Below are 72,089 nucleotides of genomic sequence, written 5' to 3'. Positions count from 1 at the left end.
CATACTTTCCACTATGTTTAATTTAATATTTAATAAACTTAACATTTGAGCTTTAATAAATTAAATACATTATAAATTCAACATTTGAATTTAATATTTAAATTATAAATTCAACTCCTTGAATTTTATCACTACCAAAATTTAATATTTAATAAATCCAACTTTTGAGTTTAATAAATTAAATTATCAAATTTTATAAATTCAACTCTTTGAACTTATTCTCTCCAAATTTCATAAATTCAACTTTTTTGAATTTACTATCTCATAAATTCAACTCCTTGAATTTATTTTCTCAAAATTTAATTATCATAAATTCAACTCTTTGAATTTACTATATCAAAATATAAATTCAACTCCTTGAATTTATTCTCTCCACGGGAACAAACGATCCAGTGCTTGTGTGACCCTCAATGGTTCAGGGATACAACTAGCCGTGAGTTCACAAATCTTTGTGATTCAGGACATAATCTTTTATTCGGGCTTACCCTAGTTAGCCTCATTCTTTTCATCAACACCTTGATCAAGAATATCAGAACTCATTTCTGATTGCACCTATCGGATCATGGTAAGAGCGTCTAGTAGCATCGCCCCATGATCCCCTAGGTATCACTGATAGTGACTGCAAGAACCAGTCGATTATGATTAACGTACAGTACGGTCCCTTCATCTCATATATCCCGATCGAATCTGCAACCATTGGTTCATCGAGGGTTGCATATTAATTCGATAACTATGCGATAACTATAATAGTGGCATCGCGTGTACTATTTGAGAACTCTTTCTCTAACGTACATCTAATACTTTGGCCAGAGATTCCATGCACTATTATTTAATCAGATCACACAGGATATCCACACCCGTAGGTGAGCGGTGAATCCCTGACTGCAATGCACTGGCTCCTATATGTGTCGCAATTGTACCCAACCTTGCCACTTGATGACTCTCCTGGAGCCGGTAAACGGGTCAAAGCACAGCTCTAGCATATAGAGGCTCAGTGTTGTCCCGGGTCGTAAGGACTAATGGTGTACAATCATAACTACAGACTTATCATATCATGTCAATGGAAATACGATCGTCGGGCTCCCTCTGAGGCCTTCTCCCGTAAACGGGCTCCCTCTGGGGCCTTTTCCCTCACGATATCTCCAATCATATCATCATGTCATCGTGTTAGTCACAACTAAATCACTTCATTCAAAACGTGTCATCATATTCATCACTTGATAAAAACATGCAAAAACGTAACTTTTCTTTTAAACCAAGAATGCACCATATTTATCATAATTGCGTAAAAATCATAAACATGATGCATAAACATTTAAAATATCATAATTTTTTGCTCAGGGCGCTGCCACGACCAAAATCTCACCCCGGGTGCAAAATGACCATTTTGCCCCTGGAAATCCAAAAATTATCGTTTTAACCCTTTACCTCTAAAATCGACCTGAAACTTACCAAACTCCTTAAAATGTCCCAAAACATATTAAAAAGCATTCCTAGACATAAACTCGAGCCAAAAATCACAGCTTATTTAATTCGTTTTAAAACTTTTACCGGGATCCCGGTTTTAACCCGAATAGCCTCGAAACTTAATCAAATTTTTCCCAAATTCTTCCCATATCTTAAAAACACTAAAAAGTCCCTAATATTATAAAACCGCCCCAAAAATATTAGGCTGAAAATCCAACAAGAGACAAAACTCTCGGCCCCCTATCCTATATTCCCCTTGCAACACATGGCACCCACTCCCATAACCTTTCGGTCCCCTCCAATCTCCCCACCTGTCCAGCATTTTAATTTCATTCTTAAGGCTCTAAGAGACCCCCTAAACCAAGCTTAGCCGAAACATAAATCTGTCGAGCAAACCAACGTAGAAATGATCGCTTACACCATGGCAACCGAAGACCCTATTCCCTTGGCTCACAAGTTTCGATCCTAGCAACCCGATGGAACCAACCACTAACCAAGCAGTAGAGCACCCTCAGCTCCCTCTAGAGCCACAAGAGTCACAACCACAGCCCCATACAGCCCATACCCACCCACACGATCGATGGCACGGCCGAAGCTCGGTCGAAGCAAAATCACCTAGAACCCGACGGATACCTGCTCTCATACTCGACTCTAGCATCAAGTTCCTTAAACAGAGACATGGTTCAACCCTCTATCATCAGCAACCCACAGCCCCTTGCACATAATAATATGAAACGTGAACAACCATCACAATAATGCAATAATTTCATGGAAAATCGAAAGGTTCTTCATGTACTAGGATAGATCTAAACTTTTCATGCATAAATACAACCACCAGCATATAAAACGTGTGTGATGCGTAAATAAGTGATACAATGCGTGCCTTATGGTGTTTGACGAACAAAAACGAGAAAATGGAAGCTCCCTTTGTAAGGACAAGAGGCCACCGACAGTTTTTTAATGAAGAACAGCCCTGAACTCGAGAGAGGAGGCAGCTGGGGTAGGGGTGTCGTCTGTTGAATATTAGGTTTAGGTGTAAACAATACTTAGTAGTTTAATTATATAGGTAATGAAACATCCTTCCCTTTTTATTGCTTTAAAAGTACTAGAAATTTTTTTTTTAAACCACACATAGTATTCGACCGAACCATAAAATTTTAATAAAATATTTTTGACATCATTTTAGAATAAACAACCAACTAACATTTTTCTAAATCTAAAAATAACATCTGAAAGGTATAGCTCATACTATAACCTCTCAAAACCACTCATAATCATGATAAAAGTCATAAAATCTTTTAACATAAATCATAACATATATGCGGAAACTAGCGTCGGTCCTCGGGTCATGTGCACCTTCAGTCCAGTCGGATCATGACTCTAACATGTCCCAAATTTGGACGTAAAATTTCTCGTTTTTGACATTTTCTCTTGTTTTCATGACTCTAACATGTCCCAAATAATTATTTAAGCTTACATGAATTTTCTCATATTTTTATTTAGATTACATGTTAGACTTTTTCAATTATCTTTTCTTAATTGTTTTAACGGTGTTTTAATCCCGAAAAAATACCAAACTTTAATTTAATCCAACTCTCGATTGTCGTGAGTTTATCCCGAGCCATATCGAACCAAAACATTCCCAACATGTTAAATTATCCTACTGGACTCTAACTTTACTCAGAAACCAACCCAAAAACGAAAAACGACGGCTGGAAGTCCCTACGTGTTACGGCCGAGGACTCCTAGTGGTGTAGGACTCTAAGTTTTGCTCCCCAACCTATGAACCAGCGAGCCCAGCCCTTGTACTACCTCTCGTGCACCCTCCTAGGACTCTAATGCATCGACTCAACACGGTCTTTGAACCCCACACCGTGCGCCCTGCCCTGCACAAGCGACGCAACCCTACGCGCTGTGCATGCTTCTCACGGGTAGAGTCCTAGCATGGCTAGGACTCTTCCGCCCGCCCCTAGCTCGAGTCCTAGCCTGGCTAGGACTCTGCCCTTGACCCTTACCAGCCCCTAACCAAGCCCTGGCCCCAGCCTAAGCCTCCCTTGACCACTGAAGCAATCGACTCGATCACTACATGCATATGACAACACTTTCGGTGCCAAGCTTTCTGATTGTTTCTCTTCGGTTGATGAGTGGGGTGCATAAAGTGGGACTCTATTTCATATATAAACCCTATCAGTTCATTGATCATGGCCATGGCAGCCCCTTCACATGATTAAACAGATTTCATGCAATAAAATTTCATAGAACCGATGGATAATCATGCAACAATTCGGTTTTCTGAAAATAATTCAAGGGCTTCATGCATCCAGCAATTTAAATAAATAATATGACATGATGGATGAGAAAATGAGATTAAGGTGTGCCTTTGCGTTTTAAACGCTCGGATTATCGTTGACGACGAAGAACGGAGCGAAACGAAGACGTTGGCTAGCTTTTCCTTGAACCCTTTGAAAAGTCCTCCTCCAAGTGGTGTGTGTGTGCCGTGAGAGAGGAGATTGAGGGAGAGTTTTATTTGATTGAATTTTCAGAAAAGTGGCCGAGATTCAAAATAGGGTCTAGGGAGATTTTTAACATATTATATAGTATTTAATTCACTAATTAAGGCTTAGGCCTATTAAGCATAAGTTTTAGGCCCATTATTCTAAATTACGATTTAAATAAAATATATTAATAAAGTTTTGGTAAAATAGTTTGTGAATTAAATAGCCGGGTTGCCAAAAAGTTCGTATTTTAGTTAAAAAAACCAACCCCGATAAAATTTACGTCACGGCGTATAAAATCACCTCAAAACCCTTTTTTTTTCAGAAATACTAAAAAGCATCATCCATATTTTAAATAATTAAAAACAACTACTTAAAAAAAACATTTTACAATTTTTCAGCCATCGGTCTCCGTTCCTCGATCGCAACTCGAATAACCTTTAAAAATACATTTTTATGCAACCATATAGAAAATATATTTTTAAACATGCAAATATGCACAACATAATAAATTAATGCGATTAAAACATTTAATTAAAATACAAAAGAATTTAATAATGCATGCACGTGGTTTGTGTGGACTTTAAATTTTCGAGGCGTTACAATCTTCCCCCCTTAAATTGAATTTCGTCCTCGAAATTCGCCTATCCTTAATAGCCCAAAGTTTAGTCTTAGTTCTAGTATCCCAAAAATCCACGCTTCCGTGGCGCTATTCTGATAAATCTTAAGTTCTAAAAATGTCCTTACGTCTTCTTGATCCCAATTAAATTTTCCTTTTAAATCCTCACTTACGATTTGCAACTTAATAAAACCCATAATTACTTAGTGCTATTACTATTATAACCTCGAATTTCAAATTTTCTTACGATCCCCAATATTAAAAGATGGATAACCAAACTTATCATATATTATTTTCCTTAATTAATACCCAAAATGTTCGTCAACTTATCATATTTCAATCTTAAAATCCCAAATGCAACCACTAACGCTTAGATTTTCAAGCCTAACATCGATTCATCCTTAAAAACCCTTGATTCAAATTCCTTATAATACTAAAATCAAGATATCCCAAGGTTCCAATCATTCTTAAAAGTCTAAATCCTCAAAAATTCTTATCCTTAAAACCATTAAATTCTCACTTATTGCTAAACTAGTCCCCAAATTCCTTAATATTTGCAAAATAGATTCTTAATTTCTTGAAAAATTATCTTAATTAATCCTTAATTTCGAAAATCCTACAATTAACCTATAAGTTCTTGGCATTCTTAATTTCCTGCTACGAGTTTCCCATAACATGATTTCAAAAATTTTAAGCTTATTTTTCCCAAAATCAATTTCTATAACCAATCTTACCTTTCATCAAAACTTAAAATCCCAATTTATATATTTTCTTACTCCCAAGTTGTTACAAATCCTTAAATCATTATTCCTTACGTCTAATTCCCAAAAATTAATTCGACTAGTAACCTTGAATCATAAATATTTTCTTAGAAAATCTATGTGTCCCATAAGGAATTCATAATATTCACGATTAACTTATAGCCCAAAAATAGAACGTCAACACTAAAACCCAGATATCAAGATAGTCCAATTCACCCACAAAACCAACATGCGATGAATCAAATAATATTTTTTTTTATTTCATATTGTATCACGTATCGTAAACTATTAAACATGTGACGTAAACATATAATTCATGTACTTATGCAGGTAACATCAGAAAATCATATTGAATCACATAAAGCATGTAAAACTTACAAATTGAGGCATGACGACTGATCTTCCCGGCGCTGATGGTGGCACAACCCTTTACAGAACCATTGCTCTGATACCAACTGAAACGTCTTTCTCTTTTTATTGCTTTAAAAGTACTAGAATTTTTATTTTTTATTTTTTTTAAACCTCACATAGCATTCAGCCGAACCATAAAATTTTAATAAAATATTTTTGACATCATTTTAAAATAAACAACCAACTAACATTTTTCTAAATAAAAAAATAACATTTGAAAGGTATAGCCCATACTATAACCTCTCAAAACCACTCATAATCATGATAAAAGTCATAAAATCTTTTAACATAAATCATAACATATATGCGGAAACTAGCGTCGGTCCTCGGGTCATGTGCACCTTCAGCCCAGTCGGATCAACCATCAAGACCTCCATTAGCATTATCATGATAACCTGCATCCATCACACCTAGTGAGTCTAAAGACTCAACACACCATAATCTTTGTAACGAGTAATACGTAATACAATCAACATATAACGGTGAAAAATAGTTGTACTTAAAATATCGTTTTCATGAAGATGCATAAATTTAAACATAAACATTTTCATAAATATTTTCATGATGCATTTCATAAACATTAACCTTTTTCCTTTTTCCTCAACATGACATGACATAAAACATATTCATGATCATAAACATTTTCTTTATCTTTAATTGAATTCCGATCGTTAATTGTGACTTTCCTGACATGACATGACATGACGATGGATCCATCAACATAAAACCACAGTACTGGGCGGGGGGACATCAGCGACACTCTCACCGGTCAACTGAGCCTTGGCCTAACATGATCGAATAGAAATACGATCGTCGGGGCTCCCTCTGGGGCCTTCTCCCATAAATGGGCTCCCTCTGGGGCCTTCTCCCCTCATGACATTCTCATTCTTACCTCAAACCTCGTAACCTCAAAGCCTCATATTCGCAACAATGGAAACACGATCGTCGGGCTCCCACTGGGACCATAACCCTCACGACGTCGCCATTATTAACGAATTAGTCACAATCACTTCACTTCCTTCAACATTTTTCATTCACATCACTTTATAAAAATCATGAATAACATAACATTTTTCATTTTGAAACCAAGCATGCAACATGTATTTTAAATGTCTTCTTAAAATCGTAAAATCCCTTAGACATTTAAAAATCATACTTAAATCATGGGAAATTCATAAACATATAAAAATAATCATATTTGCATAAAAACAGCATTTCGGGCACTGCCATGACCTTTACTAATTTCTAGGTGTAAAATGATCGTTTTACCCCTGGACGTAAAATTTCTCGTTTTTGACATTTTCTCTTGATTTCATGACTCTAACATGTCCCAAATAATTATTTAAGCTTACATGAATTTTCTCATATTTTTATTTAGATTAAATGTTAGACTTTTTCAATTATCTTTTCTTAATTGTTTTAACGGTGTTTTAATCCCGAAAAAATACCAAACTTTAATATAAAAATCCTAAATTATAAATTTAGTCTTTTTATATTATTTTAGCCCTTATGGACCACGACTCGACCCCCGTGAGCCGTTTTCCAAATTTTCTTTATTTCAAAAACCCTAATTGACACCTAAACTTCGACCCCGAGCCAACTCTCGATTTTCACGAGTTCATCCCGAGCCATATCGAACCAAAACTTGCCCAACATGTTAAATTAGCCTACTGGACTCTAACGTTACTCAGAAACCAACCCAAAAACGAAAAACGACGGCTGGAAGTCCCTACGTGTTACGGCCGAGGACTCCTAGTGGTGTAGGACTCTAAGTTTTGCTCCCCAACCTATGAACCAGCGAGCCCAGCCCTTGTACTACCTCTCGTGCACCCTCCTAGGACTCTAATGCATCGACTCAACACGGTCTTTGAACCCCAGACCGTGCGCCCTGCCCTGCACGAGCGACGCAACCCTACGCGCTGTGCATGCTTCTCGCGGGTAGAGTCCTAGCATGGCTAGGACTCTTCCGCCCGCCCCTAGCTCGAGTCCTAGCCTGGCTAGGACTCTGCCCTTGACCCTTACCAGCCCTTAACCAAGCCCTGGCCCCAGCCTAAGCCTCGCTTGACCACTGAAGCAATCGACTCGATCACTACATGCATATGACAGCACTTTCGGTGCCAAGCTTTCTGATTGTTTCTCTTCAGTTGATGAGTGGGGTGCATAAAGTGGGACTCTATTTCATATATAAACCCTATCAGTTCATTGATCATGGCCATGGCAGCCCCTTCACATGATTAAACAGATTTCATGCAATAAAATTTCATAGAACCGATGGATAATCATGCAACAATTCGGTTTTCTGAAAATAATTCAAGGGCTTCATGCATCCAGAAATTTAAATAAATAATATGACATGATGGATGAGAAAAGGAGATTAAGGTGTGCCTTTGCGTTTTAAACGCTCGGATTATCATTGACGACGAAGAACGGAGCGAAACGAAGACATTGGCTAGCTTTTCCTTGAACCCTTTGAAAAGTCCTCCTCCAAGTGGTGTGTGTGTGCCGTGAGAGAGGTGATTGAGGGAGAGTTTTATTTGATTGAATTTTCAGAAAAGTGGCCGAGACTTCAAAATAGGGTTTAGGGAGATTTTTAACATATTATTTAGTATTTAATTCACTAATTAAGGCTTAGGCCTATTAAGCATAAGTTTTAGGCCCATTAGTCTAAATTAGGATTTAAATAAAATATATTAATAAAGTTTTGGTAAAATAGTTTTTGAATTAAATAGCCGGATTGCCAAAAAGTTCATATTTTAGTTAAAAAAACCAACCCCGATAAAATTTACGTCCCGGCGTATAAAATCACCTCAAAACCCTTTTTTTTCAGAAATACTAAAAAGCATCACCCATATTTTAAATAATTAAAACAACTACTTAAAAAAAACATTTTACAATTTTTCAGCCATCGGTCTCCGTTCCTCGATCGCAACTCGAATAACCTTTAAAAATATATTTTTATGCAACCATATAGAAAATATATTTTTAAACATGCAAATATGCACAACATAATAAATTAATGGGATTAAAACATTTAATTAAAATACAAAAGAATTTAATAATGCATGCACGTGGTTTGCGTGGACTTTAAATTTTCGGGGCGTTACAGGTAATATTAGTTTGTGGGCCATAATTTGCATTTTAAAAGTTTTAAAAGGGTTTTAAGCCCAACAAGCTTAAAAGTAAGCCCATTAAATCAAAACGCACTCCGGAAGCTATTTCGTGTTGGAAAGATTTTGAAAATATTAGCCGAACTATTAAAAAATTCCCCGATTCGATAAAATTTGCGTACCGTTAAAAATTAAAATCATGCGGGTAAAAATACCCAAAAATTCCCATTTTCGAAAAATACACTTAAAAATGCATTAAGTTAATTTATAAAAATAAATCGTATAATAAAATAATTTTCCTGAAAATTCTCCGGTCTCCGATCCTCGTTCGAGCGTGAAATGCACCTAAAAACCCTAATGCGTGAACTTTTAAAATTTCATGAATTAAATCATATCATGTATGAATTATGCATAAAATGCATAAAAATAATTAAAAACAATTTAATAAAATGAACAAGCATTTAATGCTTTAAAACATTTTAATAAAATACCAAATAAATTTAATAACTTGCATGCATGTGGTTCACATGGACCTTCAGATTTTCGGGACGTTACAACGCGCATACAGTTTTATGATTCAGGTGTTTCGTAGCTTGGGTTCTGGTGGCTGGGCTGGTCTAGGCTGGGTCTGGGCATGGTCCAGGGAGGGTTAGGGTCGTGTGGGCTCGGTGGTGGCTCGGCTGGAAGGGTCCTAGACTAGATAGGAGTCCTTTTGCACCATGGAGACTCACGCACTGCACATGTAGAATCCAGGACAAGTTTCAGGTGAGTTTGAGCGAGTTTGGGTTATGTTATTGGGGCTGGGCTTGGTTAGGAGGGTGCCTAGGTGGTTGGCTAGAGTTTGGCTCAAGGTGGCTCGGGCGTGGCTCGAGTAATTTGAGAGATGGATCGGTGTGTTCGTCTATGTGTCAATTTCAAAATTTTAAGGAAAAAATTTCGAACCATGGGTCCAATGGGGTGGCTCATGATTTGGAAGGTTAGAATAAATACTAAAAATGTTATGTTTAAAATTTGGGATCAAAATAATGAGATTTGGAATTATCCGGGATTTAGTCGCCACACAAAATGTTAATTAAAAAATTAATTGAAAAGCCTAGTTTTAAGCTTTATAAAATTATGAAAAAATTATTTTTAAGCTTAAAAAATTATTTAGAATAATCTCATGCCATTAAAAGTGAGAAAAAGATAAATTCATGAATTTTTACGTTCAGGGCAAGACAGTAATTTTATGCTTAGGAAAATACGAAATCGCCTGGAAGCATCCCGAAGGATCATAACACAAGTTAAATGATATTATATGATTTAAAATGATGATTTTGATGATAATATGTATTTTTACGATTTATGGTAAAGCTGTGCAATTTATACTGTTTAAAATGCTAATTTTGGAAAGCTGTCTTATTTTATGATTTTTTAAAAAAAGGAAAAATATTTTGAGAGATGTGAAATGACTGTGACAAAAGATATGATATATGATATATGATTTTTTGGGGATAACGTGAGGTCCAAGGCCCCAGAGGGAGCCCATATACGGGCCAAGGCCTCAGAGAGATCCCCGTGTATGGGAAAAGGTTCCAGGGGGACCCCAACAATCGTATTTCCACGGTGGATCCTGGTGCACACCCCCATGGACCATGTGGAGCTAAGACTGCAGCCGATCAAAGGATAAAAGCTAGTCACTTGGATCAAACTTCACCCAAAATGATATATGATTAAAATGATTTTATGATATATGATTAATGATGATGATTAAATCTATTTTTAAAATGATTTATTTATGCTCAAAACTAATTTTAAATGATTTTTGGAATGATTGATTTATGCTTAAAATTATTTTAAAATGATTTTATGATTTATGATTTAATTATGCTAAAATGATTTTAAATGCTTTATTTATGTCCAAAAGTTATTTTAAATAAAAATATGATTTTAATGCATGTGAATGTATATGTATTTTTTGTTATCCATGTTTAGAACGTGCTGAGTCTTTAGACTCACTAGGTTTGTATGATACATGATTTGATGATTTTTGGAAGCGGTGACGAATGAGTTGATCGAGTGCAGCAATACACACCCGATGGCCTTTATGTTTCCGCACTAGCTTATTAGATTAAGGATTTAAAGATTATATTAATGATTTTTATTAGAGATATTTTTATGCTTAATTTTATTTTTAGCCGATCTTTTTAAAGGTCGATTTAGGAATTTTGGTTTGTCGATGATTTAGGATTTTATTTTATGCACTTGAGATTTCATAATTTATTATGATTCATGATTATGTTAAATTATTTTATTAGAATTTATGATTTAAGATTATAAACAAAAAATAGAGGTCGTTTCGGTTGGTATCAGAGCCAAGGTTTTCTCCAAAGGTTGTGTACTGTCACTTCGAGAAGCTCAAAAAGTCACGCCTCAAGTATGTGGTTTTTACTACTTTATATGCTTAAAAAAATCTTTTAAATGTTTATATGATGCACGATATACATGTTAGTTGCATGCTGCATGAAAAATTTTAAATGCATGTTGGGTAGAGGAATTGATTGGGATATTGAAGAACTTAGAAGAATAGGGTACATGCACTACTTGAGCTGGATTTAGGAATCGACTTTGGGAATTTTTCGGTTAGAATTGCAATTCTCAAGATTTTGAGGACCGAATTGAAGAGTAAGATTTAAGTTTTAGGTTACGTTTGAGGTGGATAAGGGAATCTAAGCTTTGCAATCGTCAAGTCAAGGAAAATTTCGAGGACGAATTTCAATTTAAGAGGGGGAGAATTGTAACGTCCGAAAAATCAGTTCACGTAAACCACATACATGCAAAATTATTTTAATTACTTAATTGTTTTATTTAATTAATTTTAAATGCTAGCATGATATTTATGTATAATTGTATGATTAAATGATAATATGATATAAATACATGAAATTAAGGATTATACCCGAATATTCGATAATAGGCAGTGGAAATGAGACCGAGGACGACCAAGACAAGAATATGTATTTTATTTAAATAATGGCAAGACTTCCTAATATGATTTAAAAATGATATAATTTTCCTAAAAAAGTTGGAGTTCGAAATATTTTATGAGTCGAGCTCGATTTTTCCCGGGAAGCCGGGTTTGGGCAAACAAAGAGTTTTAAAAGGTCAAAAATATTATTTTATGGAAAATAATTTTAAAACTTTTATGTTTTAATTAATTAAGTGTTATTGAGCTCAATTTAATTCATTTGAGTAGGCCCAATTACCCTTAAGTTGTAAGCCCAAAACCAAATCCCATTTAACTTGCAAATTAAATTGTAAATAGGACTCCTAGGCTTTCATAACCTCACAATTCACTTCAATCAGCCGAAAATTCACTCCCACACACATACAATTTTTGAAATTAAGGGAAGGAGAAAAGTCTAGGAGTTTTTGTGGGTCCCCGGGTCCGATATCTAATACTAATAATTATAATTGTAACAAACCAAATGATTTAATAAAATACATAATTTGTTGTTCACAAACTGACATAAACATCATCAAAATAATTTAAAGGTCTCAAATATTTGAAATATAATTTTTCAACATGCCAAAAATAAAGTTGTGAACCAAAGAAATCCAAACATCATCCAATGCTCCTAAGATCCGAGAATCCCACTCTAACTCGTATCTCCTCGCCTGGATTTGGACTCTGGCATACCAAGCCTCGCCTCACCTACCGTCAAGCACATGAAAACAAGAGGTACCGGACATGCCGGTGAGTATAAACCCAGTATGATACAATCAATCACAAATGAGAGTTAAAATTTCAAAATAGTTCATATAAATTCATAAAGATGCAAGATAATGCAATGCATGATCAGAAGCTGTGGGCTATCAATAAATCTCAAGATCAAGTGAATCATATGATCATAGGGTACCCAAGGGAATAGAATCACCCAGCAACATCCACCTACTCATCCGCTCGGGGTGGATTGCTGTGTTCTACAATCCCAGGACTATGGTGCGCCTATAGAGAGTGTTCAGGCTATAGCAGCGACCTCCGCATACACTATGCCAACTCAACTATAGCCTCATGCGTCCAACAAATCAATAAATCAAGGCGACCTCCGCCATATCAAATCTGAATCAACAAGTGGCTCAATATGCAATGTCATGATGCAAATCAATATCATCATCTTGATATCATAATCAACTCATCTCAATACAACAATCATCATCAAATCACCAATAGTTCATCGATCCATAGAGTTTTCAATTTAAAATAAAAATGATACTTTTACCTCGTATGTATCGACCGTAACATACCTTTCAAATATTACCAAAAGAAGATCGAAATGCGTAGGTGAGAAGTCTTGAACCTTTGAATTCTACTATAACTCAAGGACTTTGATCATCTATCAAAACAGAGTAATTTCAGTTCAAAATTCATAATTAGTTCAATACTGCTTTGAATCAAGATCCGTAAATTTCTTAACCTTAATATGCCATAAAAACATTCATTGAATCATTTCATCAAACACATTGCATGCGTGCTAAAGAAATTAGCTCCTATACTTTGCCATTGTCTTCAATTCCATTTTATAACATTCATTACCATTTATACCATAACGTAAAGTCATAAACCATCACAACTACTACCACATTTTCAAAATTCGGGCATTACAATTCCTCCCATCTAAAAATAGATTTCGTCCTCGAAATCAATTATCTCTTTCAAGTCTAACATGTAATAATCAATACTTAAAATAAAACCGAGAATAGAAGCGTACTTCATTTGAATAACTCTTGATATTTTTGTCTCATTTTATCTTCTAATTCCCAAGTTGCCTCTTCGACACCATGTCTATTCCACTGTACTTTAATCAACGGTATCAATTTATTTCTGAGTTGCTTATCTTTTCTGTCTAGAATTTGAATCGGTCTCTCAATATAGCTCAAAGTCTTGTCTAACTCAATCTCATCAGGTGGAAGCACATGAGATGGATCTGGATGATATTTCCTCAACATGGACACATGAAAAACATCATGAACACCTGATAATGCAGGAGGAAGAGCTAATCTATAAGCCAAATCACCAACACGTTCCAAAATCTCATACGGACCTATGAATCTCGGTGATAATTTACCCTTATTTCCAAATCTAACTGTACCACGGAAAGGAGATATTTTCAGAAAAACTCTGTCACCTTTCTCAAAAATCAACGGTCGTCTCCTGATGTTCGCATACTTAGCCTGTCTATCTTGAGCAGCTCTCACACGACTCTGAATCAATTTCACCTTCTCTGTCATATCTCTTATCATATCAGGTCCTATAATTGGTGCTTCAGATAAATCGTCCCAATACAGAGGAGATCGACACTTCCTGCCATATAATGCTTCAAATGGTGACATTCCAATGCTCACTTGATAACTGTTGTTATAAGAAAACTCGACAAGTGGTAACAAATCATGCCAACCAATATCAAAATCCATCACTACAGCTCTCGGCATGTCCTCTAATGTCTGTATAGTACGTTCTGACTGTCCGTCTGTCTGAGGATGATATGTTGTACTCAAATGCAAACGAGTACCAAGGGCCTCTTGTAAACTCTGCCAAAAATGAGAAGAAAATCTGGGATCACGATCTGATACAATGGACGTAGGTACACCATGCAATCTCAAAACTTCTCTGATGTATAATTTGGCCATCTGATCATGCCTATATGTCATCTGATAAGGAATGAAACATGAAGACTTGGTTATTCTGTCAACGATAACCCAAATTGCATCGCAACCCCTCGCGACCTCGGCAATTTCGTGACAAAGTCCATGGTAATATGGTCCCACTTCCATTCTGGAACCTTAAGGCTATGCAAAAGACCTCCTGGTCGCTTTCTTTCTGCTTTTACTTGTTGAAAATTCAAACAACGAGATACAAATTCTGCTATGTCAGATTTCATTCTTTTCCACCAAAATTGTTTCTTCAAATCATTGTACATCTTTTTACTTCCAGGGTGTACACTGAACTTACTGCAATGAGCATCACGCAAAATCTGCATCCTCAACTCTGAAATATTAGGAACTACAATACGATCATTCACAAACAAAATACCCTCATTATTGACCTGAAATTCTGATCGATGTCCTGATTTGACAAGTTCAACTGATTTCTGAATACTTTAATCTAATCTTTGGGCCTCTTTAATTTTAACAAACAACTCGGGTTCTGCCTGAATCATAAATACTCTTACAGGTTGAGTATTTTCCACAAAATCCAAACCAGAAAGACAACATTCTTCTACTAGATCAGATACACTGCTAGTGATCAAAGACATATTACATACTTTTCTGCTCAAAGCATCGGCTGCTGCATTAGACTTTCCTGGATAATATTTTATTTCACAATCATAGTCTTTCAACAAGTCTAACCAACGCCTCTGTCTCATGTTCAGCTCAGCTTGTGAAAAGAGATATTTCAAACTCTTATGATCAGTGAATATCTCAAATTTCTCCCATACAAGTAGTGACGCCAAATCTTTAAGGCAAAAACCACTGCTGCTAGTTCCAAGTCATGCACCGGGTATCTAGACTCATGTGGCTTCAACTGTCGTGAAGCATATGCAACCACACGGCCATGCTGCATTAATACACAACCCAGTCCTTGATGTGAAGCATCCGTGTGCACTGTAAATCCTCCTACACCTGATGGAATAGTCAGAACAGGATCACTAGTCAATCTCTTCTTAAGTTCAACAAAACTAGACTCGCATGCCTGTGACCAAATAAATGGTGCATTCTTTTGTGTCAGCTGGGTAATTGGCCTCGCAATCTGTGAGAATCCTTCAATAAATCTGCGATAATATCCTGCCAAACCCATAAAACTACGGACTTCAGGAACTGATGTCGGTCTAGACCAATAGATGAGTGCCTCAACTTTACTCGGATCAACTAATATACCAGCACTTGAAATCACATGTCCAAGAAAAATAACTCTATCCAACCAAAACTCGCATTTGGATAATTTAGCATACAACTTTTCAGTTCTCAAAATTTGCAAAACAGCTCTCAAATGCTCAGCATGCTCAAATTCAGATTTTGAATAAATTAGAATATCATCAATGAATATCACAACAAATTGATCTATATACCTTTGAAACACACGGTTCATCAAATCCATAATTACCGCAGGTTCATTGGTCAACCCAAAAGGCATTTCCAAAAATTCAAAATGCCCATACCTGGTACGAAAAGCAGTCTTAGGCACATCTGCATCTCTAACTCTTAACTGATGAAATCCGGATCTTAAATCAATCTTAGTGTATACTGAGGAACCCTGCAACTGGTCAAAGAGATCATCAATCCTTGGCAAAGGATACTTATTCTTTACTGTGGCTTTATTCAACTGTCTATAATCGACACAAAGCCTCATAGAACCGTCTTTCTTCTTCACAAATAAAACCGGAGCACCCCAAGGTGAAACACTTGGTCCTACATATCCTTTAGACAATATATCCTCAAGTTGTTCCTTTAGTTCCTTTAGTTCAATTGGCGCCATCCTATAAGGAGCTCTAGAAATAGGCTGTGTACCTGGCATCAACTCAATGTTGAACTCAATCTCTCGTACTGGAGGAAATCCTGAAATTTCATCTGGAAATACATCTGAAAATTCACTAACAATTTGAATATCTTCCAATTTAGGTACTGACCTTGAAATATCAATTGCATAAACCAAGAAACATTCTGCTCCTTTCTGCAACAAACGAGTCATGGACAAAACAGATACCAAAGGAATCTTAGCTCGAGAACCCTTACGATAGAATGTCCAATAATCTTTCATATCAGGCCTAAACTTAACAATCTTCTGAAAACAGTCTAAAGTAACCTTGTATCTTGTCAACATGTCAATGCCAACTATGCAGTCAAAATAAGACATCTCCAATACAATACAATCAATCTCAATGACATTATCCTCATAACGAAATTCACAACCACTTATCATTTTAGCTGACCTCATCACTTTGCCCAGTGGAGTAGAAATAGATAATGTAGATGATAATGGCATAGAATGCAACGAATGCAATGTGACAAAGTGCTCAACTATGAAAGTATGTGATGCACCAGTATCCATTAAAACATAAACAGGATAACCTGAGAGAAAACAATTACCTGAAATAACATTATCTGGAGCATTATGTGCCTCATCCTCAGTGAGTGCAAAAACTCGAGCCTGTTGTCGAGATGGCTGTCCTACTCTGTGGTTACCACTCTGTTTGTTATGATCTGACCAATTTGACAGCTGATAAGAATGAACTGTAGGGGTCTGGCGATTCTGGTGAGATGACTGTCTCGATGATCCCCCACTCTGAGATATATCACTGCCACGGTTCGGACACACTCGAGAATAGTGTCCCACCTGGTTATAAAAATGGCAAGCACTCGAGATTTCTCTACACTGATCGGTATAATGTCTACCACCACACTGACCACAAGTCGGGCCTGAATAACCAGTGCTCTGAACTGAACCAGACTGTCTCGATCCACTAGAACTCGAAAAATTACTGCCATGCCTATTAAATTGCTTCCCTCTAGCCTTGAACTGCCCTCTAATGTTTCCATTGTTACTGCCACTATTACCCTGTCTGAATTGCTGTCGGAACTGTGGTTGTTGGGGTCGTTGCGAATACTGAAAACCTCTCTGCCTAATGATTCCAATTTCAGGTCCCTTGGCTCGATCAAAAGCCTCAGCAAAAGTGTTAGGCCTTCCAGTATTAACCAGGGTAAAGATATCAGGATTAAGACCATTTATGAAGTGATCGGCCTTAGCTTCTTCATCGGATGCTACATGAGGAGCAAATCTCAGTAAATTCGAGAACTTAGCATCATAGTCCTCAATATTCAGATTTCCCTGCTTTAAATTTGCAAACTCAGCTCCCATATCTTTCCTGTAAGAGGTAGGAAAGAAACGCTGATAAAATTTAGATTTAAAAATATCCCAGGTAACAATCGTACCTCGACCCTCTAAAGCTTTCTTGGTCATTATCCACCAACTCTTAGCAACATCCAATAACTGATGAACAACTAATTTGATTCTACGATCATCTGGATACTCAAGAGACTCAAATAATTGATCTATATTCTTCAACCAGTTCTCACACTCTAATGCATTCTCGGTACCCTTCAACATCGGTGGGTGCAAAGAGTGAAATCTGGCTAACAGTATCTCCATCGGAGTCGGAGTTATATCCATCTGAGTATGAGTAGCACTGCCTTGATCTTGTGCCACTGGTAAATTCTGTCTATGTCTACCATGACCTCTACCTCGAGTTGCCATGTCTGATATACAATAGATCAAACACAGATAAAATCACAAAATCACAATCATCTCAACCTTGTATCAATCATCTATGGCTCTCGAGACTTAAAAATCTCAAAAATCTCGAATAAAGCTCAACAATATATTATCTCAATTTAAATCATGTATTTCACATCATAGCACAATGAAAATGCTAGCAAATAAATCACATGATCAAGCAATTCGAACTGACTCGATCTACCCTGTTCCCAAATATCTTACGCTCTGATACCACCTAATGTGGGTCCCCGGGTCCGATATCTAATACTAATAATTATAATTGTAACAAACCAAATGATTTAATAAAATACATAATTTGTTGTTCACAAACTGACATAAACATCATCAAAATAATTTAAAGGTCTCAAATATTTGAAATATAATTTTTCAACATGCCAAAAATAAAGTTGTGAACCAAAGAAATCCAAACATCATCCAATGCTCCTAAGACCCGAGAATCCCACTCTAACTCGTATCTCCTCGCCTGGATTTGGACTCTGGCATACCAAGCCTCGCCTCACCTACCGTCAAGCACATGAAAACAAGAGGTACCGGACATACCGGTGAGTATAAACCCAGTATGATACAATCAATCACAAATGAGAGTTAAAATTTCAAAATAGTTCATATAAATTCATAAAGATGCAAGATAATGCAATGCATGATCAGAAGCTGTGGGCTATCAATAAATCTCAAGATCAAGTGAATCATATGGTCATAGGGTACCCAAGGGAATAGAATCACCCAGCAACATCCACCTACTCATCCGCTCGGGGTGGATTGCTGTGTTCTACAATCCCAGGACTATGGTGCGCCTATAGAGAGTGTTCAGGCTATAGCAGCGACCTCCGCATACACTATGCCAACTCAACTATAGCCTCATGCGTCCAACAAATCAATAAATCAAGGCGACCTCCGCCATATCAAATCTGAATCAACAAGTGGCTCAATATGCAATGTCATGATGCAAATCAATATCATCATCTTGATATCATAATCAACTCATCTCAATACAACAATCATCATCAAATCACCAATAGTTCATCGATCCATAGAGTTTTCAATTTAAAATAAAAATGATACTTTTACCTCGTATGTTATCGACCGTAACATACCTTTCAAATATTACCAAAAGAAGATCGAAATGCGTAGGTGAGAAGTCTTGAACCTTTGAATTCTACTATAACTCAAGGACTTTGATCATCTATCAAAACAGAGTAATTTATGTTCAAAATTCATAATTAGTTCAATACTGCTTTGAATAAAGATCCGTAAATTTCTTAACCTTAATATGCCATAAAAACATTCATTGAATCATTTCATCAAACACATTGCATGCGTGCTAAAGAAATTAGCTTCTATACTTTGCCATTGTCTTCAATTCCATTTTATAACATTCATTACCATTTATACCATAACTTAAAGTCATAAACCATCACAACTACTACCACATTTTCAAAATTCGGGCATTACAGTTTTCGTCATCCGGTCGTCCAACGTCGCACCCTCGCCGAAGATCGTATATTCGAGCGTTATAAATGCAAAGACACATTTTCTAAACCCTTTCAACCATCATACAAATCATAATATGTGTGTTTTAATTGATTATGCATGAAAAATACTTGGGTTCGATAATTTTTACGGTAAATTGTTTATTTGTAAAAACGCGACAATTTTACGTTTATTTGAAAAATGTTTTGAATCCAACGAACTCACTGCCAATACATGATAAAAATATGATTTAATTTTGATTGAAACATGATAAAATCAATAGGAATTAGGCTGGAACCGTAGGACACAAGGGAAGAAAGAATAACCGTGAGTTGGGGTTGGCTTTGTGTGCATGCTATGGTTCAAGGGGCTCGATGGTTTGCATGGGGCCTTGGGACTCGACCAGGTCTGGGGGTTGGGTCCTAAGGGACGTGGGTCAGGGTCGGGGTCAGGGTCAGGAAGGGTCCTAGCATGGCTAGGACTCCTTGGTTGCAGCCTAGGAGGAGTCCTTTAAAGCAAGGACTCCTCGTGCGGTGGTGGAGTACAGCAGCTGTAACGTCCCGAAAATTTGGAAGTCCACGGGAACCACATGCATGTAACTTATTAAATTTTTTTGGTATTTTATTAAATTGTTTTAAAGCAGTAAATGCATGTTTATTTCATTAATTATGTGTTCAATTATTTTTGTGCATTTTATACATAATTCATGCATGATATAATTTAATTCGTGAAATTTATGCCTTAAGATTTCTAGATGCATTTCACGTTCGAACGAGGACCGGAGACCGGAGAATTTTCAGGAAAATTATTTTATTACACGATTTATTTTTATAAATTAATTTAAAAAAATTTTAAGTGTATTTCTCGAAAATGGGAATTTTTAACCGCATGATTTGAATTTTTAACGGTACGCAAATTTTATCAAATCGGGGGACTTTTTAACGGTTCGGCTAATATTTTCAAAATGTTTTCAACACGAAATATTTTTCAAGAGTGCGTTTGGATTTAATGGGCTTACTTTTAAGCTTGTTGGGCTTAAAACCCTCTTCAAACCCTTAATTATTATATTAAAGCCCATTAGTCATTTAATTAATCAACTAATTATTATTAAAGAAAACCATTGACTTCCCGTAACCCCCATGCTGCCGATACACGTTTTCTTTCCATTCAAAGTCCCTCCCCAATCGTTTTTCGACATTCAAACAGCTGAAGGCATCGGTGGTTCGCTTGTCCTTGCAAAGAGAATTTGTTAGAGTCTCCATTTGCATCGTTCTGCTTCTGCCACACAACAAGGAACGTTTGTATTATCTCTTACTGCATCATACATGTTTTTATATACTGGAGAGTGCATTCATGCATGAAAATTCTAATCTAGCTTAATTCATGAAGAATTTTCGGTTCTTACTTATGTTCTTGAACTTTCTTGAATGCAACTCATTAATTCCTTGATATTGTTGCAAGGGGACTGTCGTAGGTTGTAGGTAAGGGGCTGTATATGCTGTGTAATCTTGGGGTACTATGAGCTTCATAGTGTTTTTAAAATATGATAAAAAGTTGCGAAGATTTCGGTTTAGTTTCGGTTTGATTCGGGTTAAAACCGAGACCCCGGCCGAAGTTTTAAAACGAATTAGTTGTGTTATGGGCTCAAGTTTACGTCTAGGAATGCTTATAATTATGTTTTTGGGACATTTTAAGCAGTTTGGTAAGTTTCGGGTCAATTTTAGAAGTCCAGCGGTAAAACGATAATTTTCGGGTTTCCAGGGGCAAAATGGTCATTTTGCACCCCGGGGTGAGATTTTGGTCTTGGCAGTGCCCTGAGCACAAATATATGATATTTTAAATGTTTATGCATCGTTTTTATGATTTCTACTCAATTATGATAAATTCGTTGCATGTTTGGTTTAGAAGAAAAGTTACGCATACGCATGTTTTATCAAGTGATGAAAATGATGATATTTTTTTAAGGATGAGAATTGGTTGTGACTGACGATGTATATGTATACGATGACATGAGATATGATGAGATGAGGCCCGGGCTCAGTGGGCGGGTAATGCTGTCGTTGATGTCCCCCGCCGTCGGGTACCACAGTTTTTATAGATGGATCCATCGATAGAGCTGATACGAAAGTCACAACTAATGAACTGAATTCAATTAAAAGAAAATGTTTATGTAGAACCCGAAAAATCAGATTACGTATAAGCCATGCATAATTGCAACTATTTAAATTAAAAATGAATTTTTATAAATATATGAAGTGTTTGATTTATTTTAATAATTTTAAGTCATGATTATTTATTTTAAAAGTAGATGTTTAGTTTTATCTTTTCAGGATAAATACGCGAGGTCGGACCGGAGTTTGGAGATTAAAGATAAAATTAATAATAAGAAAGATATTCTTAAATTTAATTTAAGTCAAGGAGTAATTTAAAGAAAATAGTGTTTTAGGATTTATTAAATTAATTAGAGCTAAGTTATTAAATAAGTTCTGTAGGTTAATATTTAATTAAAGCTTAAATTAAAATATGTAAACATATGGGGATGAATTAATCTAGGTATAAAATATTCAAGAAATTAATCATAGCATTTGAATATTTAAATTGGAGTTCATGAATGCCATGCAATAATCTATCCTAAATTTAATGTGTAAATTCACTAAAATATATAATGAGGGTGCTAAACTTTAAGCAATTAAAATACAAGATTTAAACAATAAAATACCATGCAAATTAGTAATAATAATAAGTTATGGTCCAACATTTAAAAGAAATTTAAAGGTTGATAACTCTCCATTCAAACCATTTTTAATTACAATTAATGGGGTATTCATTTCTCATTTTAAATTCTCTAATGGGTAGAAAATTTAAATGCAATAAAACACCTCATTTCTACTCAACCTATTAGACTTATAAATCGTGTACATGCAGTAGGAAATGAAGAACAAAGCAACGTCAATAAGGGGAAGGAGAATCATTTCAAAACCATTCCACTTCTTGACTTGTAACTCCCAAACTAAAGGCTTATAATGGCACCTTTAACACCTTTATATTATTCACCTTCATCACTTACATTCCCCACAACCTCACCTTCGAAAATTAGCAGAAACCAGCAGCTAATAATCGTGACAACAGGAGCAAAACAGTAGGAGAACAAGAGGAGAAATCCAACACAGTTCTGTTGCGTCGTATTGTCGTGTTGATTTGTTTTTCTTCAAAACAAATTCCAGGCATGTATATATTAGTTCTTTGCTCCTCAATCAAGTCATATTAGATGTTTTAAATCAATATGTGATCAAGGTTTATGAGAAAAACGAAATATATCAGCAACATTTTCGAAACAAATCTGCACAGGTTCTCGCCTTGGCTTATGTTCGTTTGAGTTGTTTCTTGTGGTTTCAGAAGGTTGTTCGATCCCAGGCAATCAAAGCTGCATCCAGACATCATTTAGAGTGTGTTAGGTGGTTGTTTGTCCACTGGATTATGTCCATATACTCAGAAACAAGGGAATGACAGCAACATTCTCCTTAAGTGCAGAAATAGAGTTACGGTTTTTGTCATTGGGTGTTTAAGGTGGGTGTTCGAATCTTGGCTGTCCTAGGGGCTGTAGCCATGGTTAGAACCCTCCCTTAACATGTCTAGGATGTGACCAAATTGGTCTTTAAAAGGTTGGTTCACGACCCAGCAAATTTTTACAGCAACATAGCATACGTCCTATAGTTTCAAAATTATAAATTTTTGGGTGAGTGAGTTTCGGTTGTTGGGTGGTTGGGTGAATTATGGTTGGCTTGTAGCCCATAACCACGGTTCATACAACACTCCATCATGTCTAGATCGATCCATGGTCGATGAAATGGCCACTGGAACGACCCACGACAGTAAAACAACTCAATACATTCCATTGCACAGATTTGGTGCTCTCGGGTGATACTTTCTGTTGTCCTAGGCGTTTGCTTGGGTTGCAGTTGACTTTTAGCCTTTAGCCATGGTCCAAGCCATGCCTTAGAATGTTGGTAAGAGTTCTTGGGCGATGGTTCAAGCCAATGGTCATTAATTTCAGGATTTACAACACAAATACACCAGCTGCTACGGCTGTAATTTTAACAGCAGCTTTGGGTCATGGTTTTGGAGGTGGTTTGAGTTCTTGATTGGCGTCGTGTTTTTGGCCGTTTCTGAGTTGGTCGAGTTTAGAAGTCGTACGAGAATTTACGGTGAAAGGTGCCAAAATGACTCTCGAAAGAGTGTTTTATATTTTTGGATTCCATTCACCTATTTTCGTGTTTTACAGTCCTTGTGCATATTTTTCAGTATGTTTGGGGTATTTTTAATCATGGTTAAACGTCGGTTTAATGTTGGTTCGGGTTGGTTCGAAGCCATGATAAAAATATCAAGTTATTTGTTTTATTCGTCTCGTTTTTTGTTCTATTGTTAAATTTTTGTCAAGTTACGATTTATTGCATGGGTCACATATTAGAAGTAAGTCGCAGCCAGCCTGGGAACGATCCAACTCATCCGGTAAAAATAAGGTTATAATTATATTACGTGCATAAAAATATAAAATGTTTATTTTTGAGATATATGTTATATGTCTTGTGGCCACCTTATGCTTATGGGTTTGGAAATCGGTAGGCGCAACCGAGAACCTCTCCACCCGGTGACTTACAACCGGTTTATGATTATGTATGGGTACGGACATCCAGTCCAATGGCTGTGATTGATCTCTACCGCCCAGTATACTGTGTTTTAGTCTGATCAGGCGCTTACGTTATGTTATGGGCCACATGCTTAGAAACATTATCTCTACCAGAAAATTATGAGATGATATGACAGATCTCTATTGAGCAAAGCTTTTACGTATGATTTTCAGATATGCACGTAGATATAATTATTCATGATACGATTTTCACCATGCGCTTTACGATACGTTATTTTTACGTTGCATGCGATTTTATGATATATTTACTTGTTATCCACGATATATACATGTTGAGTCTTTAGACTCACTAGACTTGATTGTTGTAGATATGGATGAGGTCGAGACCGCGGGCGGAGACCAGTGAGCGATCTTGGGACAACAGTAGTAGACCCGAGGACCTCATGATTTAGTTTATGCATCTTTTATCATTCAAACTCGATTTTAACACGTTGGATTATTTTTAAATTGTTGTTTGAAATAAAATGTTGACTTCCGCTGTTATTTTAAGGTTATGTTATGTACATGTTTATTTTATATATTGGGAAAGATATTTATTTATTTAGAAAAATTTTAAAAATTCCGCAAAATTATGAATACGAAATACGGGCCTTTATAGTTTAAGTTTATGATGACATGATGAGCTGTTTTGACACGTATATGATGATGTGAGATGACATGATATGAGATGACATGAGTTGACACGACATGATTTTATACGACACGTTTACGCTATGCTTTTAAGTTCATGAAAGATATGTTGTTTATGATATTATTCACTGCGTGTGCTATGTATATGTACTTGTTATTAACTGTACAGGTGTGTTGAGTCTTTAGACTCACTAGGCGTGTGTGATGCAGGTGAGCTTGTTATTGAGAGGACTGGAGGTGCTGAACACTGAGTAGACAGACCTGGTGGGGTGACACGACCCGAGGACCACATGTTTTCCGCATTTTGTTTTTATGAGATTTGAGATGATATGAACCTTTTTATACGCTAGTTTTGATACGCTGATGATTCTCACGATTTTTACTCGTTTATGTTTACGCACTATTTTTTTTGTCAAATACTTAAGATAATTTTTAAATGTTATTTCGAAAATGCGAGCATTTTTTTTAAAAAAAATTCCGCGCTTTTAAAATTAGTAGATTTTACAGTTGTTATCAGAGCAAGGGTCCTGTATAGGGTTGTGCCACCGCCAGCTTCTGCCACTCAGTCTTTAAGCCTCAAGTCCGTAAGCTTTTATGTTTTAAATGTTTTGAAAGTTTTATGATATCACCTGCATTTTTAGATGATTTACGTTTTACGGGACACATTTATCTGCCGTTATGTTTTGAGATTAGATGCTTTAAAATTTTTATGCATGTTACGACATGAAATGAAAAATTATAAGATTTTCATGCATACTGGTTTTGTGGTGGAATTGGACATTGGTAAGAATTTGATTTTTGGGCGTTAGGAAGGATTGTAAATAATTTGACTATATTAATTTTGGTTAGTAAGTACTGATGTTATACTTGTGGGTCATAAGTTAAACTTAAAAATTATGAATGCCTTTGAGACTTATAGATTTTCTAAGAAATTACTGATGGTTCGTGGTTGCTAGCCGAGTTAATATTTGAGGATTCCTTATAAAGAATAAAGATTCGAAGACTACGTCGATTTTTGGAAGTTTAAAATTGTAGAAATTATTTAGGATGCATGATCTACCTAGTTAGATTTAAGGATTGAATTGCATAAAGTAAGAATTTTAGGGACCCACTTGTAATAACCCATAATTTGATGACCTAAGTGCAAAATAAAATTCTAAGAGACTATTTTCAAATTTACCGGATTTTGAGATTAAATTCTGAGTTTCGAGAATTTTAAGTTTTAATGAGGCTACAATCGGAAATGTTATGGGGACAAAAATGCAAATTTCGAATGGTTGTAGAGCCAAAAATATAATTTTTGAGAACTTTAAGTGTCAAATTGCAAATTCCGAAAATTTTTAGGATTTAGTTCGAACTTTGAGGAACACTTGGGTTAAATCAATAATTTTTCGAGGTTATGAGAATTGATTTTGGGTTTAATAAACTTAAAATTTTTAAACTTTATGTTTCGAGAAATCTATAAAATGGAATTAGAAACGCTAGGAACTTATGGGTAATTGTGGAATTTTAGAAATTAAGGACAAATCGAATAATATTCGAGGAAAACAAGAACTACTTTAGTAATTTTTAAGAAATTTGGGGACTAGTTTAGCAATAAGATAGAATTGAATGGTTTAAACGATATGAATTATGGGTGATTTAGGCTTGAAGGATATTTAGAACCTTTAGATATCCGGGTTATAATGTTATAAGAAATGATAATCAAAGACATTGTAGGATGAATCAATCTTGGGCTTGAAAATCTAAGTGCTAATGGAATAATGTTGTGGAAAATTAAGAATTTAAAGTGATGACAATTTAAGATAAAGTTGATCGATTAGTTAAGTTATAAGATTAGACAGCGTTATAGTGGGACTTGTAAATAGTTAAGTTATGTAAGTGTGGTACGGTAAGATAAAGATTCGATTCAAAGATCTTATGCTAATATTATTATGGGGTTGAAATAAGGTTTAACTTTTACGTGTATTGCCGAAGATAGAAGTCGATCAGTAAAGTTTGGTACTATGGTTTCTCAAGTTGAACTACATAAATGCGAATATAATAGGTCAATGAACATCCCGGGTATATTACCAGAAAGTAAGACTCAATAAAATTCGGACGGCCATTTCTAATATTGGGAATTTTTAGAAAAGATGAAATTCGAGGATATAAAAAAAATGGAACTAGGTCACCATGGGTCGTTATAAGTTGAGTTTCGCAAACGAGGATTTAGAAGGTAGAGTTAATCGGGACCGAGGAAACATAAGGACACCTTAAAAAGTTATTATTTTATCAGAGTAGCGCCGCAGAAGTGTGGATTATTGGGATACTAGGATTAAGAGTCTAATCTTTTTGCTTATCAAGGATAAGCGAATTTCGGGGACGAAATTCAATTTAAAGGAGGAAGATTGTAACGTCCCGAAAATTTGGAAGTCAACGGGAACCACATGCATGCAACTTATTAAATTTCTTTGGTATTTTATTAAATTGTTTTAAAGTAGTAAATGCATGTTTATTTCATTAATTATGTGTTCAATTATTTTTTTGCATTTTATACAAAATTCATGCATGATATAATTTAATTCATGAAATTTATGGCTTAAGATTTCTAGATGCATTTCACGTTCGAACGAGGACCGGAGACCGGATAATTTTCAGGAAAATTATTTTACTACACGATTTATTTTTATAAATTAATTTAAAGCATTTTTAAGTGTATTTTACGAAAATGGGAATTTTTGGGTATTTTTAACCGCATGATTTTAATTTTTAACGGTACGCAAATTTTATCAAATCGGGGGACTTTTTAATGGTTTGGCTAATATTTTCAAAATATTTTCAATACGAAATATTTTTCGAGAGTGCGTTTTATAGACTTAGTTTTGATTTAATAGACTTACTTTTAAGCTTGTTAGGCTTAAAACCCTCTTCAAACCCTTAATTATTATATTAAAGCCCATTAGTCATTTAATTAATCAACTAATTATTATTAAAGAAAACCATTGACATCCCGTAACCCCATGCTGCCGATACACGTTTTCTTTCCATTCAAAGTCTCTCCCCAATCGGTTTTCCACGCTCAAACAGCTGAAGGCATCGGTGGTTCGCTTGTCCTTGCAAAGAGAATTTGTTAAAGTCTCCATTTGCATCGTTCTGCTTCTTCCACACAACAAGGCACGCTTGTATTATCTCTTACTGCATCATACACATTTTTATATGCTGGATAGTGCATTCATGCATGAAAATTCTGATCTAGCTTAATTCATGAAGAATTTTCGGTTCTTACTTATGTTCTTGCACTTTCTTGAATGCAACTCATTAATTCCTTGATATTGTTGCAAGGGGACTGCCGTAGGTTGTAGGTAAGGGGTTGTATATGCTGTATAGGTTGCGATTGATAAGATTTTTATGCTGGTGTGCAGATCGATCGGGTTTTGATAGGATAGAGCAAGGGCCGAGCGTTTGTAAGGGTGAGGGCTTCGGTACAAGCCATCCTGCTACACCAGTTGTGCGAGGGTCTCCTCCTGCTCTGTTCCAGGCCCTGATGGGGCTGTGTTGGGGTCAGGGGCAACTTGAAACATGCTGGTGCGACAGGAAGCTCGATCGGACCAAGGAAAGGTGTTTTGGGTCTCGGTAGGGGGTGTGGTGTTGCTCCTCGTTGCTGGCTGGTAGGAGTGTGCATGGGAGCGGTGGTGTGAGTCGGTTGAGTACCTGAAGTGCTGATCTAAGTCTCTGGTGTGTGAGCTCATGATTGGTGCGTTGAGTTGAGGGTAGAGGCGTGAGATAGGAGAAAGGATGGTGCATGAGGTGGCGCAACAAGAAACGGCCGAGAGTTTGGTGAATGTTATTAATTAATAGCCGAGAGTTTTGGGTCTAATCTTGGGGTACTATGAGCTTCATAGTGTTTTTAAAATATGATAAAAAGTTGCAAAGATTTCGGTTTAGTTTCGGTTTGATTCGGGTTAAAACCGGGATCCCGGCCGAAGTTTTAAAACGAATTAGATAAGTTGTGTTATGAGCTCAATTTTACGTCTAGGAATGCTTATAATTATTTTTTAGGATATTTTAAGGAGTTTGGTAAGTTTTGGGTCAATTTTAGAAGTCCAGGAGTGAAACAATAATTTTCGGGTTTCCAGGGGCAAAATAGTCATTTTGCACCCGGGGTGAGATTTTGGTCTTGGCAGCGCCCTGAGCACAAATATATGATATTTTAAATGTTTATGCATCGTTTTTATGATTTCTACTCAATTATAATAAATACGTTGCATGCTTGATTTAAAAGAAAAGTTACGCATACGCATGTTTTATTAAGTGATGAAAATGATGATAATTTTTTGAAGGATGAGAATTGTTGTGACTGACGATGTATATGTATACGATGACATGAGATATGATGAGCTGAGGTCCGGGCTCAGTGGGCGGGTAATGTTGTCGCTGATGTCCCCCGTCGTCGGGTACCACGGTTTTTATAGATGGATCCATCGATAGAGCTGATACGATAGAGCTGATACGAAAGTCACAACTAATGAACTGAATTCAATTAAAAGAAAATGTTTAAGTTTATGATGACACGATGAGCTGTTTTGACACGTATATGATGATATGAGATGACATGATATGAGATGACATAAGTTGACACGACATGATTTTATACGACACGTTTACGTTATGCTTTTAAGTTCATGAAAGATATGTTAATTATGATATTTTTCACTTCTGTGTGCTATGTATATGTACTTGTTATTAACGGTACATGTGTGTTGAGTTTTTAGACTCACTAGGCGTGTGTGATGCAGGTGAGCTTGTTATTGAGAGGACTGGAGGTGCTGAACACTGAGTAGACAGACCTGGTGGGGTGACACGACCCGAGGACCACATGTTTTCCGCATTTTGTTTTTATGAGATTTGAGATGATATGAACATTTTTAAACGCTGGTTTTGATACGCTGATGATTTTCACAATTTTTACTCGTTTATGTTTACGCACTATTTTTATTGTCAAATACTTAAGATCATTTTTAAATGTTATATAAAAAATGCGAGCTTTTAAATATCATTTCGAAAATGCAAGATTTTTTTTTAAAAAAAATCCGCGCTTTTAAAATTAGTAGATTTTACAGCAGCGGCCAAAGGGGCTCGGTGCTGGGACTGGGTGGCTCAGGGTAGGTTCATCAAGGTCCTATGTTCATGGTAAGGGGTCAGGGCAAGGGGCTGGAGTGGTGTGGTTCGCTGCTGGCTCGAGCAGAAATGGTGACCGTGAGACAGCAAGGGAACACACATGCAGTTTTATGATTCAGGTGCTTCGTAGCTTGGGCTCTGTTGGCCGGGCCGGTCTGGGCTGGGTCTTGGCGTGGTCCAGGGAGGGTTAGGGTTATGTGGGCTCGGTGGTTGCTCGGCTGGAAGGGTCCTAGACTAGATAGGAGTCCTTTTGCACCATGGAGACTCACGTGCAGCACATGTAAAATCCAGGTCAAGTTTCAGGTGCGTTTGAGCAAGTTAGGGTCATGTTATTTGGGCTGGGCTTGGTCAGGAGGGTTCCTAGGTAGGTTGGCTAGAGTTTGGCTCAAGGTGGCTCAGTCGTGGCTCGAGTAATTTGGGAGATGGCTCGGTGTGTTCGTCTATGTGCCAATTTCGAAAATTTAAGCAAGAAATTTCGAACCATGGGTCCAACGAGGTGGCTCATGATTTGTAAGGGTAGAATAAATACTAAAAATGTTATGTTTAAAAATTTGGGATCAAAATAATGAGTTTTAAAATTATCCGGGATTTAATCGTCGCACGAAACATTAATAAAATAATTAATTGAAAAGCTTAGTTTTAAGCTTTATAAAAATCTGTAAAAATTATATTTAAGGCTAAATAATTATTTAGAATAATATCATGCCATTAAAAGTGAGAAAAAGATAAATTCGATAATTTTTACGTCAAGGGGCAAAACGGTAATGTTACACTTAGGAAAATACGAAAACGCTTGGCAGCGTTCGAAGGATCATAGCACATATTAAATGATATTATATGATTTAAAATGATGATTTTGATTATAATATGTATTTTTACGATTTAGGGTAAAGCTGTGCAATTTATACTGTTTAAAATGCTAATTTTGGAAAGCTTTCTTATTTTATGATTTTTAAAGAAAATAAAAAATATTTTGTGGGATGTGAATTGACTGTGACAAAAGATATGATGTATGATATATGATTTTGTGGGGATGACATGAGGGCCAAGGCCCCAGAAGGATCCCGTGTATGGGAAAAGGTCCCAGAGGGACGCCGACGATAGTATTTCCACGGTGGATTCTAGTGCACACCCCCATGGACCATGTGGAGCTAACACTGCAGTCGACTAAAGGATAAAAGCTAGTCAGTTTCAAGGATTAAACTTCACCCAAAATGATATAATTGAAAACTTATGATTAAAATGATTTTATGATATATGATTCATGATGATGATTAAAGCTATTTTTAAAATGATTTATTTATGTTCAAAACATATTTTAAATTATTTTGGAATGATTTATTTATGCTTAAAGTTATTTTAAAATGATTTTACGATTTATGATTTAATTATGCTAAAATGATTTTAAATAGTTTATTTATGTACAAAAGCTATTTTAAATAAAAATATGATTTTAATGCATGTGAATGTATATGTATTATTTGATATCTATATTTAGAATAGTGCTGTAATGCCCGAATTTTGAAAATGTGATAGTAGTTGTGATGGTTTATGACTTTACGTTATGGTATAAATGGTAATGAATGTTATAGAATGGAATAGATAATTGATGGGAAGAATCAAAGGTGGATTTTGAGCTAAATAGGTAATGGAAGTGCAGAAACGGTGTGAAAAATGTGACAGTGGTTGTGGTTTTTAGAAGAATGTTTTGTATATTGATCCAATTGATGTGAGGTCACTTTCATTAGAAAGATATGACATAAGGCTATAACTTTGTTATTTTGCGTTTTGGTCAAATCATTAGGGAAGACGAGCCAAAAGCGCCCCGAAGTGTGTCGTGCGTATCGTTGTTCCTACAATGACACATGTTGGGAGATTTAGCATAACGTTTTACTCAGAGCTCCAAATGATCTGAAATTTTGAGAGGTTAAAGAAAAGACATAGGGCTACAACTTTGTAGTTTACGACTTTTCCAAATTCTGAAGGGAAGAAGTGTTTCGGAAGCGATCTTTGTAGTGGAAGTGCGCAGTGTGCTCGCCCTAGCGGACAGAAACATCCGCCCTAGCGAGCCTTGTTCGAAATTTTTTATTTCTGGCCGAGAGTTACGCGCCTTAGCGGACAAAAACATCCGCCCTAGCGAGCCAGCAAGTTGAAAAAGCGTGTTTGGTGTTTGGGAAGGCATAAAATCGAATGGGATCCTCTTTTTACTCATTTTCCTTCTCCTTCTCTTCTCTCTATCGGATTGGAAGCTAGGGTTCTTGTCACACCCTTACTCTATACTTAGCATAATTACCATAATCAAAATAAGGTTTGAATGATATAACTATATTATGAATCAAATCAAACAAGGGGCATAACTTTGACGGTTTGTAAAAATTTTGGCATGATGTCCCTATATTTTGTATAAGCCCAAACCAAGCAACAATATTCATATATACATAGACACAAACTCAACTCAAGCAACAACATCAACCCATATATATATAATCGTATTCTTACACACAAACATATTCTGTACCATCATACCCCTAGCCATAAACATTGTAAAACTTGTTTCAAACCCTGACATTCAATTCATTATAATACATATGCAGAAGCTATACAATAAGAAGCCCGGTTCTTGTCGAGGTGAGGCACGTCACTAGCATCCATTGGCGAACCGGCATCCTACGCATCTTCACTACATGATCTTGTAATACATGAGCTATGTGAGTTTATAAACTCAATAAGTTGGCACTTGTACGTATCAATATGCATCGAAGGAACGTACATATCAAGTCGTGATCAACAATGAATCTTAAAAACATGTCATACCGTAGCATATATTCAATGTTCATTTTTGTACTTGAGCCTCATTAGTTGACCTGTACTACTGTGCTTGCTTTATTATATAGCTACTACTGTGTTGGACGTCAGGGAGCAACCTTTGGCATCCCCACGCCCCATGAACATATATTGGCCAATAGCTTTGGTGGACTTAAAACCACCCATGATGTCAACAAGCTCTATATCATGTAAATCAATCCTTTTCTTTTCATGTTCATGTTCTTGTTCATGACATAGCACCCATAATCAATACTCATGAGTTCTTTACATATTTAATACATAACAATGGAATATGGTGCTATGTTTTCATCAATAAACATACTAACAATGTACATATATCAGTAGATAATGAGAAGCATTTGAAAATCATAATATTATTCATGTATTACTTCAAGAACATGCCAACTTACAGTCCAAGCGTACGAATACTTGTTTCAGACGATGTATCTCGCTCCTATACTGTAAAATATATCAAAATCCCATCACTATATAATTACTAGATGAAAATCACTCCTATACATGTAGGATAACTAAAAGAGGAGAAAACTTACACCTCTATGATGTTCTTGTGATGAAGAACCAAGTTCTAACTTCAAAACTTTGAAAGGAATTAAGAAGGAAGCTTTGGAGGATGTTTTCTAAACTTTTCTTTCGAGTTTTCTGTGAAAAAGGGGGAGAGGAGCTGATGGAATGGTTTAGAAACCCGAAGCTTATCCTCTTATATATATGGCGGCGCTCGGGCGGTCATTTTCTACCGCCCGAGCGCGGAATGTTCTGTCCAAAAGGTGCAGTTTTCGTGCACTGGCGCTCGGGCGGTCATTTTCTACCGCTCGAGCGCCATATGTTCTGTAAATTTCGTGAACCCTTAGTGTACCGGCGCTCGGGCGGTAGAATCTTACCGCTCGGGCGCCACCTGTGCTGCCTCTGCGCACTGACTCTTCAAAGATTGCTCCGGAAATGGTTCTTCCGCTCATAATCTGAATAAATGGTAAACTACAAAGTTGTAGCCCTATGTCTTGGCTTGAATCTCCCACTGGTGTCAGGTCATTTGGAGGTCTGAGTAAAAATGTTATGCCCATTCTCCTAACATGTGTCAGTGAAGGAATGACGGTATACACGACACACTTCGGGGCACTTTTGGCTTGTCTTCCACAATGATTTGGACAAAACTCAAAACGTCAAAGTTGTAGCATTATATCTTAGCTTTCTAATGGTTAAGGCCTCACACAATTTGGATCAATATTCAAATCATTATGCTAAAACCCGTACGAACTACCATCTTTACATCTCATTTCCCACAACTTCCATTACACTATTTCTATGTACACATCTTACTATCACTATTTTGACATATATTCATTCTCACTACACCATGAACAATATAAGAGTCATGTTCAATCTCAATATTGATACTTCATTCATCACGTGAAATCTAATGAGGTAATTAACTACAAAATAAACGACATAAACACGTTATAATCATTTGTACGAGTAACCGGGCATTACAATTCTCCCCTCCTTCAAAGAATTTCGTCCTCGAAATTTGAAGTACCATATAGTTCAGGATATCTCTGTTGAATCTCGTCTTCTCGTTCCCAAGTTGCTTCTTCAATTGCATGATTTCGCCATAACAGTTTCACCAAGGGGGGTTCCTTGCCTCGTAACACTTTTGATTTCCTATCGAGGATTTGGACTGGTCGTTCTTCATATGAGAGATTCGATGCAAGCTCCAATGGTTCGTAATGAAGAACGTGAGAAGGATTGGCCAAATACTTACGTAGCAAGGAAACATGAAAAACGTTATGAACATTTGATAAGTTCGGTGGTAAAGCAACTCGGTAGGCTCTGTTTCCTATCCTTTCCAAGATTTCAAATGGACCGATATATCTTGGACTCAATTTTCCCTTCTTACCAAAACGCAAAATGCCCTTCAGTGGTGATATCTTTACAAATACATGGTCACCAACCTGAAATTCCAAACGACGACGTCGCACATCAGCATAGCTTTTCTGTCGACTCTGGGCTGTGTGCATTCTTTCTCTGATCTTGGTTACCAATTCAGCTGTTTGTTGTACCAATTCAGGGCCTATTAACTTTCGTTCTCCTACTTCATCCCAATGTACTGGAGATCGACATTTTCTACCATATAATGCAGTGTATGGTGCCATTCCAATGCTTGACTGATAGCTATTGTTATATGTAAACTCAGCCAACGGTAGTTTACTGTCCCAACTACCCGGGAAGTCAATAGTACATGCCCTCAACATATCTTCTAAGATCTGATTCACTCGTTCTGATTGTCCATCAGTTTGAGGGTGGAATGCTGTGCTGAATGACAATCGAGTTCTCATAGCATGATGCAAGCTTTTCCAAAATGCAGATGTAAAGTTGGGATCTCTATCAGATACAATGGACACTGGGATGCCATGAAGCCTCACTATCTCCTTGATGTATTCTTCGGCATATTGATTCATCGTGTATATGGTCTTCACCGGAAGAAAGTGAGCTGATTTTGTAAGTCGATCGACAATAACCCATATAGCATTGAATCCTCTTTGTGTTCTTGGCAAACCAAGGATGAAATCCATTGTGATATGTTCCCATTTCCACTCAGGAATGGGTAGCGGTTTCAGAAGTCCTGCTGGTCTTTGATGTTCAATCTTGACCTGTTGACAAGTTAGACATTGTGCAACAAATTGAGCAATGTCCTTTTTCATACCTGGCCACCAAAATAATGGTTTCAAATCCTTGTACATTTTCGTGCCTCCTGGATGGATCGAATAGGGAGTAGCATGAGCATCAATAAGAATGTCGGTTCTGGTTGTTCCTTGTTTTGGTACACACAGTCTCCCTCGATATGTCCATATTCCTTCCCCATTCAATTCTAAGTTTGAATGTCCTTTATCTTCATCTCGCTGTCTCAATTGCTGTAATTCATTATCTGTATTTTGTTCGACCTTGATCTTGTCTGCAAGTGTTGGTCGAACTATGAGAGATGATAATTTGATTGTAGATCCCTTTGGAATAACATCAAGCTTCAAGTTCTGCAAATCCCATAAAATTTGTTCTTGTACTTGCATTGCAGCAATAGAACTGGACTTTCAACTTAACGCATCTGCAACAACATTGGCTTTGCCTGGATGATAATTAATAACACAATCGTAATCCTTCACCAATTCCAACCAACGTCGTTGTCTCATATTCAGTTCTTTTTGCGTGAATAAATATTTCAGACTCTTGTGGTCCGTATATATTTCACATCGTTCGCCATACAGATAATGGCGCCATATTTTCAATGCAAATACCACTGCTGCCAGTTCTAAGTCATGTGTGGGATAGTTCTTTTCATATTCCTTTAATTGTCTTGACGCATAAGCAATTGCCTTCCCGTGCTGCATTAAAACTGCTCCTAAACCTTGTTTCGAAGCATCACTGTATACCACAAAATCTCCTGGTCCTTCTGGAATAGCAAAGACTGGTGCTGAAGTCAATTTTGCCTTTAACTCTTGGAAACTGCGATCACATGCTTCGTCCCATACAAATTTCACATTCTTTCGGGTTAAAGCAGTCAAAGGCAATGCTATCTTAGAAAATCCCGCTATAAACCTACGGTAATAACCAGCTAGCCCAAGGAAACTACGTACCTCGGTAACAGTGGTAGGTCGTAGCCAGTTATTAACAGCTTCAATCTTGCTTGGATCCACTGATATGCCTTCTTTTGAGATAATATGGCCTAAGAATGATACTTGTTCAAGCCAAAATTCACATTTCTTCCATTTGGCATACAAATGTTTATCTTTCAAAGTTTGCAAAACTGATTGCAAATGTTCTCGATGCTCCTCTACAGTTCGTGAGTAGATGAGAATATCATCTATAAACACAATCACGAACTTGTCTAGAAATGGCTTGAAAATTCTATTCATTAAATCCATGAACGCAGCTGGTGCATTCGTTTATCCAAATGGCATTACAAGAAATTCATAATGCCCGTACCTGGTTCGGAAGGCAGTCTTAGAAATATCATCTGACTTCACTTTTAATTGATGATATCCTGATCGTAAATCAATCTTCGAAAAGATGGCAGCTCCTTGTAATTGATCAAACAAATCATCAATTCTGGGGAGTGGATACTTATTCTTGATTGTCACTTTGTTCAACTCCCTATAATCGATACATAAACGAAGAGTACAGTCTTTCTTCTTCACAAACAAAACAGGTGCACCCCACGGTGAAAAGCTCGGTCTAATAAAACCTTTATCAAGCAACTCCTGTAACTTTTCTTTCAATTCTTTCATTTCTGTAGGAGCTAATCGATAAGGAGCTTTTGAGATCGGATGAGTTCCTGCCACAACATCGATTACAAATTCGATCTCTCTATCTGGAGGTAAGCCTATTACATCATCAGGAAACACTTCTGGAAACTCACACACAACATCTGTATATTCTAGTTCACGAACTGGTGGATCAATAACTAAAACAGATGCTAAATATCCTTGACACCCCTTCTGTAATAATTTACAAGCCTTCATATAAGAGATTATCCGAAGAGGTAAGGATATACCTGCACTTGCTACTGTGAATGGTTCAGCTCCTACTGGTGCAAACCTGATCATCTTCAGGCCACAGTCAATATTAACTCTATACTTCGAGAGCCAATCCATTCCCAATATCACATCAAAATCGTTCATTTTCAAAACAATCAATTCAGCATACATCTGATGGCCTTGGACATATATTGGACATCCTCGCACAATCTGATCTGTCTGTAATTCTTGCCCGGAAGGTAAGGCTATGGCGAGTTGTGTCTCTATAGTACTTGATGTAATGCCCAGTCTCTTTACAAATGATTCCGAAATAAAGGAATGTGTGGCTCCTGAATCTAGTAAAACAATAGCAGTAATACCAGATATCAAGAACATACCGGTGATCATCGATGTATCCGCATCCACTTCTTCTTTGGTCATGGAGAAAAGGCGTCCCTGTACTTTCTCAGAACTTCCTGGACAATTCTTGGCGAGATGTCCTGGCTTCTTGCAACGATAACAGACATTAGAACCCTGCATACACTCCCCGCCATGGAGTTTGCCACATTTAGGACAAGGTGGCCTGTCCTGTTCTTTACGTGGAGTGGGACCTTTGCCACGGGGTTCCTCTGGTTGGGTACCTTTGCTATCGGTCTTTTTGCCTTGTCCTGTTCTTTGGCTCTTTTGAAAGTACTGTTGCCTTCGCTGTTGCCTATCTCTGTCAATGTCTTGTTCGTCTTGTTCAACCATAAGTGCTCTTTCCACTATCTCCCCATACGAAGAAACTTTCGACATTCGTACATCTCTTTTAATTTCCGAGCAAAGTCCTCGCATGAAATGTTCGCCCTTACTGGTGTCATCTTGTGCAATATATGGTACATATTGGACTCCGGCCTCAAATTGTTGTATGTATTCTGTCATTGCCATAGTTCCTTGCTTCAGGTTAAGGAAGTCGCTGCCTTTCTTAGCTCGTACGTCTTTACTGAAATACTTATTGTAAAACACGGTTTTGAAAGTTCCCCATGTCAGTGGTCCAACCGGTAATGCCACTTTTGCACTTTCCCACCATATTCTTGCATGTTTTGTTAAGAGAAATATGGCACAAGTTACTTGGTCAGCATCATCCATATGAAGGTAGGAGAAGATCGAATCAAAACAATACCGATAAACTAAACCAACCAGCTACTCAACGTCCTCCTCCTGCTCCTCCTGAGCTGTCCAACCTGAGGCCTGCCCCGTGGGAATGGGGTGTCCAAGAATAAACAAAACCGAGGACGTGAGCGATAAGAACGCCCAGTACAAAAGTATGAGTATACAGACCTATATGAAATGCACATGCTATGATCATGATACCGGGGTAGTCAAGAAACAGGAGTCACAAAAGGATCTCAACAATGCTCAGTCTAGAGGCGCCAAGTGGATAGTGCCGCGCGGTACACCTCTGGGTCACTGCATCCACTACAAGACAGACGTGGACCTAAAATGTCCCGGACCACCGAAGCCCTCCCGACCCGTCGGCCACTGTGTACTCTCGGTGTCCATGCGTCCACAAGACAGGGCTGAGCGGCCCCAAGATATAGCTTATCTCGAAAGAGATACAGCTCAACAGTAAAGGCTATCTCGAAGAAGATACGGCTCAACATGAAATGCAACGTGCAGTAATAAACGTGACATAATAGCATGCATCATATGACATATATCAATGCACCACATAATCATGCAACACATATAAGAATGTATACTCAACCAGGATATCTCGGATAGTACTTTCGTACCTCTATCACAGCAAGCCTAGCCTTACGCAACACCGCTAATCAGGTCTAGAACAAGCCTACGCATCAAAAGCATACTCAATCAATACTACCATGCTCGACTAGCAAAACCAGTACTCCCTAGTACTACCAAAGGTTTAGGGTTTACCTTCGTCCGTCGACAGCCCTTTGATGTCGATTGCCTTGAAACTCAGGCGCCGCTACGCTACTACTCCTGGCAGCTCTTGGCTATCGCTCGACCAACAACTAACCCTAGAAACCTTCCAAACTCTCCAAAATGAGAGAAAACTCAAGAAATTGGCAAGTCAAAAATGAGAAATCCGAGCACTATTTATAGGCCATGTTCGGATCCTCCGAACAACACTTCGGAACAGACTCCAATGACTTAATCCACTCTTCTGCTACTGCTGGATCGGTGCTTCCCATGAATTCTGGAGGATTCAAACGTCTAAAACGATCATATACGTCTGTCTGAACATGCACATGTCTGTGTACTATGGCTTGAGCTTGTGCCTGTTCATGAGTAGTCCGTTGCATCTCCAGTAGCTGCTGGATTTGTTCACCATGGACCTTTGCTTGTTGTTGGAGTAATTGGGCGAAGTCATCTACAGGTCGTGGCGCACTACCTTCACCTTCGACTGCTGGGGCCTTGCCCTTAGATGACTCTCCCTCATGTACTTTACGTTTCGGTGGCATCGTTGCTTATCTTAACCTACATGTAGGTCACGTAGAAACACATAACTTAACATAAACTATGGAATACAAAGATACTTACTTGCCAAGTTCTCCATATGGATGAAGTGCAGTGTCTTCCCTGTCAAAGAACCGTGGGCTCTGATACCATAAAAATGTCACACCCTTACTCTATACTTAGCATAATTACCATAATCAAAATAAGGTTTGAATGATATAACTATATTATGAATCAAATCAAACAAGGGGCATCACTTTGACGGTTTGTAAAAATTTTGGCATGATGTCCCTATATTTTGTATAAGCCCAACCCAAGCAACAATATTCATATATACATAGACACAAACTCAACTCAAGCAACAACATCAACCCATATATATATAATCGTATTCTTACACACAAACATATTTTGTACCATCATACCCATAGCCATAAACATTGTAAAACTTGTTTCAAACCCTGACATTCAATTCATTATAATACATATGTGGAAGCTATACAATAAGAAGCCCGGTTCTTGTTGAGGTGAGGCACGTCACTAGCATCCATTGGCGAACCGGCATCCTACGCATCTTCACTACCTGATCCTGTAATACATGAGCTACGTGAGTTTATAAACTCAATAAGTTGGCACTTGTACGTATCAATATGCATCGAAGGAACATACATATCAAGTCGTGATCAACAATGAATCTTAAAAACATGTCATACCGTAGCATATATTCAATGTTCATTTTTGTACTTGAGCCTCATTAGTTGACCTGTACTACTGTGCTTGCTTTATTATATAGCTACTACTGTGTTGGACGTCAGGGAGCAACCTTTGGCATCTCCACGCCCCATGAACATATATTGGCCAATAGCTTTGGTGGACTTAAAACCACCCATGATGTCAACAAGCTCTATATCATGTAAATCAATCCTTTTCTTTTCATGTTCATGTTCTTGTTCATGACATAGCACCCATCATCAATACTCATGAGTTCTTTACATATTTAATATATAACAATGGAATATGGTGCTATGTTTTCATCAATAAACATACTAACAATGTACATATATCAGTAGATAATGAGAAGCATTTGAAAATCATAATATTACTCATGTATTACTTCAAGAACATGCCAACTTACAGTCCAAGCGTACGAATACTTGTTTCAGACGATGTATCTCGCTCCTATACTGTAAAATATATCAAAATCCCATCACTATATAATTACTAGATGAAAATCACTCCTATACATGTAGGATAACTAAAAGAGGAGAAAACTTACACCTCTATGATGTTCTTGTGATGAAGAACCAAGTTCTAACTTCAAAACTTTGAAAGGAATTAAGAAGGAAGCTTTGGAGGATGTTTTCTAAACTTTTCTTTCGAGTTTTCTGTGAAAAAGGGGGAGAGGAGCTGATGTAATGGTTTAGAAACCCGAAGCTTATCCTCTTATATATATGGCGGAGCTCGGGCGGTCATTTTCTACCGCCCGAGCGTGGAATGTTCTGTCCAAAAGGTGCAGTTTTCGTGCACTGGCGCTCGGGCGGTCATTTTCTACCGCTCGAGCGCCATATGTTCTGTAAATTTCGTGAACCCTTAGTGTACCGGCGCTCGGGCGGTAGAATCTTACCGCTCGGGCGCCACCTGTGCTGCCTCTGCGCACTGACTCTTCAAAGATTGCTCCGGAAATGGTTCTTCCGCTCATAATCTGAAAAAATAGGTAAACTACAAAGTTGTAGCCCTATGTCTTGGCTTGAATCTCCCACTGGTTTCAGGTCATTTGGAGGTCTGAGTAAAAAGTTATGACCATTCTCCTAACATGTGTCAGTGAAGGAATGACGGTATACACGACACACTTCGGGGCACTTTTGGCTTGTCTTCCACAATGATTTGGACAAAACTCAAAACGTCAAAGTTTTAGCATTATATCTTAGCTTTCTAATGGTTAAGGCCTCACAAAATTTGGATCAATATTCAAATCATTATGCTAAAACCCGTACGAACTACCATCTTTACATCTCATTTCCCACAACTTCCATTACACTATTTCTATGTACACATCTTACTATCACTATTTTGACATATATTCATTCTCACTACACCATGAACAATATAAGAGTCATGTTCAATCTCAATATTGATACTTCATTCATCACGTGAAATCTAATGAGGTAATTAACTACAAAATAAACGACATAAACACGTTATAATCATTTGTACGAGTAACCGGGCATTACAGTTCTCTTCTTCCTTTTCATTTCCTTCATTTCTTCTTCAATATATGGGAGATTGTTCAAGGAAATTATGAAATGAAGTTAGATTTGTGATCCTCTCTCCAAGATCTTCAAGATGGTGTAAGTATGTTATATTTTTATTCAAGTTTGGAAATGAGTTGAAGTTTAGATTTGATATTTGAGTTGATAATTGAGATATTGAGATGTTGGAGACGTTGTAATTGTGTTGGTTTGAATACAAAATGGAATTGAAGCCAATGGCAAAGCATATGAGCAAATTTCTTTAGCACGCATGCCATGTGTTTGATGAAATGATTCAATGAATGTTTTTATGGCATATTAAGGTTAAGAAATTTACGGATCTTGATTCGAAGCAGTATTGAACTAATTATGAATTTTGAAACAGAAATTACTTTGTTTTGATAGATGATCAAAGTCCTTGAGTTATAGTAAAATTCAAAGGTTCAAGACTTTTCACCTACGCATTTCGATCTTCTTTTGGGAATATTCGAAAGGTATGTTACGGTCGGTAACATACGAGGTAAAAGTATCATTTTATTTAAATTGAAACTCTATGGCTAGATGAACTATTGTGATTTGATGATGATTGTTGTATTGAGATGAGTTTATTATTATATTGAGATGATGATATTGATTTGCATCATGGCATTGCATATTGAGCCACTTGTTGATTCAGATTTGATATGGCGGAGGTCGCCTTGATATACTGATTTGTTGGACGTATGGGGCTATAGTTGAGTTGGCATAGTGTATGCGGAGGTCGCTGCTATGGCCTGAACACTCTCTATAGGCGCATCATAGTCCTGGGATTGTAGAACACAGCACCCCACCCCGAGCGGATGAGTCGGTGGATGTTGCTGGGTGATTCTATTCCCTTGGGTACCCTATGACCATTTGATTCACTTGATCTTGAGATTTATTGATAGCCCACAGCTTCTGATCATGCATTGCATTATATCGCATCTTTATGAATTTATATGAACTATTTGAAATTTTAATTCTCATATGTTATTGATTGTATCATACTGGGTTTATACTCACCGGCATGTCGTCTACCTCTTGTTTTCATGTGCTTGACGGTAGGTGAGGCGAGGCTTGGAATGCCAGAGTCAAGCTCCAGGCGAGGAGATACGAGTTAGAGTGGGATTCTCGGGTCTTAGGAGCATTTGATGATGTTGGGTTTAAATTTGGTTCACAAGTTTATTTTGGCATGTTGAAAACTTTATTTTAAACATTTGAGACATTTAAATTATTTGACGATGTTATGTGGATTTGTGAACAACATATTATGTATTTTATTAAATCATTTGGTGTGTTACATTTATAATCGTTGGTATTAGATATCGGACCCGGGGCCCCACATTAGGTGGTATCAGAGCGTAAGATATTTGGGAACAGGGTAGATCGAGTTAGTTTGAATTGCTTGATCATGAGATATATTTGCTAGCATTTTCATTGTGCTATGATGTGAAATACATTATTTAAATTGAGATATTATATTGTTGAGCTTTATTTGAGATTTTTGAGATTATTGAGTCTCGAGAGCCAGAGATGATGGATACGAGATTGAGATGATTATGATATTGTGATTTTATATTTGTTTGATCTATTGTATATCAGACATGGCTACTCGTGGTAGAGGTCGTGGTAGACCTAGACAGGACGTACCGGTGGCACAAGATCAGGGCAGTGCTACTCATACCCAGATGGATATAACTCCAACTCCGATGGAGATACTGTTAGCCAGATTTCAGTCTTTGCACCCACCGATGTTGAAGGGTACAGAGAATGCATTAGAGTGTGAGAACTGGTTGGAGAATATTGATCAATTATTTGAATCTCTTGAGTATCCCGATGATCGTAGAATCAAATTAGTTGTTCATCAGTTATTGGATGTGGCTAAGAGTTGGTGGATAATGACCAAGAAAGCTTTAGAGGGTCGAGGTACGACTGTTACCTGGGATATGTTTAAATCTGAATTTTATCAGCGTTTCTTCCCTACCTCTTACAGGAAAGATAGGGGAGCCGAGTTTGCAAATTTAAAGCAGGGAAATCTGAATATTGAGGACTATGTTGCTAAGTTCTCGAATTTACTGAGATTTGCTCCCCATGTAGCATCTGATGAAGAAGCTAAGGCTGATCACTTTATAAATGGTCTTAATCCTGATATCTTTACCCTGGTTAATACTGGAAGGCCTAACACTTTTGCTGAGGCTCTTGATAGAGCCAAGGGAGCTGAAACCGGAATCATTAGGCAGAGAGGTTCTCAGTATTCGCAACGACCCCAACAGCCACAGTTTCGACAGCAGTTCAGACAGGGTAATACTGGCAGTAACAGTGGCAACATAAGAGAGCAGTTTCGGGCTAGAGGCAAGCAATTTAAGAGGCATGGTAGTAATTTTTCGAGTTCTAGTGGATCGAGACAGTCTGGTTCAGTTCAGAGCACTGGTTATTCAGGTCCAACTTGTGGTCAGTGTGGTGGTAGACATTATACCGATCAGTGTAGAGGAGTCTCGGGAGCTTGCCATTTGTGTAACCAGGTGGGACACTATGCTCGAGTGTGTCCTAACCGTGGCAGTGATATGTCTCAGAGTGTGGGATCATCGAGACAGACACCTCACCAGAATCGTCAGACCCCTTCAGTTCATTCCTATCAGCAGTCAAACCGGTCGGATCAGAACAAACAGAGTGGTAACCACAGAGTAGGACAACCACCTAGACAACAGGCTCAAGTTTTTGCACTCACTGAGGATGAGGCACATAATGCTCCAGATCATGTCATTGCAGGTAATTGTTTTCTCTCAGGTTATCCTGCTTATGTTTTGATGGATACTGGTGCATCACATACTTTCATATCTGAGCACTTTGTTACATTGCATTCGTTGAATTCTATACCATTATCATCTACCTTATCTATTTCTACTCCACTGGGCAAAGTGATGAGGTCAGCTGAAATGATAAGTGGTTGTGAATTTCGTTATGAGAATAATGTCATTGAGCTTGATTGTATTATATTGGAGATGTCTGATTTTGACTGCATGGTTGGTATTGACATGTTGACAAGATACAGGGCTACTGTAGATTGTTTTCAGAAGATTGTTAAGTTTAAGCCTGATATGACAGATCATTGGACATTCTATGGTAAGGGTTCTCGAGCTAAGATTCCTTTGATATCTGTTTTGTCCATGACTCGTTTGTTGCAGAAAGGAGCAGAATGTTTCTTGGTTTATGCAATTGATATTTCAAGGTCAGTACCTAAATTGGCAGATATTCAAATTGTTAGTGAATTTTCAGATGTATTTCCCGATGAAATTCCAGGATTTCCTCCAATCCGAGAGGTTGAGTTCAACATTGAGTTGATGCCAAGTACACAACCTATTTCTAGAGCTCCTTATAGGATGGCACCAATTGAATTAAAAGAACTAAAGGAACAACTTGATGATCTATTGGCCAAAGGATATATAAGACCAAGTGTTTCACCTTGCGGTGCTCCGGTTTTATTCGTGAAGAAGAAAGATGGGTCTATGAGGCTTTGTGTCGATTATAGACTGTTGAATAAAGCCACAGTAAAGAATAAGTATCCTTTGCCAAGGATTGATGATCTCTTTGACCAGTTGCAGGGTTCTTCAGTATATTCTAAGATTGATTTAAGATCCGGATATCATCAGTTAAGAGTTAGAGAGGCAGATGTGCCTAAGACTGTTTTTCGTACCAGGTATGGGCATTTTGAATTTTTGGTTATGTCTTTTGGGTTGACCAATGCACCTGCGGTATTTATGGATTTGATGAACCGTGTGTTTCAATGGTATATAGATCAATTTGTGGTGATCTTCATTGATGATATTCTTATTTATTCAAAATCTGAAATTGAGCATGCCGAGCACTTGAGAGCTGTTTTGCAAATTTTGAGAACTGAAAAGTTGTATGCTAAATTATCGAAATGCGAGTTTTGGTTGGATAGAGTGGTTTTCCTTGGACATGTGATTTCAAGTGCAGGTTTATCAGTTGATCCGAGTAAAGTTGAGGCAGTAATCAATTGGTCTAGACCGACATCAGTTCCTGAGGTGCGTAGTTTTATGGGTTTGGCAGGATATTATCGCAGATTTATTGAAGGATTCTCACAGATTGCGAGGCCAATTACCCAGCTGACACAAAAGAATGCACCATTTATTTGGTCGCAAGCATGTGAGGCTAGTTTTGTTGAACTTAAGAAGAGATTGACTACTGCTCCAGTTCTGACTATTCCATCAGGTGTAGGAGGATTTACAGTGCACACTGATGCTTCACATCAAGGACTGGGTTGTGTATTAATGCAGCATGGCCGTGTGGTTGCATATGCTTCACGACAGTTGAAGCCACATGAGTCTAGATACCCGGTGCATGACTTGGAATTAGCAGCAGTGGTTTTTGCCTTAAAGATTTGGCATCACTACTTGTATGGGGAGAAATTTGAGATATTCACTGATCATAAGAGTTTGAAATATCTCTTTTCACAAGCTGAGCTGAACATGAGACAGAGGCGTTGGTTAGATTTGTTGAAAGACTATGATTGCGAAATAAAATATTATCCGGGTAAGTCGAATGCAGCAGCCGATGCTTTGAGCAGAAAAGTATGTAATATGTCTTTGATCACTAGCAGTGTATCTGATCTAGTAGAAGAATGTTGTCTTTCTGGTTTGGATTTTGTGGAAAATACTCAACCTGCAAGAGTATTTATGATTCAGGCAGAACCCGAGTTGTTTGTTAAAATTAAGAGGCCCAAAGATTAGATCAAAGTATTCAGAAATCAGTTGAACTCGTCAGATCAGGACATCGATCAGAATTCCAGGTCAATAATGAGGGTATTTTGTTTGTGAATGATCGTATTGTAGTTCCTAATATTTCAGAGTTGAGGATGCAGATTTTGCGTGATGCTCATTGCAGTAAGTTCAGTGTACACCCTGGAAGTAAAAAGATGTACAATGATTTGAAGAAACAATTTTGGTGGAAAAGAATGAAATCTGACATAGCAGAATTTGCATCTCGTTGTTTGAATTGTCAACAAGTGAAAGCAGAAAGAAAGCGACCAGGAGGTCTTTTGCATAGCCTTAAAGTTCCAGAATGGAAGTGGGATCCTATTACCATGGACTTTGTCACGAAATTGCCGAGGACGTCGAGAGGTTGCGATGCAATTTGGGTTATTGTTGACAGATTAACTAAGTCTTCGTGTTTCATTCCTTATCAGATGACATATAGGCATGATCAGATGGCCAAATTGTACATCAAAGAAGTTTTGAGATTGCATGGTGTTCCTAAGTCTATTGTATCAGATCGTGATCCCAGATTTTCTTCTCATTTTTGGCAGAGTTTACAAGAGGCCCTTGGTACTCGTTTGAATTTGAGTACATCATATCATCCTCAGACAGACGGACAATCAGAACGTACTATTCAGACATTAGAGGATATGCTGAGAGCGGTAGTGATGGATTTTGGTATAGGTTGGCAGGATTCGTTACCCCTTGTCGAGTTTTCTTATAACAACAGTTATCAAGTGAGCATTGGAATGTCACCATTTGAAGCACTATATGGCAGGAAATGTAGATCTCCTCTGTATTGGGACGATTTATCTGAAGCACCAATTGTAGGACCTGATATGATAAGAGATATGACAGAGAAGGTGAAATTGATTCAGAGTCGTATGCGAGCTGCTCAGGATAGGCAGGCTAAGTATGCGAACATCAGGAGACGGCCGTTGATTTTTGAGAAAGGTGACAGAGTTTTTCTGAAAATATCTCCTTTCCGTGGTACTGTTAGATTTGGAAAGAAAGGAAAATTATCACCGAGATTTGTAGGTCCGTATGAGATTTTGGAACGTGTTGGTGATTTGGCTTATAGATTAGCTCTTCCTCCTGCATTATCAGGTGTTCATGATGTTTTTCATGTGTCCATGTTGAGAAAATATCATCCAGATCCTTCTCATGTACTTCCACCCGATGAGGTTGAGTTAGATCAGAATTTGAGCTACATTGAGAGACCGATTCAAATTCTAGACAGAAAAGATAAGCAACTCAGAAATAAATTGATACCGTTGATTAAAGTACAGTGGAACAGACATGGTGTCGAAGAGGCAACTTGGGAATTAGAAGATAAAATGTGACAAAAATATCCAGAGTTATTCAAATGAAGTACGTTTCTATTCTCGGTTTTATTTTCAGTATTGATTATTACATGATAAACTTGAAAGAGATGATTGATTTCGAGGACGAAATCTATTTTTATAGGGGAAGAATTGTAATGCCCGAATTTTGAAAATGTGATAGTAGTTGTGATGGTTTATGACTTTACGTTATGGTATAAATGGTAATGAATGTTATAGAATGGAATAGATAATTGATGGGAAGAATCAAAGGTGGATTTTGAGCTAAATAGGTAATGGAAGTGCAGAAACGGTGTGAAAAATGTGACAGTGGTTGTGGTTTTTAGAATAATGTTTTGTATATTGATCCAATTGATGTGAGGCCACTTTCATTAGAAAGATATGACATAAGGCTATAACTTTGTTATTTTGCGTTTTGGTCAAATCATTAGGGAAGACGAGCCAAAAGCGCCCCGAAGTGTGTCGTGCGTATCGTTGTTCCTACAATGACACATGTTGGGAGATTTAGCATAACTTTTTACTCAGAGCTCCAAATGATCTGAAATTTTGAGAGGTTAAAGAAAAGACATAGGGCTACAACTTTGTAGTTTACGACTTTTCCACATTCTGAAGGGAAGAGGCGTTTCGGAAGCGATCTTTGTAGTGGAAGTGCGCAGTGTGCTCGCCCTAGCGGACAGAAACATCCGCCCTAGCGAGCCTTGTTCGAAATTTTTTATTTCTGGCCGAGAGTTACGCGCCTTAGCGGACAAAAACATCCGCCCTAGCGAGCCAGCAAGTTGAAAAAGCGTGTTTGGTGTTTGGGAAGGCATAAAATCGAATGAGATCCTCTTTTTACTCATTTTCCTTCTCCTTCTCTTCTCTCTATCGGTTTGGAAGCTAGGGTTCTCTTCTTCCTTTTCATTTTCTTCATTTCTTCTTCAATATATGGGAGATTGTTCAAGGAAATTATGAAATGAAGTTAGATTTGTGATCCTCTCTCCAAGATCTTCAAGATGGTGTAAGTATGTTATATTTTTATTCAAGTTTGGAAATGAGTTGAAGTTTAGATTTGATATTTGAGTTGATAATTGAGATATTGAGATGTTGGAGACGTTGTAATTGTGTTGGTTTGAATATAAAATGGAATTGAAGCCAATGTGTGGGGACCCGGAAGCTAATTCATTCCTTAATCGTCTTTAGGAATAAATAATCAAGTATAATAAACAGGGTCTAATTTTTTTTTTAAAAATTACACAGCGGAAACATAATGTAATTAAATTCAAATTACATATTAAACATAACATACAATTATTGTATGATCTACAATAATCCGACTAGGTTCAACTATAAGTCAGTGCTGGACCCTAAGTTGCTTCAAAGTCTGGATCTCCACGCTATCTAGTCCAGCCTCGTTCTCTTCTTGACCCTGATCCTAGCCCACCTGTTGCCATGCACACATACAAACAAGACAACAGCCGGATAACTCCGGTGAGAATTACATTCTCAGTATAAATCATGTATACATGCAATCATATAAACAATATAAAAGCATATAACGGATAATTCTCACATGTATCAAATCAGAACATGAATCAATATAATACTAAATCAAGTTCTAAACATGTGTCCTATTCAGGAACATAATCAATATCAAGAATAATTCCTATTCTAAACATTTACCCATATCCGGAACATAATCAATATCAAGAATAACTTCTATTCTAACCATAGACCAATATCAGGCACATACTCCATATCAAGAATAACTTCTATTCTAAACATGTACCAACATCAGGAACATAATCAATCTCAAGAATTACTTCTATTCTAAACATGTACCAATATCAGGAACATAATCAATATCAAGAATAACTCCTATTCTAAACATGGACCAACATCTGGAACATGATCAGTATCAAGAATAATTTCTATTCTAAATATGTACCAATATCCGGAACATAAAAGGACATGAATCATATTCAGGAACATAATCAACATCAATCAATATCAATCAATATAACTGTCACTCAAGCTCGTGACTCCACGTTTTAGACTAGACTCAATCCTAGTCTAGGGATCCCGGTTTCCAGATGTGGTATTCCTATATCGAATTCCGTAAAGGATGGAACCATAATCTCTATTACTCGATATAACCAGTGCCCTGGTATTCCTATATCGAATTCCGTAATAGAAGAATTCCAATACCCTTTACTCGATATAACCAAATATGGTGTTCTTATATCGAATTCCGTAATAGATTCCATTACTCGATATAACCAAACATCCAGTGTCCTGACCTAACCGTCAAGGACTGTAGTTCTATCGCCAATATCCTATCTTGAGACATCGTGCAATGTGCCGTGGCGATACCACCACTATCCGGCACTTCTGTCACAAGATAACTCGTCTAATACCTGTCATCTCATATCAAGAGAACAAGTACATCAATCAACTTAATGCAAATATCAATGCAATAAGGTAAAGTATGTGATTTAGGGAAACTCGAGTAAAACCTCTCTCGAGTTGTGCAATCCCAACTCAACATTAATTTATACCTTTATCTTCTCGCTCAGAAGAAGAAGAAGAAGTCCCGACTCTATCTCGGTCCATTCCCAATCTGGTAATAACAATATCGAACAGGTATAATATCAATAAACAACTCAATTCAATACATGTTCTGATCAATATCAAATCACAATAAAATCTGATCAATGTCAATCGACATACGATATATCAATACAATCTAAATCAATACCGACTCTGATCAATTTCAATCAACTGATGTTTTGACGGCATAACAATACTGTCTCGATAATCCCGTCAGTCCAAACATCACGGATATAATACCAGAACTCATAATCAATATCGATACCAGTCATAATCTCAATAACAATACATATCCGATATGAATTCTCAGTCAAATTGATTCCAAAAATCATAACAATTACATAAACAGTCCGTTCCTTAATCTGACTTCGATTCTATGATATCTAACATGACAAGAACATCATATATGAATCCTATTCAATTCTGACAATAGTTTAATTTCAAAACATGTCAAAACGTAGCAAAACTTACGTCAAGTTGTAGCTTACGTTGATAGGAACACGATACCGCATTCAGATTCAAAAACAGACGGACGGATCGTTCACAATCTCCAAATCTTCTCTCGGTTCCTTCTTCCCGTTCTTTTTCTTATTTCTCAAGGAAGGAATCGTGTATGCCTATATATATATATATCCATATATATATACACGTCGCACTTAACAAGACAAGTGGCGAGTTTTGAGTTTGCATGCCGCGCGCATATGCGCGCTTCATCTCGCGCATATGCGCGAGACCTACTGGAGTGCTCGCGCATATGCGCGCCATTTCTCGCGCATATGCGCCGGTCGTCTCTTTTGAGATGTTCGGCCGAGTTCGGTTGAACATCTTGGATTAGAATGTAACGATGCCCGACTTCTTAATTCAAGTTTTTATAACCTCAATCATGTCAATTGATCAATAAATCATTCCAGATTAATCTTAAATTACGGTCATTATACCCAAAATCATTTCAGATTACGGTAATCAAATTCTCGGGCCTTACATTTCTCCCCCTCTAAGATATGATTTCGTCCTCGAAATTACAAACACTTAACTCGTGTTATGCTGATAATCCTATCATATCTCAAATCAGATATAAGAAGGAAACAAACCGAAACGCCAACAATCTCATATCAACGAAATCACTCGTGATAAAATTAATTTCAGAACAATGGCTATACAACATCCGTATATACCAATCAATAACTCATAACAATCAATATCCCAGTTAGAGATATATTCAATCTTCGGTTTTAAATACCAACAGTCATCGTTCGACATTGGCTTATTAGTCTATGTATTCTGAGCTATCCTCATTTCTTCGGAATCAGTTTCATTTTCTTTATCAGATCTCCGATCTTATCAAATCTGCTCTCAAGCATCACTGCAATATGATTTCCATACGAAGGAAATTCACAGTTCTCACTGTCCAATACTTCAACTAAAGCTATTTCGATACTCATCTAGTAGCTATTATTGTACACTAATTCACAATTGACAATGAATCATGTCAATTAGTGCTAAAATCCAGCACTACATGTCCTGGATATCCTCCAGTATCTAGATAGTTCACTCCGACTATCTGTCAATCTATAAATCATAGATGCAAATTATGCTATACACTCAGCCAAAAGTATAAAATCAAACGAAAATCACAGTCTGATAAAATCAACTTTGGCATTCAATACCATCTGACCCCCGTTTCTGACATACTTTTTAGTCGTCTGGTCATATTTGTACGTAATCCTGTACAATATAACATATGAAGATTTGAACAATTGTTCAATTATAACCACTTACTGGTACAATCTTGGCAAAATTTCGGTGATTCCATCACCAAATCCATAGAAATGTACTCCCATTTCTATTTAAGAATCAATAATCGATATAACCAATCTCCTGGTTTCTATCTTCCTGTATTCATCAGTCAGCGATTTAGACATTTCAATATAAATTCTGACATAACTGATTTCATCTGTTTATATCAAAACTGTCCATTCGAATTATCACACATTTCCTGTTACCAGAGCAGTACTGAATCTACTACTGTGTGCATCTGACAATACCTGCCATTCAAATCCGAATATCTGACACAAACAAATCAGCTAATCATATAAAATAAAATATTACCTACCTGGTATTCGGCTCTGACACACTGTTCTAACTATCAAAATCAAGTTCTGAACAGTCTGATTCAACTTCTGAACTGTTTTAATCTTCAAAATCAGTTCTGACTCGACTGAACTGTATATAACCTCAACGGTTCATAACAATCGATATCAAACACAGACTCAGAGTGATAATAATATCATATCAGATTCAGAATATCAGTACACAATGCTGATCTAATGACTGCATAAGACACAATCTCTGACATTTCTGACATCTCGGAAATTCTACCATATTCAATGTCATTCTCAGTCACTGATCCCTGTCTCAACAGTACTATAATTCAGTCAGTATACTATCTTCATATATCATAGACTCTGAGTACAATCTGTCACAATCGAGATTCATATCCGAACAATTCTGTATACCACAATCTCAGTTCCCAGAATATTCAATTCAATCATACGCTGCGAATATATCAAAATGTCATAGATAAACCGAGCATAAAATCATCAGAACACTTCTGAACACAGGATTTATCACCCATACACAGAACTGAAGGATTTTCCAGAGAAACACATAATCAGATGTAACTCTAACTCTTCAGGCAATAAATCTTTCAACTGATATCTCAATTCTCTCGATTCAATTAGTATCAGTCTATAAGAAATTCTAAAATGAACCAATACCTGGTATAGAATCAAGACTGAAATCACTCTCCCTGATACAGGACAGACCTGAAATCTCGTCTGAAAGACTATAGCAAACTTCCTGCTATTAGTAAATCGATCCCTGATAGGCTCAACTCCAGTAATTAACTGAATACATAAGGAATTATTCCATTCCTTTCGATAATCATCGAATCCTACGTAATACGGTCATCAAGGAATTCAAAATCGAGAATTCTTACCGTATCATTTATTCTTTGACCATGTCAGGTACGAATCTTACCATCTCCTGGCAAGAATCTATAATAATTTTGTACTTGTCAACATATCTATATCCAGAATGCAGTCAAAATCAGACATCAAAGTACAATACAATCCCATTCAATCTCATTCTCATCTCACTGCAGTATACAATATGTCGTAGAATTCACTGCTATCAATTCCTCTCCTCGGAAGGTACAAAATCAATACTACAGTAACATAGGCCTAACAGGTACAACATATATCAATGCAACTCAGTCAAAGATAATCGTAAATAATGCATTAGTATATATCAATACATATGCAATATAATCATAAAGGAACAGTACCTACCACTATATCATCAAGTGTGTCCTAGGTCTGTTCCTCGATCACCATGTCCAGATGATCCAGCTCCCTGAAATCCTCAGGAACCTCTCAGTTCTAATATTCTTTTGGTTGTAATCCACCAACTCCTGGCGGCTTCTCGTAACTGATTGGGCACCAGTTTAACTCTCTGTTCATCTGTACAATCAAGTAAATCGAACAGTATTTCTATGTCATTAAACCAGTTCTCATACTCTTCAGACGTCCCGATACCACTCAGAATCTGCGGCTGAACTAACTGAAACTCTTTTAATTTAGTTTTCATCTGAATTTCTGATACATCTATCTGATCAGACGAAGTACTACCCCTTTCTGAAATTCTTCTACGAGGTATATCTGATGATCACAGGAATCAGTAATCACAAAAGATAATCAATCCCAATCCCTTTCTGATCAGCTTACCTTCTGATCAAGAATTGGTTCTGATTCATTTTCAAATCAGATATATTACCAAATCAATTCAGATATTCAGGTAACGTACAGTTAAACGCAATAAAACATGCTGGCATGCTAGCATACTCAATGTAAATCAACATAATACTATATCACATGCTAGCAATCAAAAGCAGGAAAGAAAACACATTCTACCCCGCTCACTCTTTTCTATCTCAGTGCTAAGGAACCTACAGTTCAAGGACCTACAGCTCTGATACCACCTGTTGTGGGGACCCGGAAGCTAATTCATTCCTTAATCGTATTTAGGAATAAATAATCAAGTATAATAAACAGGGTCTAAATTTTTTTTTTAAAATTACACAGCGGAAACATAATGTAATTAAATTCAAATTACATATTAAACATAACATACAATTATTGTATGATCTACAATAACCCGACTAGGTTCAACTATAAGTCAGTGCTGAACCCTAAGTTGCTTCAAAGTCCGGATCTCCACGCTATCTAGTCCAGCCTCGTTCTCTTCTTGACCCTGATCCTAGCCCACCTGTTGCCATGCACACATACAAACAAGACAACAGCCGGATAACTCCGGTGAGAATTACATTCTCAGTATAAATCATGTATACATGCAATCATATAAACAATATAAAAGCATATAACGGATAATTCTCACATGTATCAAATCAGAACATGAATCAATATAATACTAAATCAAGTTCTAAACATGTGTCCTATTCAGGAACATAATCAATATCAAGAATAATTCCTATTCTAAACATTTACCCATATCCGGAACATAATCAATATCAAGAATAACTTCTATTCTAACCATATACCAATATCAGGCACATACTCCATATCAAGAATAACTTCTATTCTAAACATGTACCAAAATCAGGAACATAATCAATCTCAAGAATAACTTCTATTCTAAACATGTACCAATATCAGGAACATAATCAATATCAAGAATAACTCCTATTCTAAACATGGACCAACATCTGGAACATGATCAGTATCAAGAATAATTTCTATTCTAAATATGTACCAATATCCGGAACATAAAAGGACATGAATCATATTCAGGAACATAATCAACATCAATCAATATCAATCAATATAACTGTCACTCAAGCTCGTACTCCACGTTTTAGACTAGACTCAATCCTAGTCTAGGGATCCCGGTTTCCAGATGTGGTATTACTATATCGAATTCCGTAAAGGATGGAACCATAATCTCTATTACTCGATATAACCAGTGCCCTGGTATTCCTATATCGAATTCCGTAATAGAAGAATTCCAATACCCTTTACTCGATATAACCAAATATGGTGTTCCTATATCGAATTCCGTAATAGATTCCATTACTCGATATAACCAAACATCCAGTGTCCTGACCTAACCGTCAAGGACTGTAGTTCTATCGACAATATCCTATCTTGAGACATCGTGCAATGTGCCGTGGCGATACCACCACTATCCGGCACTTCTGTCACAAGATAACTCGTCTAATACCTGTCATCTCATATCAAGAGAACAAGTACATCAATCAACTTAATGCAAATATCAATGCAATAAGGTAAAGCATGTGATTTAGGGAAACTCGAGTCAAACCTCCCTCGAGTTGTGCAATCCCAACTCAACATTAATTTATACCTTTATCTTCTCGCTCAGAAGAAGAAGAAGAAGTCCCGACTCTATCTCGGTCCATTCCCAATCTGGTAATAACAATATCGAACAGGTATAATATCAATAAACAACTCAATTCAATACATGTTCTGATCAATATCAAATCACAATAAAATCTGATCAATGTCAATCGACATACGGTATATCAATACAATCTAAATCAATACCGACTCTGATCAATTTCAATCAACTGATGTTTTGACGGCATAACAATACTGTCTCGATAATCCCGTCAGTCCAAACATCACGGATATAATACCAGAACTCATAATCAATATCGATACCAGTCATAATCTCAATAACAATACATATCCGATATGAATTCTCAGTCAAATTGATTCCAAAAATCATAACAATTACATAAACAGTCCGTTCCTTAATCTGACTTCGATTCTATGATATCTAACATGACAAGAACATCATATATGAATCCTATTCAATTCTGACAATAGTTTAATTTCAAAACATGTCAAAACGTAGCAAAACTTACGTCAAGTTGTAGCTTACGTTGATAGGAACACGATACCGTATTCAGATTCAAAAACAGACGGACGGATCGTTCACAATCTCCAAATCTTCTCTCGGTTCCTTCTTCCCGTTCTTTTTCTTATTTCTCAAGGAAGGAATCGTGTATGCCTATATATATATATATATATCCATATATTTATACACGTCGCACTTAACAAGACAAGTGGCGAGTTTTGAGTTTGCATGCCGCGCGCATATGCGCGCTTCATCTCGCGCATATGCGCGAGACCTACTGGAGTGCTCGCGCATATGCGCGCCATTTCTCGCGCATATGCGCCGGTCGTCTCTTTTGAGATGTTCGGCCGAACATCTTGGATTAGAATGTAACGATGCCCGACTTCTTAATTCAAGTTTTTATAACCTCAATCATGTCAATTGATCAATAAATCATTCCAGATTAATCTTAAATTACGGTCATTATACCCAAAATCATTTCAGATTACGGTAATCAAATTCTCGGGCCTTACACAATGGCAAAGCATATGAGAATATTTCTTTAGCACGCATGCCATGTGTTTGATGAAATGATTCAATGAATGTTTTTATGGCATATTAAGGTTAAGAAATTTACGGATCTTGATTCGAAGCAGTATTGAACTAATTATGAATTTTGAAACAGAAATTACTTTGTTTTGATAGATGATCAAAGTCCTTGAGTTATAGTAAAATTCAAAGGTTCAAGACTTTTCACCTACGCATTTCGATCTTCTTTTGGGAATATTCGAAAGGTATGTTACGGTCGGTAACATACGAGGTAAAAGTATCATTTTATTTAAATTGAAACTCTATGGCTAGATGAACTATTGTGATTTGATGATGATTGTTGTATTGAGATGAGTTTATTATTATATTGAGATGATGATATTGATTTGCATCATGGCATTGCATATTGAGCCACTTGTTGATTCAGATTTGATATGGCGGAGTTTGCCTTGATATACTGATTTGTTGGACGTATGGGGCTATAGTTGAGTTGGCATAGTGTATGCGGAGGTCGCTGCTATGGCCTGAACACTCTCTATAGGCGCATCATAGTCCTGGGATTGTAGAACACAGCACCCCACCCCGAGCGGATGAGTCGGTGGATGTTGCTGGGTGATTCTATTCCCTTGGGTACCCTATGATCAGATGATTCACTTGATCTTGAGATTTATTGATAGCCCACAGCTTCTGATCATGCATTGCATTATATCGCATCTTTATGAATTTATATGAACTATTTGAAATTTTAATTCTCATATGTTATTGATTGTATCATACTGGGTTTATACTCACCGGCGTGTCGGTTACCTCTTGTTTTCATGTGCTTGACGGTAGGTGAGGCGAGGCTTGGAATGCCAGAGTCAAGCTCCAGGCGAGGAGATACGAGTTAGAGTGGGATTCTCGGGTCTTAGGAGCATTTGATGATGTTGGGTTTAAATTTGGTTCACAAGTTTATTTTGGCATGTTGAAAACTTTATTTTAAACATTTGAGACATTTAAATTATTTGACGATGTTATGTGGATTTGTGAACAACATATTATGTATTTTATTAAATCATTTGGTTTGTTACATTTATAATCGTTGGTATTAGCTAGATATCGGACCCGGGGCCCCACATGTGCTGAGTCTTTAGACTCACTAGGTTTGTAAGATACATGATTTGATGATTTTTGGAGGCGGTGACGATTGAGTCGATCGAGTGCAGCAGTACACACCCGAGGCCTTTTATGTTTCCGCACTAGCTTATTAGATTAAGGATTTAAAGATTATATTAATGATTTTTATTAGAGATATTTTTTTGCTTAATATTTTTAGCCGATCTTTTTAAAGGTCGATTTAGGAATTTTGGTTAGTCGATTATTTAGAATTTTATGTTATGCACTTGAGATTTCATATGTTAATTTATTATGATTCATGATTAAGTTAAATTATTTTATTATAATTTATGATTTTAGATTAGAAAAAAAAAATAGAGGTCGTTTCATGAAGCTTCATAGTCGTCCCTTCCTAAAGATATTGCAACTTCTCCAAAGATGGAAACGAAAAGGTATGTGTATTTCTTTTACATGTATATAATAATGAACTACTTTTGAGTTATTCAGCAGTTCAGTGATCACTGTGATATATAATAAGATTATTTGAATTTGAATCTGATGGATATTTCATGAAATTGATATTATCTTTTTATTTCTAGTGTTGATAAGACACGTAAAAAAACATGTCGTCCATATTTTTTAAAATGGAAAATATTTGATTTTGGCATCCCATTACCCAAAAAAAAAAGGCAATGGTAGTATGGTTAATGTTGACTCCTATCCAGTTACGAATTTATTGCGTTTAATTTTCTTTTCTTGCTTTGGACAAATTTTTCCCTTAATTAAATTTCGTATTCATAAACTCAGCGCCAAATTTACAAGGATTTCTTGAAAAATATGAAAACTTCATCAGAAAACCATCTTTCTAACAATATCCTCAAAAAACTTTATTATTCATTACTTTGACAACTTATTGATTAAAATTAATTATTCTTTTGATCTGTACGTTTTTTCTGATATCTTGTAATTTATGAAAATAGTAAACGAAAAAATATATTTAGTATTCACTGGTTGTAGATTATATTAAGAATTTTGTCATACTCGAGTGTTCGGAGTTGACTTGATATTTTTTCCTTAATTCTAAAACAATTATATGATCATCCGCTTCTGGTAAAGGAGTTGCTAAGGATGTTTTATCGAGGATGGATTCGTTTGTTGACAAAGAACCGACAATGAACCTCATGCGAGATATTTAATGCAAAATTGAAATTATATCATCTTTTCTCGTAAGAACCTAACCCTTTTTTAGAATGTATGTTATATGAATTTTCATGACATCGCATACTATTTTTGATTTCAGAATGAATTACTTCCCAAGGGACACTTCATACTTATATTTTCACTGACTGCACAAATGCTTGATCAAATAGAGGTTAGTTTACAAACTAGTTGTATGAAATTTTTTCTAAGTTCTACTATCATAAATTTATACTCATGGCTTGCTACTTTGCTTCTTTTTCTACATTATTATTATTATTAAACTTATAGTAACATCTCTAATTTTTTATTCATTATGAAGACCTATTTATACAACCAACTTGACAAAGGGAATACCAAAAAACTAGATGGCTCTTTGAATTTTCTAGTTCATCAAATATCGTTCCAACTACTTAAATATTCTAGTAGTCTAAATTAATTGAAGAATTATCTAGAAAGTGATGGTCAAACTTTGATTTATTCCAACAAACAATTCATGAATACGAAAAATATTCTTTGTTTTTAAGATATAATTTATTTTTTGAAATAATCTTTTACGTGAATATCTTTTCCTTATTGATAAGATTGTGTGAAATATTTAATTAAGGGTTTTGCGTTTCAAGATATGTGATAATTATAATAAGAATTTTATTATAAAGGCCCTAAAACTCCTTACTTGAAAATTTGCGGAAAATTTAAAAGTTTCTTTTTTAAAAATAAATGGAGTGCCTCATCCATAAAATCAACTGATAACTCAAGTTCAATGTTTAAAATATAGCAGCGGAAGAAAATAAAGTTTGTCGAAAATAACAATTTAAAAATATTCAACAGCTGATAAAATGTCTGAGCGTAAAAAAATGGCAAGTGCTGAAACTGAGGTCCTCGGGTGCCACTACTGCCGACCCAAGCTGGCTCACTGGTCCCCGCCCTCGGCCCTGGCCTCATCAGTACCTACAACAATCAAGTCTAGTGAGCCTAAAGACTCAGCATGCAAATATCGTAGGTAACGAGTAAATACTGAAGTAAAATGTGCTTGGGATAAAATATCATGTCATGAGGCATACTGAAAATAACTCGTACTGAGCAATTAAAATACGTGCATGGCTGAACTGAAAATAATAGTAAAAAGGGTTTGCTCCTTGGAGCCCTATACTGAAATAACTGGTAAAAATTTTCTGTTGAGAATATGGTCTACGCCTGTAGCCCCTGCACTGAACTGAACTGATCGGTAACTGGCTACCGGGGAGTATAAAACTGAACTGAGCTGGCCGGTCACTGGCGACCGGGTGGTACCAAACTGAACTGAGCGGTCACTGGCGACCGTATAAAATAATGATCCCATAATAGTGAATTGACCCCAAGCAATATCGCATAAATCTCAAAAATAAGTATTTTCTAATTTAATGCACGTAATATAATTAAATGGCATAATGAGAAATCATGTAATTTTACCAACTGGATTGGATCGTTCCCAGGCTCGCTGCAACCTAAATATGTCATGAAAAATATGCAATAGCTTATACTTGTCCAACTATGCAATTTAAGTTCAAAAAATGCGACTATGACGCCTAATGACTTCGTATTTAATCATAACTCCGAACCAACCTGAACCAACACTGAACCAATGTATAGTCATGATGAAAATACGCTTAAAATACTGAAGTAACGCTTCTAAAATGATGAGGGTCGAAATCTAAGTGAAATGGAGGCCAAAACATGAAACGCTCTTTCGAGAGTCAATTTGGCACATCGCACCAGTAAATTCTCGTACGACCTCAAAAATGATTTGAATCACGAACGGTCGAAAATGTGACCTTCCCAACTCAAAGGGGCACTGTCCAGTCCAAGGCCATAGGCTAAAAGCCAATCGAGAACTCGAACGAGCCTCCGAACCGACACAGCCACTTGCTGTAAATTTCCAGCAGCTGTACAATCGCGTATCTTGTGTTGTTTTCGAGACTACTGGCCATTGGGGGCGTGAACCACCGACCAGAGACTCTTATCAACATCCCAAGGAATGATTTGAATCATGGCTAAGGGCCCTAGGCCAGCCACAACTCGAATCATTCCATCACCCACTCGAAGGGTCCAACCGAGACTTTCGTGCATGCGTGTGTAGTGTCTTGCTTTGATCGATGTCTCGTGTTGTTCCAGTGGCCATTTGATTGACCATGTCACGATCTAGACATCCAAGGGCATGGTATGAACCATGGCTAAGGGCCATAGGCCAACCAAGATCCATACCAAACCAACCAACTCGAAGCACAAGTGCTGTCCAACCGAAGGGGCCGAGAGGGGAGGGGGCTGTTCTTATTGTTTTGATTAAAAACCGAGGAGCTATGGACCAAGCCACCAAAAAGGGCGACTTAGTCACGTCTTAAACATGCTAGAGAAGTTATCTAACCATGGCTATAGGCCCCTACGGCAACCATGATCCGATCCTTTCTCTTGACAGCAAAAATCAAAACTTTGAGACTCAAAAATGGCACCGATGGAGTGTTGTTGTCAATTCGAAATTCAAGCAAGCATGGGGACTGAAACATTGGACTAAAGTGATCCTAATCCATGCTAGAACATGTATAGATGTCGCCTTGGGAGCCTGGAACCGATCCATCCACCTGAAACCACAACACAAGAAGTGGCCGTGAACTGCACAAGAAATTTCGAAATCTGCATATATTGCTTTTCTGAAAATTCTTTGGTGTATCTTGGTTTTTGCATGATAAAACATGATCATGTACTGAAAAATAGTTGATAATATGACTTGATTGAGGTTTGAAAGAAATCTAGACATGCCTGGTTTCGTTTCGAAAGAAAACGAACGAAACGACGACGACGCGGCACGGATGAGGTGGAGCGCTTCTCTTGTTTTTCTTTTCTCTATTTTTCTCTCTTCTTTTGGCTATGAAACCCACGTTTTCTCCTACTAAAAACACTCTGAATTATCCTTTCAGGTTTCGGTGGGAAGGGGAGGATAATATTGGTTAGGGGAGTGAGGGAGTGGTTGCCATATAATGGGGAACAAGCAAGACCAAGTCTACTAGTTTTGAAATTTGAATTATTGCTGCTATGATATGTTGGATGATTCTAGAATGCAAGTGGCCGAATTATACCTTGGTAATTTAGACTAGGATAAGCTCTTAATTAATTAAATGGTGCTAAATAAATTGGAGGGATTATCCTACTAATTAAATATCAAGAAGGGGTCAAAGTTTGATGAGTTGGCAAGGTGTTGTCTAGGCAAGGGGGTGGCCGAAATTTACACATCAAAATGAAGGGAAAAAAATGTTGTTCATTCACTAAATTAATAACCCTTAAAAGTCTCACTAATCCTTTAATAAATTTAGTGAATTAATCCCTTAATTAAGTAACTTAAATGAGCTTATTTCTTAATCACCTCAAGCAACTTAAATTAAATCCTTAAACCTTCTTACTAACTTAAATGAACTTACTTGCTAGCTAAAATAACTTCTGGAAATATTTCTCAAATCTTAAATTCTATCTCAAAACTCCCACTCCAGTCTGGCCTCACTGAAATAACTGAAATGCTAAAAATCAAACTACTGCACTGAAATAATAAAATAATTAACTTCAAAGAAATGCATTAAAATAATCATGCAATGAAGTCAATTTAAATTTAAAAAAAATCTAGAATTATGCATGGCTTATACGTAGACTGATTTTCGGGTTCTACAATCCTCTCCCCCTTAAAAGAAATTTCGTCCTCGAAATTAGAACTCACTGAATAACTCAGGGTAACAATCTCTCATCTCCGGCTCAGACTCCCACGTAGCTTCCTCCTCTGAATGGTTGAGCCATTTGACTTTGACTCGCTTAACCAACTTGTTCCGAAGTTTCTTCTCCTGCCGGTCTAGGATTTGCACTGGTCTCTCCTCATAAGACAAGTTTGGAGTAAGCTGCAACGGCTCGAAATTCAGCACATGCGAAGGATTTGCCATATACTTCCTCAGCATGGAGACGTGGAACACATTGTGTACTCCAGCCAGATTCGGCGGAAGAGCTATACGATAAGCTAGCATCCCAACTCTGTCAAGGATCTCAAACGGTCCAATGAATCTCGGACTGAGCTTCCCTTTCTTCCCAAATCGCATGACACCCTTCATAGGTGCCACTTTCACAAAGACATGATCGCCCACTGCAAACTCTAAATCTCTCCTTCGCTGATCGGCATAACTCTTCTGTCGGCTCTGAGCAGTCCTCATCCTATCACGGATCTTGACTACTACATCTGCTGCCTGCTGAACAATCTCTGGCCCCAACTCTGCTCTCTCTCCTACTTCATCCCAATGAGCCGGAGATCTACACTTGCGGCCATACAGTGCTTCATACGGAGCCATACCAATAGAAGACTGGAAGCTGTTGTTATAGGTGAACTCTACCAATGGTAAGTTCGACTCCCAACTCCCAGAGAAATCAATGACGCAAGCGCGAAGAAGATCCTCCAAAATCTGAATAACTCGCTCCGACTGCCCATCTGTCTGCGGATGGAAAGCTGTGCTAAACAGCAACTTCGTACCCAAAGTCGAATGCAAACTCTTCCAAAATGAGGAAGTGAATCTGGGATCTCTGTCGGATACGATCGAAACTGGAACACCATGAAGTCGGACTATCTCCCGGTTATACAGCTCTGCATACTGAATCATGGTGAATGTCGTCTTAATAGGCAAGAAGTGCGCTGATTCGGTAAGATGATCTACAATCACCCAAATAGCATTCGATCCCCTGGCTGACTTCGGCAATCCGGTCACAAAATCCATGGTAATGTTCTCTCACTTCCACTCAGGAATAGGAAGAGGCTTGAGCAAACCTGCTGGTCTCTGATGCTCGGCCTTCACTAACTGACAGGTCAGACACTCGGACACAAATCGTCTGATGTCCTTCTTCATACCAGGCCACCAATACAATAGCTGCAGATCTCTGTACATCTTCGTACTCCCATGGTGAATGGAGTACGGGGACATGTGGGCCTCTGATAAGATGTCTGCTCGGATAGTGTTACGCCTTAAACGCATACAAATCTCGAGGATGAGATTAATGTTTTTAATGATGTAACATATCCCAAAGTTTTTGTTTTGATGATACCAAAACTTGGATTAAAAATGTACTAATGTTTTATATTGAGGCATGCAGGAAATTAAGAACAAGGTTACGTTCGGAAGATCCGAAATTTGGTTCGGACGTTCCGAAATTGTGCAAATCAGAAGCAAAATAGAAGCTGTTCGGAAGCTGTGAGGAGCAAGTTCGGACGTTCCGAAGACTGGATCGGACGTTCCGAACACTGGCAATCAAATCACTTCAATCCGGAGACAAATTGATCTGACTGTTGATTGAGTAGATTTCGGACGCTACGATGGACATGATCGGAAGCTACGAAGTGTTGAAGATTTCAAATCTCCGGAAACGCGGGAATGTTCGGACGGTACGAACTGGAGTTCGGACCTTCCGAAGTGGTTCATACACTGTCTAAAAGAACTGTTCAGAAGAAACGAAGTTTGATCGGTCCCTCCGAAGCATATGTTCGGACCCTACGAAGTCAAGAACGGAAGATCCGAAGTCATTCCAGAATTACGCAAATTGATTTCAATCACATCGGACGTTCCGAAGTATAAACAGAAGATCCGAACCTTGGCGTCCAAGACTAGTATAAATAGGCCTTTGAGGATGCATTCTCAATCATCCCACTCCATTCTCTCTTGTCTCTTACAAAGATTTCTACTATCTCTTGTGTGCGTTGATTAAAAGAGTTGTAATATCAAAAGAGTTGTAGAAAAAGAGTGAAAGTAATACTCTCGAGTGGGTTGTAAAAGTTCGTGGCTATCCTTGGAGCCCTCAAGGCCAAGTAGACGCATCGAGGCGTGGTTGTAAAAGCTAGCTTGGAGCTCCTAAAGCCAAGTCGTTATAGTGATACCTCGATCCTCATCGAGAAGGGGAGACGTAGACGATTCTTCGTCGAACTTCCATAAACATCTCTATCCCTCTTTACTTTACGCATTTACTTTACTACGCATTTATTTTACGCACTTACTTTACGCATTCATTTTTATTTGTGATTGTCCCTCAAGTCTTCCGCTTGCAATTTTTGCAAACTCGTTTTAAAAACGCTAAAGGGCCTTAAAGAACCTATTCACCCCCCCTTTAGGTTCTTCAAGTGGTATCAGAGCCAAGTTTTTCAAAATCTTTCAAATGGCCAATCTAGCAAGCGAGTATGCCCAAGGACAATCAACAAATCGTCCCCCTCTTTTCAATGGTACTAATTACGGATATTGGAAGAATAGAATATCTCTATACATCCAATCCGTCGATTACGACCTTTGGAAAATAACGGTGAAAGGTCCCTATATCCCCATGAAAACGGTGGATGATAAGGAAATTCCTAAGGGAATGGATGACCTCACCAAGGACGATATGAAACTTATCTCTCAAAATGCTAAAGCTATGAATATTCTTCATTGTTCCCTAGATAAGAATGAATACAACCGAATCTCGGCTTGCACCTCCGCCAAAGAGATTTGGGACAAATTGGAGATTTGCCACGAGGGAACCAATCAAGTCAAAGAAACGAAGATAGATCTTCTCCAACTCAAGTACGAGACCTTTGAGATGGAACCCAAGGAGGATGTCGACACCATGTTCCGGCGGCTCACCCAAATCATCAATGAGCTTGCCCAACTTGGTGAGAACTACCCAACTAAACAAGTGTGGAGGAGAGCCCTTCGAGCACTACCGGCGGAATGGGATGCAAAGCGCACGGCTATCATTGAATCCAACAAGGGAGATGCGGCATCCTACGACCTTGATCAACTTCATGGGACCCTAAAGACCCATGAACTTGAAGTATCTACCCGGAAGGAGACAAAGAAAGATGACGACAAAGTAAAGGCGAAAGGGATCGCCTTGACCAGTCAACTTGAAGATAGTGACGATGAAGAAATGGCACTCCTCACTAGAAAGTTCAAAAGATTCATGCGGAGTTCCAACTTCAACAAGAAGGACAAAAAGATTGAGAAGGAAGTGACCTGCTACAACTGTCAACAAAAAGGTCACTATGCAAACGAGTGTCCCTCCAAAAAGAAGGCCGGCAAAGACAAGAAGAAGGCCCTTCTAGCCACGTGGAGCGACAGCGACAACGAAGAGGAGTCTACCCTATGCTTCATGGCGAAGGAAGATCATCTGACCGACTCGGATGACGACGAGGTACCCTCTTACGATGAATTACTCTCCGCTTACACTAGTATGTACAATAAGGCTAAGTCACTTAGAAATGAGAATACGCAACTTAAAACTGAACTAGAAGCTAGGATGCATGACAACACTATGCTCAAGACAAACCTAAGAGACTTAGAGAAAGCCTTCAACAAGTTCAATGTGAGCAGCGGTAAACTAGAAAACCTCTTGAGCATGCAAAGGTGTAACTTCGACAAAGGAGGTCTAGGATATGAAAAGAAATCAGTCAACTTCGCTAGTCTTATCGCAAAGGCAAAACTAAGAACACCACCAACATGCACTTACTGTTGTAAGATAGGCCACATAAGACCTAAATACAAGAAACTTAGACACCAACACAATAAGAATAGTTATTGGAAATGGATCCCCAAATCCCCAACTACTACTAACCTCAAAGGACCCAAAGAAACGGGTACCAACTATCAAATTGTATCTCAATCTTATAGGGACAAAGGGGAGACAAGTCATCGAGCACTTGGTATCTTGACAGTGGATGCTCTCGACACATGACGGGAGAAAAGAAGCTGCTACAATCCATTCGACCAAAAGAAAAGGGATCGGTGACCTTTGGAGACAACAGCAAAGGGATCATAGAAGGCATCGGCTCAATAGGTATATCTAACTCTACTATTATTGATGATGTACTTCTTGTGAAAGGACTTAAACATAACCTCCTAAGTATTAGTCAATTGTGCGATAGGGGTTATGAAGTCAAATTCACACCACACGATTGCACTGTATCACTCACAACTGACAAATCCATTAGTTTCAAAGGTTATAGAAGTGAAAATGTTTACAAGGTCGATTTAAAGACTTCATCTTTTTCAAAAATAAAAAGCCTTGTAACATTAAATGTTGATGACAACATTCTTTGGCATAGACGACTTGGTCATGTTGGGATGAGCACCATAGAAAAACTTTTAAAACTTGACCTAGTTTCCGGAATGCCAAAGCTAAATTTAAAATTAGATTCTTTTTGTGATGCTTGTCAACTTGGTAAACACACAAAGGAATCTTTCAAAAATAAAACTTTTGTATCCACTTCTATGCCCCTTGAATTACTTCACCTAGATTTATGTGGTCCCTCGAGGACAACTAGTCTAGGAGGTAAATCCTATGCTTTTGTCATTGTGGATGATTTTTCACGTTTTACTTGGACATTGTTTTTAGCCCATAAAAGTGATGCCTTTGATCATTTCAAAATTTTTGTCAAAAAGGTTGAAAATGAGAAAAATCTTTTGATCAAACAAATCCGTAGTGACCACGGAACGGAATTTCAAAATGAAAATTTTTCAATTTTTTGTCAAAACAAAGGCATTGGTCACAACTTTTCTTGTCCTAGAACTCCTCAACAAAACGGTGTTGTTGAGAGGAAGAATAGGACCCTAGTAGAGATTGCAAGGACCATGCTATGTGAGCATTCTCTACCAAAATATTTTTGGGTTGAAGCGATGAGTTCTGCTTGTTACATCATCAATCGCGTATCAATAAGGCCAATTCTCAAGAAAACTCCATACGAACTATGGAGAGGGAGAAAGCCTAACATTTCTTACTTCCGCGCTTTTGGATCAAAATGTTTCATCCACAACAATGGTAAGGACAACCTGGGTAAGTTCGATGCTAAATCGGACAAAGGTATCTTTCTTGGTTACTCTACTTCTAGCAAAGCATATAGAGTCTTTAATAAACGCACTTTACTAGTTGAGGAATCTATTCATGTCATATTTGATGAAACTAACCCTTGCTTGCCTAGACCTGTTGTTTCTGATGATGATGATATAGATATCCTTGGCGAAGAGTTGGAGTCCACAAGCCTAGATGATGTTCCTAAAGATCAAGAGGACGCACCTCTTCCGAAGGAGTGGACTACGCACAAGGATCATCCCATAGACCTCATCATTGGTAGCCCATCGAAGGGAGTATCTACTCGCTCTTCTAATATGTGCAATTATCTTGCTTTTCTTTCTCACATAGAGCCTAAGAACATAGAAGAAGCTTTACTTGATGATTCTTGGATTATTGCTATGCAAGATGAACTAAATGAATTTAGAAGGAATAAAGTTTGGAATCTTGTACCTAGACCCATTGATAGACCTGTCATAGGAACTAAATGGGTATTTAGGAACAAGTTAGATGAGCATGGTACAATCACTAGAAATAAAGCTAGGCTAGTAGCTAAAGGATATAGTCAAGAAGAGGGAATTGATTATGATGAGACTTATGCCCCTGTTGCTAGACTAGAATCCATTCGCATGCTACTTGCTTTTGCTTGCTCTAGAGACTTTAAATTGTTTCAAATGGATGTTAAAAGTGCTTTTCTTAATGGTGATTTGAAAGAAGAAGTGTATGTTGAGCAACCTGTTGGTTTTGAAGATGTGCACTTATCTGATTATGTGTATAAACTTGATAAGGCTTTGTATGGTTTGAAACAAGCTCCTAGAGCTTGGTATGAGAAATTGTCTACTTTCTTGCTGTCTAATGGTTTTTGTAGGGGTAAAGTTGATATTACCTTGTTTACCTTGACTAAAGATAATGATTTGCTGATAGTACAAATATATGTAGATGATATTATTTTTGGTGCTACTAATGAACACTTGTGTAGAGATTTTTCTAAGCTTATGCAGGATCACTTTGAGATGAGCATGATGGGCGAGCTTAACTACTTCCTTGGTCTCCAAATCAAGCAATGCAAGGATGGTTTCTTTGTCAACCAAGGGAAGTACATCAAGGAGATGCTCAAAAAGTTTGGGATGGAGTCTTCCAAAGCCTCATCCACACCTATGAGCACGACAGTCAGACTCGACAAAGATGAGGGAGGTAAACCTGTTGACCAAAAGTTATTTCGTAGCATGATTGACTCCCTACTCTATGCGACTGCTAGTAGACCTGACATTATGTTTAGTGTTTGCTTGTGTGCACGATTTCAATCATGTCCAAAGGAATCACACTTATTCGCCCTAAAACGCATTTTCAAATATCTTTCAAATACTCCAAATCTCGGATTATGGTATTCTAAGAACTCATTTTTCGATTTAAAAGCTTACTGTGATGCCGACTTTGGAGGATATAAGGTGGATAGAAAAAGCACTAGTGGTACCTGTTTCTTTTTGGGAAATTGCTTGGTGTCATGGTTTTCTAAAAAGCAAAACTGTGTTGCACTTTCAACGACCGAGGCCGAGTATATGGCTGCCGGTAGTTGTTGTGCACAAATTCTTTGGATGAAGTATCAATTACTCGACTATGGTGTTACTTTTTCAAAAATTCCAATCTTTTGTGATAATACAAGCACCATATGTCTAACAAAGAATCCAGTTCAACATTCTCGTACTAAACATATTGACATTCGTCATCATTTTATTCGTGATCACATTGAGCAAAATGATGTTGAACTTCACTATGTTGACACCAAGAATCAAATTGCTGATATTTTTACAAAACCACTAGATGAATCTACTTTTACTCGTTTGCGTGGTGAACTTGGCATGATTGAGTTGTAAACATTAGTCAAATACTCTCGTACATATTTGTTAAATTGAGGGGGAGTATTATTAATGTGAGCATTATAATGTCGGATAATACAAATTAATTGTATTTATCCATAATTATGGCTCAACATTCATTTATGTGCTAAATATTTTAAATTTTAGGTGTTCCTCATCTTGGCTACTTCGGAATCACCGTTCCTCATCTTGCATTTATTAGTGGATATTTTACCTGTTTATTTGTCTCTCTTTATGCTTATGTCTTTTTGATTATCACAAAAAGGGGGAGAATTTATTTGGTTAAAATTTCTATTAAATGGTTATTAAATAAATTCGCCTTAATTCAACCTCTTAGACTTGTTATTTGATTAAGGGGGAGTTATTTAATAACATTTAGATTATGTTGATTATTGTTTCTCAATTTTTAACCAAGTTTTGTGATCATCAAAAAGGGGAGAGATTGTTATGCCTTAAACGCATACAAGTCTCGAGGATGAGATTAATGTTTTTAATGCTGTAACATATCCCAAAGTTTTTGTTTTGATGATACCAAAACTTGGATTAAAAATGTACTAATGTTTTATATTGAGGCATGCAGGAAATTAAGAACAAAGGTTACGTTCGGAAGATCCGAAATTTGGTTCGGATGTTCCGAAATTGTGCAAATCAGAAGCAAAATAGAAGCTGTTCGGAAGCTGCGAGGAGCAAGTTCGGACGTTCCGAAGACTGGATCGGACGTTCCGAACACAAGCAATCAAATCACTTCACTCCGGAGACAAATTGATCTGACTGTTGATTGAGTAGATTTCGGACGCTACGATGGACATGATCGGAAGCTACGAAGTGTTGAAGATTTCAAATCTCCGGAAACGCGGGAATGTTCGGACGGTACGAACTGGAGTTCGGACCTTCCGAAGTGGTTCATACACTGTCTAAAAGAACTGTTCAGAAGAAACGAAGTTTGATCGGTCCCTCTGAAGCATATGTTCGGACCCTACGAAGTCAAGAACGGAAGATCCGAAGTCATTCCAGAATTACGCATTGATTTCAATCACATCGGACGTTCCGAAGTATAAATAGAAGATCCGAACCTTGGCGTCCAAGACTAGTATAAATAGGCCTTTGAGGATGCATTCTCAATCATCCCACTCCATTCTCTCTTGTCTCTTACAAAGCTTTCTACTATCTCTTGTGTGCGTTGATTAAAAGAGTTGTAATATCAAAAGAGTTGTAGAAAAAGAGTGAAAGTAATACTCTCGAGTGGGTTGTAAAAGTTCGTGGCTATCCTTGGAGCCCTTAAGGCCAAGTAGACGCATCGAGGCGTGGTTGTAAAAGCTAGCTTGGAGCTCCTAAAGCCAAGTCGTTATAGTGATACCTCGATCCTCATCGAGAAGGGGAGACGTAGACGATTCTTCGTCGAACTTCCATAAACATCTCTATCCCTCTTTACTTTACGCATTTACTTTACTACGCATTTATTTTACGCACTTACTTTACGCATTCATTTTTATTTGTGATTGTCCCTCAAGTCTTCCGCTTGCAATTTTTGCAAACTCGTTTTAAAAACGCTAAAGGGCCTTAAAGAACCTATTCACCCCCCCTTTAGGTTCTTCAGATAGAATCACTGCTAGGAACCCATATC

At 37.4% G+C, this 72,089-nt stretch overlaps 2 protein-coding genes across 2 annotated transcripts; one reads left to right on the top strand and one right to left on the bottom strand.

Moving 5' to 3' along the window:
- Window positions 1-13,612: 13,612 nt before the first annotated feature.
- Window positions 13,613-38,306, bottom strand: LOC140806678 (uncharacterized). The gene is made up of 6 exons (XM_073163226.1): window positions 38,054-38,306; window positions 16,605-18,154; window positions 16,060-16,154; window positions 15,350-15,672; window positions 14,683-14,903; window positions 13,613-14,104 (listed from the first exon to the last, which is right to left on the bottom strand). The coding sequence occupies exons 1-6, from the start codon at window positions 38,304-38,306 to the stop codon at window positions 13,613-13,615; spliced, it is 2,934 nt and encodes a 977-aa protein (XP_073019327.1).
- A 5,539-nt stretch (window positions 38,307-43,845) lies between these two features.
- Window positions 43,846-48,359, top strand: LOC140806677 (uncharacterized). Its single transcript, XM_073163225.1, has 5 exons — window positions 43,846-45,010; window positions 45,491-45,800; window positions 46,326-46,626; window positions 47,124-47,479; window positions 48,098-48,359. Exons 1-5 carry the CDS (start codon window positions 43,846-43,848, stop codon window positions 48,357-48,359), a joined length of 2,394 nt encoding a protein of 797 aa, XP_073019326.1.
- The last annotated feature ends 23,730 nt before the right edge of the window (window positions 48,360-72,089 follow it).

The sequence above is a fragment of the Primulina eburnea genome, chromosome 12 (assembly GCF_022965805.1).
Source record: "Primulina eburnea isolate SZY01 chromosome 12, ASM2296580v1, whole genome shotgun sequence".
Taxonomy (NCBI): Eukaryota; Viridiplantae; Streptophyta; class Magnoliopsida; order Lamiales; family Gesneriaceae; genus Primulina; species Primulina eburnea.
Note: the sequence above shows the minus strand (reverse complement) of the source record. Positions and strands in the feature narration are given on the sequence as shown.

What these genes read in the sequence shown, in the direction of transcription:
- LOC140806678 (XM_073163226.1), bottom strand. Translation starts at nt 38,306, where the DNA reads ATGTCGAAAGTTTCTTCGTATGGGGAGATAGTGGAAAGAGCACTTATG. An exon ending in TTTTGCCTTAAAGATTTGGC is followed by an intron (nt 14,904 to 15,349) that starts GTCACTACTTGT and finishes ATCGTATTGTAG; the next exon opens with TTCCTAATATTTCAGAGTTG. An exon ending in GTCTTTTGCATAGCCTTAAG is followed by an intron (nt 14,105 to 14,682) that starts GTTCCAGAATGG and finishes AAATTGATTCAG; the next exon opens with AGTCGTGTGAGAGCTGCTCA.
- LOC140806677 (XM_073163225.1), top strand. Translation starts at nt 43,846, where the DNA reads ATGGCTACTCGTGGTAGAGGTCGTGGTAGACCTAGACAGGACGTACCG. An exon ending in TCCAGATCATGTCATTGCAG is followed by an intron (nt 45,011 to 45,490) that starts GTAATTGTTTTC and finishes CTAAATTGGCAG; the next exon opens with ATATTCAAATTGTTAGTGAA. An exon ending in AAAGCCACAGTAAAGAATAA is followed by an intron (nt 45,801 to 46,325) that starts GTATCCTTTGCC and finishes ATATTATCGCAG; the next exon opens with ATTTATTGAAGGATTCTCAC.